The 72,089-nt window shown below is 36.8% G+C and overlaps 7 protein-coding genes and 1 long non-coding RNA gene across 9 annotated transcripts; 5 read left to right on the top strand and 3 right to left on the bottom strand.

Annotated features, from left to right (window-relative positions):
• The first annotated feature begins 30,386 nt into the window (after nt 1-30,386).
• Nucleotides 30,387-31,656, top strand: LOC141646874 (putative F-box protein At1g32420). The gene has a single exon (XM_074454895.1). The coding sequence runs from the start codon at nt 30,425-30,427 to the stop codon at nt 31,571-31,573; it is 1,149 nt and encodes a 382-aa protein (XP_074310996.1). The 5' UTR covers nt 30,387-30,424; the 3' UTR covers nt 31,574-31,656.
• An 846-nt stretch (nt 31,657-32,502) lies between these two features.
• Nucleotides 32,503-37,218, bottom strand: LOC141646794 (uncharacterized). 2 transcript variants are annotated; one of them, XR_012545636.1, is made up of 6 exons: nt 37,119-37,218; nt 36,327-36,532; nt 36,113-36,218; nt 35,862-35,934; nt 35,402-35,623; nt 32,503-32,801 (listed from the first exon to the last, which is right to left on the bottom strand). It is a non-coding gene; the product is annotated as an uncharacterized LOC141646794 (long non-coding RNA). The 2 variants fall into 2 exon arrangements; XR_012545641.1 differs by having other exon boundaries at nt 32,508-32,801; nt 35,402-35,467.
• A 3,408-nt stretch (nt 37,219-40,626) lies between these two features.
• On the top strand, nt 40,627-41,757 carry LOC141629130 (F-box/kelch-repeat protein At3g23880-like). The gene has a single exon (XM_074442195.1). It carries the CDS (start codon nt 40,627-40,629, stop codon nt 41,755-41,757), a length of 1,131 nt encoding a protein of 376 aa, XP_074298296.1.
• Nucleotides 41,758-42,258: 501 nt separating this feature from the next.
• LOC141629067 (putative F-box protein At3g16210) lies at nt 42,259-42,849 on the top strand. Its single transcript, XM_074442151.1, has one exon. The coding sequence runs from the start codon at nt 42,259-42,261 to the stop codon at nt 42,847-42,849; it is 591 nt and encodes a 196-aa protein (XP_074298252.1).
• Nucleotides 42,850-44,269: 1,420 nt separating this feature from the next.
• On the top strand, nt 44,270-45,388 carry LOC141629006 (F-box/kelch-repeat protein At3g23880-like). Its single transcript, XM_074442103.1, has one exon. The coding sequence runs from the start codon at nt 44,270-44,272 to the stop codon at nt 45,386-45,388; it is 1,119 nt and encodes a 372-aa protein (XP_074298204.1).
• A 1,109-nt stretch (nt 45,389-46,497) lies between these two features.
• LOC141628948 (F-box/kelch-repeat protein At3g23880-like) lies at nt 46,498-47,664 on the bottom strand. The gene has a single exon (XM_074442044.1). It carries the CDS (start codon nt 47,662-47,664, stop codon nt 46,498-46,500), a length of 1,167 nt encoding a protein of 388 aa, XP_074298145.1.
• A 1,368-nt stretch (nt 47,665-49,032) lies between these two features.
• On the bottom strand, nt 49,033-50,196 carry LOC141628880 (F-box protein CPR1-like). The gene has a single exon (XM_074441986.1). The coding sequence runs from the start codon at nt 50,194-50,196 to the stop codon at nt 49,033-49,035; it is 1,164 nt and encodes a 387-aa protein (XP_074298087.1).
• A 14,985-nt stretch (nt 50,197-65,181) lies between these two features.
• LOC141594878 (protein CHLORORESPIRATORY REDUCTION 6, chloroplastic-like) lies at nt 65,182-69,067 on the top strand. Its single transcript, XM_074414866.1, has 4 exons — nt 65,182-65,482; nt 67,151-67,279; nt 67,360-67,568; nt 68,587-69,067. The coding sequence occupies exons 1-4, from the start codon at nt 65,260-65,262 to the stop codon at nt 68,779-68,781; spliced, it is 756 nt and encodes a 251-aa protein (XP_074270967.1). The 5' UTR covers nt 65,182-65,259; the 3' UTR covers nt 68,782-69,067.
• Nucleotides 69,068-72,089: the final 3,022 nt, after the last annotated feature.

The following is a 72,089-nucleotide window of genomic DNA, read 5'->3' as shown; positions in this document are numbered from 1 at the left end:
AATAGTCACAAAAATTTTGCACATGCAAATTGGGATCCTCCAAAGGACTTCCTCCAAATTGCTTTCTCTCCACAAGGCTAATGAAAGCCGGCTTGATCTCGAATTCCGGCGCGGTGATTTGAGTGGTTGTGATTCCGGCCGGAAGCATGGCCGCGGTGGGCTTTGAATGATCGGAAAGTTTCACCATCTTTTTGGTAGTAGATGGTGATGGTGGTGGATTTGATGAACAAGAAACCTTCTCCTCTTCAAGAACCTCTAGATCGTCCAAGTAAGACTTTCTAGCACTTTCAACTTGGACGGGTGAAGTGGCTTCTTTAATTTCCTTCCAAAAACGTCGTCTTCTCCTAAAGGTTTTCTCGGGCTCGGAATCCGGTGAAAGCAATTCTCCACTACGAGAGGACCTGGGCATAAGACAACAATTTCTAGGGAAATGATAAGTAACGGTCTCAAGGAACAAGTGTTCCCCAAGACAAAAGAAAACAAGATAAAAATCGACAATTCACAATGCAATAAAACCGTTTCCCCGGCAACGGCGCCAAAATTTGATAGGCTTATCGCGTACCTATGCAAAGATAAATTCCCTAGACAACAAGTTAATGTAGCAATAGGGGTCGAACACAAGGAAACGGGAATTACTTCGTGAATTGCTATGGGTAGATTTTTATCAAGGTCGATTACGATTTGGTTTGGTTTGGTTGTTTGATGATTAATAAGAATTATGATGTAAATTATATAATAAAAGGGAGTCTAAGGGGTTCGGGTCACACATGCAAAAGTAAACATATGAACATGATAAACTCGGTACTAATAACATTGTCAATTGCTTAGGCTTCAAGATACCCATCTTCCGATATTAGCATCAACCATAGACCGGGTCCTAGAGAAACTCTCGTCCATGACTAGGTCGTCCTACTATACATGCTTAGTCTAATTCAATTCCGTGCCTCTCGACTTATAGAACGAATAAACAAACTTAATCAATTGAATAGGGCCCTAAACAAAGATTAAACATTGTGGCACAAGCATGTGATAGAAGCAATATGAACAATATTATTATTAATCTATTTAATCATGTTATATACTTGATTTATGCATGGCTCCCCTAGCCCTTAGACTAGGAAAATTTAGCTACTCATACTAAAATGTAAATTGCAAACTATATTGTAAGAAATGCTAAACATGGTTGTATGATTTATATAAACTAATTGATTTAACATGTGGAGGAAATTATGATAATGAAATGAGATTAATAATAAACTAAATAACAATGTAAAATGCAAAATAGAAGTAGAAATACCTTAATAGAAATAACTTGTATGGAAGAAACAAAGTAGAACCAAATGCTTGAAATGTAATAATAACCAAATGTTTTAGAACTACAAGATTAACTAATTTGTAAACTAATATGAAAACTATTGAGAGATTATATTGCTTAAGGCTATGAAGAACTAAAATGAGACGTGAAGAAGGGATGCCCAAAGCCTCGGAATACCTCTCCTATTTATAGGAGAGGAGAGAATAACGTAAAACATCAAGAGGACTGTGGCCCCGATCGGGGTTGCATGGCCCCGATCGGGGTCGTGTGTTTTCCGGGTTTTTCACTTAATTCCTCTATTAATTGCGTGAGGAATCCAAAGTTTCTACTTCAATGCTCCTTAATCACCCGGGTAAATGCCTCATCTATGATCTTTAGAGCTCCCAAAAAGCATCCTAAGCATGTTGGAATCTTATGCTTTCCACCTTGACTTGGATTTGTTCATTGGGCCTTGACTTTGTTTGTTGGCAACATTTGCATTACTCATACTAATCCATCAATTTCTTCATGCAAAACCCAATCCAATGCTCCATGCTTAGTCCAACACTTGGTCTTGTTTAGCTTAGTGAACTTAGTGTATAAAATGATAGGAAAAAGCCTCTAAATGCTTAGATTCCTACAAAACATGTTAAGACAAGCAAATACACTAGAACAACAAATATTAGCTTATGACACTATGATAAGTGCTAAATAACAAATAAAATGAAGCTAATATAGGGGATGAAAGTATATAAAATATGCACTTATCATAAATATAGTTAGCTTTTTCCTCAAGTATATAATCTTTGTAACCTAGCTAACACCTCCCTATAAATACTTGTATTCCTTTCACAGTTAATATAACATTCATTCAACCTTGTATCTCATATCTTATATGGTATCTTCGAGCTCAAATCGATCCGTCAAAAATCTTCTCAAAACCCGCAGCCGCCCCACCTTTAAACGACAAACACCACTCCTCTTCCAACCCTCATCCTCGACCATGACAAACACTCACCAAGACACCATCGTCCGCAACCCTCACGATGCCAACGAGCCTCTCGTCTCGCCCAACCTCACTCATTGCGTCAAACTGACACCCACAAACTACACCACATGGTTCTTCCAACTCACCAATATTTTCTTTGGTTTCAGTTTGCTCGGGTTTCTAGATGGAACCAACCTCGCTCCATCACCAACCATAGTCGGTGATGACAAAACCGAGAAAACCAACCCCACCTATCTTTCATGGCTTAAACAAGATGGGTTGATTCTAGGGGCTCTTATGGGTACCCTATCATCAACCGTCCAAGCCCTCATAATTCGTGCTAAAACCTCTAAAGAAGCATGGGATATTTTAGCGCAAACCTACGCAAACCCTTCGCGTGCGCATATTATGCAATTAAAAGACCGCTTAGACTCGATTGTCAAAACCTCTAACCAATCCATAACCGAATACATGAACACCATGAAATCATGTATTGACCAACTCGCATTGATGGGTAAAATAATTGACCCCGAAGACATTATTTCCAAAGTCCTTAAAGGCTTAGACTATAAAACCTTTAAACCCGTCATCGACACCGTTAGAGCACGTGACAACCCGATTTCATTTGAAGCACTCCATGAAAAATTGCTCCAACATGAACTTTTAATCAAACAACAACAACCCGACACCGATATTTTTAATCCCACGGCCAATGCCGCATATCGTCCCAACCACTACAACAATCAACGACAAAACAACTACAACAACAACCGTTATCAACCCAACACCAACGCCAACGCCAACTTCACCCGCCAACCCGCTGCCCCGTACACCTCTAACCCGAACCCGCGTCCCTTCAAGGGCCGTTGTCAATGGTGCCGTCAAGTAGGCCATGTCATCGCTGATTGCCCTCTCTTTCGCAAGCTCTTCCCCACCATCACCTTTCCAGAACCTCCAACCCGCCAACACCAACAACCACAAGCCCATTCTGCCACCACTGCCGCTGCTGCACCGCCACCCAACAACCAGTACCTTCTTGACAGTGGAGCCTCCAACCATGTCACCAACGACCTCGACACATTGGCCTTCCACTCTCCCTATTTCGGCAATGATGACCTTATTATTGGTGATGGTACGGGTCTCGACATCGCTAATATAGGTAAGTTTCAATTATCAACCCTTCAATTCAACAATGTTTTACATGTTCCAAAGATTTCTAGAAAAATTATCTCAATATCCCAATTGTGTAAAGACAATAATGTTAATGTTGTTTTCTCATCTAATTTTTTTGTTGTTAAGGACAAATTGACGGGATCGACGATACTCCAGGGCCAAGCTAGAGATGGAATCTACGAGTTGAGCCCATCGTCCCCAACCGCGAATTTAATTAAGAAAGGCTCATCTCCTATTTCATGGCATCATAAATTAGGCCATCCTACTTTTGATGTAATGAAAACTATCAATAAAAGTTTACCATTTAGTTTATCAAATTTTTCTTCCTGTGATGCGTGCAATATTAGCAAGAGTACCAAATTACCATTTGCGACGAATTCATTCAAAACAACCGCTCCACTCGAACTCATTTACTCGGACCTTTGGACTAGTCCCGTCCTTTCATATGACCATTACAAATATTATGTGATATTCGTCGTCCACTATAGCAAATATACTTGGCTTTTTCCGTTAAAACGAAAATCCGACACAACCAAAGTATTCCTTCAATTTAAGGCACTTGTTGAGAAATACTTTCAAAAACCAATTATTCAATTCTTTTCCGACAATGGAGGCGAATTCAAAAAACTTACCCATGATTTACTCAATAATGGAATTAGTCATTTTACTTCTCCTCCGCATACACCCGAACATAATGGTTATGCTGAACGGAGACACCGTCACATTGTAGAAACGGGCTTAGCCCTACTCGCTCACGCCAAAATGTCGACCACCCTATGGCCATTTGCTTTCAACACCGCTACCTATCTTATTAATCGCCTTCCAACCCGAACATTACAAGGTCAAACTCCATACTTCAAGCTACATAATAAACCTCCCAATTATACAAAACTGCATAATTTTGGATGCCTATGCTATCCCTGGCTTCGACCATATACACGACACAAACTTGAATATCGGTCGACTCCTTGTATTTTTGTAGGCTATTCCTCTACTCAAAGCGCGTTCCATTGTTTTGAACCAAAAACCAATCGTATCTATACATCGAGACATGTCAAATTTATTGAAGATAATTTCTCTTACACTCAGTTAATTACTTCTGACTCACCCAATAATACCAACACCGATCCAAACGATTGGTGCCCGCTCATCATACTCATTATCCCTACTCACTCTCCACCCGCGTCAAACCCCACCCCTCCACCTGACCCTCGGCCACGCCCTCCCATAACCCACGTCTATCATCGTCGACCTCCTTCCGTCCAGCCCAACTCTCCTGCCATTACCTCACTCCCTGCACCCGAACCCGTCACACCCTCCCCTGCCACCCCACAAACCCCTGCCTCTACCTCACAACCCGTCACACCCTCTCCTGCCACCCCGCACACTCCTGCCTCTACCACACCGCCCCCTCCTCCACCACCACCACCACCTCCTCCAAAACGAACTGTTGTCACTCGACTCGACAACAACATTAGAAAACCCAATCCCAAGTACATACAGACCAACTCCAAATATGCCAACCTCGCTCACACATCCGCATCACCCAATGCTCTTCCCAAAACCGTCAAACAAGCTCTTATAGTACCTCCATGGAGAACCGCAATGCAAGAAGAATTTAATGCCCTCGAGAAAAATCAAACGTGGACTTTAGTCCCGCGTCACCCATCCCAAAATGTCATAGGTTGCAAATGGGTCTATCGAATTAAATATAATCCCGATGGCTCTCTAAAACAACACAAAGCTCGCTTGGTCGCAAAAGGATTTCATCAACGCCCGACATTGACTACACAGAAACTTTCAGTCCTGTAGTCAAACCCACCACCGTTCGTCTTATTTTATCTCTTGCTGTTAGCAGTTCTTGGACTTTACGACAACTCGATGTCAATAATGCATTTCTCCAAGGGACTTTAAATGATAATGTTTTTATGAGTCAACCACAAGGATTTATTGACACCTCTAAACCGGATTTTGTGTGTAAACTAAACAAAGCCATTTACGGTCTAAAACAAGCTCCTCGAGCCTGGTACACGGAGCTCAAAACCTTTCTCGTTACTTATGGATTTAAACAATCAATTTCCGATTCATCATTATTCATTTATACAACAAATACAACTCGCATATTTATGCTAGTCTATGTCGATGATATTATTATTACTGGTTGTGGACAGCGGGCCGCCCACGGGGGCGCTTGGTGAGGAGCGAAAAACAAGCGTTTGCATTTTGTAAGGAGTCGCCACCAATTTTTATGGGAAATTGGAACCGTTCGAATACCTCGTGTCATGTCAAGACACAAAGTAGTGACTTGAACACTAAGCAATCGTTACCCTTAGCATTCTATGTCTAGAATGACTCTCGTGGATGCCAATGAACACGGGTGCTCACGGAGATCTGGAGTAAGGGGTGAGGGTACGTATTAGGAAGCTCTTTTGATCGAACACCTAATCCCGCCCGCCTCGATAGCGGCCTCTACTAATAATTAGGGAGTTTATTCGTACTTGATATATCGTCGGCTATATGCATGCAATGCAACATCCATAGATTAATCCTAGCATGTGAGAATTTAACTAAGTCGGTGAGACAATTAGTTTAGCATACAATTAATGTCGAAGTTGGATTTAATATTGATTTACATGTGAAGAACATACAAATGATAAAAGAAATACAATAACTATAAATTACAATAATGAAAATTACATTAATTACATTGGAATAGGCGATTTATGTCGAAAATACCTTTAAAACGGATAATTTGAGAAAAGAAATAAAAGAATAAAAGAATAAAATTAATGAAGTAAACGAACAGAAGTTAGTGATATTACGGATATTAGTTAGTTAATACGTAAACTAAACAAACTAGGTCAAGGCAGAAACGGAGTTCAGGGACAGAAATCATCCTGGAACAGGCGCAGCTCTGAGCTGCGCCCTCTGGAAGAGGCGCAGCAATTGCTGCGTCTGTTCCAAGGGTGAGTTCTGGCTGTGAAGCCGGAACTGCAAATTGTTAATGTTAATTGTTAATTTTATGGATCGATTAAACTATGTACTCGGATGAAAGTGATTTTATGTATTACTTACATATGAAGGGTGGTCGTAAAAACAGTAAAACATGAATGAGACGGAATTAAACGGATTAATTACATGAAATAAGGATTAATTAGTGAATTAAACAAACTAACTAAACAAATTAATTAGGTTGAACATGATGAGTTAACGACGAATATGTGAATAAACAGATGGAAATTATATCAAAGGTGAATTCCAGAAACCCAATATGAACAAATTGAATCTCTACAACCCGGAATTGAATTTATGACGAAAACCCGCAAATATTGGATTACTTGGGATCTAAGTCGGATTTATGACGATTAAAACATATGAATGATGAATTTATATACATGTGAATTATATGCGAAGGAATTAAAGACAAACGTATGAAAACAAATAAGGAAGACGGAATTTACAGAGGACGAAGAAGAAGAAAAGAAGCAGGAACTGCGGCAGCCTCACGAAGAGGCGCAGCAGAACTCGCGCTCCTTCAAGAGCGCAGCAGCGATTCTTTGCGTCTTTTCTCGACGTCTGTCTACTGGAAATCCGCGAAAACAGGCTTTAACAAAGGGTTTTAGAAATCGATTTTAACGGTGTTTTCGACGTAAACCTTACAATGGTGATACGATAAAGTAAAATACAATAAATAAATAAGGATTATACACCCTCAGACTTACATGTTGACGGAACGAGACGAACTAAGATATCGACTAGTGATGCTCGACGCGAATGCAAAGAGAGTGCCCTCGTAAGAGGAAAACGATTGAGTTGATTGATTAATTAGATTGATTATTGTGTAGTTGGTCAAATTGGTCGGTCATGCAACGGAGAGGCTGGTACCCGGAAGGATCCAAGCTTACGTGGTCGGAAGTCCAAGCACGTAGGCGCCAATTAGTAAGAACAAAGTCTAGAATGCAAAGGGAGAAGAGAAGGGCGGACACTCGCGTGAGAAATATGAGGAGCGAAAGCTCCTATTTATACTAATCACGTGAAGGAATAGGGTTTCGGAGACTCTTTGGAAGTGAATCTCGGAAAGATATGAAAAAGATACGTAAATCATGCAAAGAAGGGCCTGGGAAGAGGCGCAGCAGTCACTGCGTCTCTTGGAAGAGGCGCGGCACTTTCGTTGCGTCTATTCCCGGGAGGTTTCCTCTGTTTCAAGAAAGATTTCCGCGTTTGAGTTATTGTAGGACGGAAATAATTCGATTATCTTATGAATATTACGGGATATTATTTGCCAAAAGATAAAATTTATAAAATATGGAATAGAAATATCCAGAACATTCCAGAACATTCCGACTCGGGATTTAACAGTTATCAGAAAATGGAGACGGTTTTTGACCCGGACTCCGAATGTACTCTAATTACTGCCAAAACGACCGTATCAGGACGTAGATGACAACTAAGAGGTTGACATTAATATTTGAGCAAACACTTGACGATAATCTTACGAACTGTCACAAATCGTTCCGCGAATCAAACATGCGGCCCAATCATCACCGGGTGGTTTGCGGGAGGTGCAGAAATGAGGTATCTACACTGGTCCTAACCAAGCTCATTTACAAAACCTTATTGACAACCTATCCAAACGATTCTCCCTAAAAGATCTTGGACCACTTTCTTACTTCCTTGGTATTGAAGTCACACCCAATCCTAATGGTCTTCATTTAAATCAATCCAAATACGTACATGATCTATTAACAAAATATAACATGGATAATGCAAAACCAATTACTATACCTATGTCGCCCGACACACACTTTACTCGAGAGGATATTAAACCAATTCACAATCACTCCGACTACCGCGCCATAGTTGGAAGTTTACAATATCTATCTCTTACCAGACCTGACGTTGCCTTTACTGTCAATCGGTTAGCTCAATTCCTCCATCATCCCACCGATACTCACTGGTCTGCTCTCAAACGTCTACTTCGTTATCTTCAAGGGACTCAACACCATGGCATACAACTATACTCAAAAAAACCCTCTCTATCTCCATGCCTTCTGCGATGCTGACTTTGCCGGAGACAAAGACAATTACATTTCAACCACTGGATATATTCTCTATCTTGGACGCAATCCTATAACATGGTCCTCCAAAAAGCAACGTGGTCTATCCCTATCCACTACTGAGGCCGAATTTCGCGCAGTCGCTTCCGTCACAACTGAGTTAATCTGGCTTCGAAATCTACTCGCTGAGCTTAACTTCCATGTCACGATCAAAACCGCCAGCTATTTACTGCGACAACTTGTCAGCTACAATGTACGCGAAGAATCCAGTTTTTCACTCCCGGATGAAGCACATGGCCTTATCGTTTCACTTTGTTCGCGAGCAGCTTCATCAAGGCTCTATTCGAATTCAGCACATTGCAAGTACCGATCAACTAGCTGACGCTCTCACTAAACCCCTGCACAAGCAACGATTCCTTATTCTACGAGACAAGATTGGTCTACTATCTCCGTCGTCCATCTTGCGGGGGCGTATTAACAATAATATTTAGACTTAGTCAATATATTAGATATTATTCTTATATGTAAATATAGTTAACTTTTTCCTCAAGTATATAATCTTTGTAACCTAGCTAACACCTCCCTATAAATACTTGTATTCCTTTCACAGTTAATATAACATTCATTCAACCTTGTATCTCATATCTTATAGTTGGAGGGTTGATGACGGAGAAAGGCATGTGTTTATATACAGCCTGAAGACTGATTTATGGAGCTCTCCTACCCCTCTTACTCTCGTTTCAACCGAGAGACGATGTTTGACAATAATCAAAAGGCCAGCAATATTAGTAAACGATATGCTACACTATCTTGTTTCCTTTGTGACACAAGGCCCCATCAATGAATATAAAATTGCTCGGTTTGATGTTGTTACTGAGAAATGGAGAGACGATCTAAGGTTACCGGTTAAAGTGAATGGTCATGTACGAGTTGGAGAGTTGGATGGACGGTTATACTTACATGTTGGTGAATATGGTATTGAATCAAGTGAGATTTGGATGATGGAAGAGTATGGTTCATGGAAGAAGATGTTTCATCTTCCTAAAGAAGTATACAAAATATTGCCAATTGCTCTTTCAAAAGACGGATCCCATCGTTTATTTATTCGCGACTATTACAATTACAGTCCTCGACTCTTTTGGTATGATCAACGAGATAACACTAGGACATCATCATTCACACTAAATACATTATTGCCGGGGAATGGAGGATCATTCAAGCTTTGTATTGCAAGCCTCGTTGCCATTCCTGGGTGCTCCTTAACTAAATTGCAACAACTTGAGGATGGTGCTTAATGTTGTCTTTACCTTTCATAGATTTTTTTAATAATGTGATCATGCTATTAAATTTTATTTTGTCTGTTCATTTCTAAATCAACCATAACAGACGGCTATTTGTTGTTTTTGCTATATTTGCGGCTAATTTCGACTCAATTTTATCATAATGATTGATTTGTTCACCTTATAGTAATATTGCAGCATTTGGACATGTTTCTGAAAGCTACTTGTTTGTTTTGCTGTCTGAACTTAGTTGTTTCGTGATAGATTAACCATATCAACCAAAACGTTAAATGATGGTTGAGGCCCAACTATTATATTTATTCTTAATACGCCCCTTACTCGAGTGCCCATTGGGCTCGAAGAGTGGTTAGTGTTGGAAAATTTATGATTTAAGAATTATATTTGATTGTGAGTTTTAATATTTGACCAAGTAATTTAAGATTAGTTATTATGTCATTTACTCAATATTTCTATAATGAGTTATGAATAAATATTTAAGTTTGGTCAAAGATTTATGTCTAACTAGTTTTGTGACCCGTGAAATTCACGGGTTCGATTTAAGGATCGTTCATGCATTTTCCCTTTAGTTTTTTGATGATTTTTCCATTTCTCATTCGTGGTCAATCTCTATAATTATTTTAGCCGTTCATATTTTAGGTATGTTTTACTGAGCTAAAAAATGAGTCGTTTCTATGAATCGATAACAAAAATAAAGTTGACACATGAGACCATTCACGATATTTCATACTAATATACTCATATTTTATAAAAGTAATAGGTTGGGCTTTAAAGAGGGTGATGAATTTGAATTTATGGCAAATTAATGAAAGAATTAAAAGTTAGAAAAGATGGAAAGACACACAAAGCATTTGTGTAGGGTTCTAACTATTGCAATATTATGATAGGGAAATTGAAAGGATGTGGTGTGGTTTATTCAATAGGAGATAACCTATTGTGAAAGTGTAAGAGTTAAGCTCTAACTTTTCATTAATTTATTGGCGTAAATTTTTTTTACTACTTTTTGTAGTAGCTTGATATTCAGTTATTTACGATTTTACGTCATTCTTTAGTATTGGTTTTTTTTTTTTTATTGTAACCTATTATTTTGTTATTCTCATTCTTATTACTTTTGTAACCAAATGATATCATTTTTGTTCAACGTCAAATTTGATATTTTTGTTAGTCAACTTTATTAAAATGATGATACTCTGTATTAATTAAAAAAATAATAAGTAGTATTAAGCATAGTTTATATACCTCTTTTTTTTAGTTTGGAAATAATGATGATATTTAAGACTTCAAATATTCTTCAATCAGTTTCTCTTAACTATTGTAACGTTCAATCAAATAAAAATAATTTAAATAAGGTGGGTAAATAGATAAAACATCTATTCTCACATTGAAAATTAAAAGTAAAAAAGATATTCTACTCATTAGTATTATGTTGTTTTGGGATAAAATGTAATTAGTTATACTAAGATAATTAATAGGGTTAATTGACAAGAATAATCCAAACTATCACTCGTCTACTTAAAATAATCCCAACTATTTATTATTCTAGAATAATCTGGTTTATCCCATTATTTAACTCTTAATGCTTTCTTGCTCTTAGTGACTTGTGATAACCGGTAACTTAAACCTTTTCTAAGTAACCTTTCTCTTCCCTGTGTAGTGTGTAATCATCTTCTTCTTCCTTTGTTTTACTTTTCTTCATTTTCATTTATCAATGACACCATGATTCTCCAAATTTCTACCTCCATTTCACTTCCCTTAAATTTGAAAAGGTAAACTTTCTTCATTTCTACCAATAACTTCCCAACCCGACCAACAACCATAAATTCATGTTCCTCTTCAATTGGGCAGCCACCATGTCCTTAACCTACTCAGATTACTAAAAAATCGGCATATCAGATAATCTCAAATCCAAATCAGAGTTACAATGTTTCAACACATATGAACACTCCGAAACAAAACAAAATAAAACGATGCATGTACGTCTAGAAAAAAAAGAGTTGTTAGCAATGAGCTAGTGAGTATGTCGTTGGGGCACCTACAAATCAACAAAGCATTTCATAAAGAAGGTGAATTGACAAAGCATTTCCATCAACAAAGCAAACATCTGGGTTTTGATTAATTTTTTTTTTTCAAATTTGGGAAATAATTGAATGAAAAGATTCGAACTTTGAGAAAAATGGGTTGAAAAATCTGTGATGAAGTAGGTTGGTTAATCAGCAAACTAGACGAGAGGAAAAGTGGAATTTTCGCGAGAAATGGCGAGAAAATGTGATACGGAGTAGATGATTTGAGAATTTAGGGTTAATAATTTGGGGAAAAATTATCATTCTGGAAAATTTGGGTCATTGGATGTGTTGAATACTGATTAGGAAGAAGGTTTTGGTCAATGAAGGATTAAAATGACTTTTAAGTATAAGAGGTAACCTGGTCAATAGGTTGCCCTTCCGCCAATGCAATTATAGATAAATGATAAAATAAATTAGATTATTCTGAGATAATGAATAGTTGAGATTATTTTGAGCAGGTCAGTAATAGTTTGGATTATTTTTATCAAATAACCCTAATTAATATAGGTTATCGCAAATCGATATATACAATGTACTTTTGCCATCTTATCATCAAAGCAACAATAATACAACAAAATCAAATGTATCATATCTCATCTCATTAGTATTCAAATCATAAGAAAAATATAGATTTACCCATCTAACCAACTTAATTAAATATTTACACCAACTTGCTCTAGTCATATTTGTAATTTGTTGTTAATATTAATCTTAGTAAATTTATTACACATAAACAATGATGAATATATTAAAAACGTCCGCAAAACAATCTATCACTATTGAAAAGAGATTAAAAAAAACTAAAGTTACAATTTAGTCAAGTTATAATACTACGAGAACGCGAGTTACTGACGGGCAAAATCCGTCAGTAACAGCCAATCGTCGACGATCTCAAGTGTCTTTATATACATTCGGCAATGCCTAAAACAAAGTATATAATACAAATACTTGTCGAATTCTCCAGTTTTCTTCTACTTTTCTCTTATCTCTCCATTTCTTGTCCATTTGATTCCTACACACCATAAAGTAAAGATATGAGAATTGTTGAAAAATAAATCAAATAAAATTATTAGGTGAAAATAAACAAACTTTTTCATTAATTTGTTTTTGCTAAGAATGTGCTAGAATTTTTATCAATTTATTTTCTTTTATAGGTGAAATATTTTCATAACGGTAGAATATAAAAAGATTAGCACTAAATTATGATTATTAAGTGGAATAATGCATGATAAATGAATGTGTTTAAATAAGATGAGTAATTAGTCTATTGATTACTACTTTGCCTTTTAATTTTCTATTTTTACTTTTTTTTTTAAATAAAAAATAAAAAATTGATCAAACATGTAAATGTAGCTTGTCACGTGTTATTCTAGTAACTACTCAATCTATGCTTTTTATGTTACTTTTCATTAATTTTCATTAATTTGTTTTTGCTAGGAATATGTTAGAATATTATCAATTTATTTTCTTTTATAGGTGAAATTTTTCCATAACGGTAGAATATATAAAGATTAGCACTAAATAATATTTATTAAGTGGAATAATGCATGGTAAATGAAAGTGTTTAAATAAGATGAATAATTAGTCTATTGATTACTACTTTGCCTTTTCATTTTCTATTTTTACTTTTTTTTTTAAATAAAAAATAAAAAATTGTCTAATATTTAAATGTTCCGCGCCACGTGTCATTCTACTAACTACTAAATCTAGGCTTTTTATGTTATTATATAGATATCTTGAAATTATTAACTTATAGTTAATGCGTATTTTTTTATTGTAGTTTTTTTTTTGAGTTAATTAAGTTTAAAGCTAATGGAATATGGATGGATTTTCAAAGGAAATAAGTGAATTAAATTAATGCTATATAATAATAAATTGATAATCCATGTCATATCCATTTGCCAAGTCACATTGTTATTGTGTACGTGGCATTTGTTCATCCCATGTGGCATTGTCTACGTGGCATTTTTAGGCTAGCCTTTTAATAATATTTTATAGATATGACTATCATACGTTCTATAACGTTCGGCTTTTAATGTCATTGTGAATGCCTCATTATTGCTGCCGTTAAGCTTGTGGACTAATGATACATTAAGAATTTTGATCATTCTTGAGAGTGTGTTTTATAAGAGGCTTTGTTTTGGTGCTAGTACTATAAAAAATGGAAAAAAAGTGAAGAAAAGTTTGACTGGGTTTTTACTTTGAGATCTTAATCATATTACGTAAAAAACAAATGTTTCACATACAATGATAATATTATATTTTTTACTATAAATTACTCGTATATTTTACAATTATTATTGAGCATTGGGCGATCATCGGTTCGGGGGCTCCTCTTGCTACTACCGAAGGAGTCTAACGGGTTGTCGTATCTTGGGAGAGGAACGCACTATTTGGTAACCAGTGCAGTGGAGGTGTTATCTCTCTTAGGAAAGCGCCTAGCGCGATTCGACCCAAGCTACATCTTTTCTCTCTACTCCTTTTATGTTATTGTTACTTTACTTTATTTATGTCTTTTTATTATTGTCATTTTTGTTATAATATTATTTACGATAATATATCGCTTCACTTTTTCTAACAATCTAAGAGAGATAAAGCATTACCGTAAATAATATTATAATTTTATGTAGAGATCAAGATAATACGTAAGTAGTGTTAAATACATAAATGACGTAACTAGTATTTCAAATTGTTGACAGAGAGTCAAATTACACGTACATGTCATTGCTTGAAGTTTGTCAAATTGTCAGACTATTATTTTTTGTTTGAACTTTGATGTAACTCTTTGTTTGAGTTTCTTAATTATTTTGTGTTCTTGGTTTGTATGTGAAATTTGATATTCCGTATATAATATGCTACGAAATATGATTTACTCTGTAGTAAAAAGCCGCGTTAAAAAATACTCCATAGTACTTTGCTAATTGTCTCACATGTATCTCACCCAATATTTATAGCTCATCCTCTTTGTGGTTTTGTTTTCCCGCTCAAAATTTAGTCTTGTCCTTAAAGTGAATAAAATTGATTAGTTGTTAAAGTTTGTTTTGTGAAAATCATGGAGTTTGTCGTGTTCTTGCGTTTTTGATAATATTAGTTCATATTTCAATGTGCTTAAAAAAAATATTTAATTAGTGTGTTTTTGCATCTGATCCATCCATAGTAAGGGTTATGTTATGGCATGAGTTTTATTCTTATTTATAATGGTACAATTGTATTGTGGTGGAATATTTTATTATTTTTATGGACTTGGTAAATGTGGGGGTTATTTTCGACCTACAAGTTTTTATAATCTTTAGTTTTAGTAGTTAGCGGATCAATTTGGTCGCAAATATTCATGTTTGTGGAAAAAATATATAATTTTTTTTTTTGGGTGATGAGAATTATGTTATGAGTTATTTACGTTTTCTCACATGAAGATTTACTTTATGTATGCGTCTCTATGATATTATATTGACAATATTTTGATTTAAGAATTTGTTTATGAGTGTTAGTATTTAACAAATTATTCAATATGGTTTAATGGGCCTCTTATCCAACTTTAATTTAGGAGTTATGAGAAAAATTATGGTATTGATCAACATTACTCCATATTGACTTTTATGATTTAACTGACTTTATGGCTATATTGTTAAATGTTAACGGCTCTTTGGTTTTGTGGTTTTTACCACTTGTGAATTGTCATTATGTTTGACATTTATATTGTTTCTTATCTTGTATTTTTGATAGAAATGATAATTATATGATTATTGTGAATTGTGAAATAAAATTGGTGGAAATTATTATGATAGTGTTTATGATTTGACCAAGTATTTTAAATATTTGTTAGACGAGTTATTTACTCATTTTTATTTTTGAGATTATGAGAAATTTTTAAACTTGGTCAATGTTATCTAGTAGGTGATTAAATTTTTAAATGTGGTGAAAGTATAGAATTTGGAACATATATTATTTATTGGAAGTTTATTATATATCTCACTAATTATATTTTTCCTTCTTTATTTGAAGGGTATATTGAAGCGAGTTGGACGTTAAATTTGATGAGTCCAAATGCCACAATGACTATTTATTTTTATATGGCGGAGGTTTATTATGGCTATTTATTTTTATTTGACGGAGGTTCGATGTCATGGCTATTTTTATTTCTTGGAGGAGCGATATTATGAAGATCTCCGAAGCCAACAATTATTATTATTATTATTATATTATTGGACACCACGAGCATGGAAGCGAAATGATCGAAGAGTTATCGAGATATATTCTATATACTTATATTATTCGAGCCGCCTATCCTTCCTGTTCTATTATTATGTGGTGGAAGATTTTTAGCTAAAAGCTAAAATCGCAAAGTTTGATTAGAAAATGAGATATTTGAGATGTAAGTGGTCTTTGAGACACGTGTTTTTCCATCATGATGGTGGTCTTATTTGAATATTCATAAAGTGATATCACGGATCCATTTATAAAAAAAGCTGGCCAGCAAGTACGTACTTGAATTATGAAAATTGAATCGTCGAGGGGAATGAGACTTATTGCCCATGTGGTAGCCATCGCAGTGGAAACCCGTCTTCAAAGATTGGAGATCCCATGAAAGAAGTTCAACGGGTAATAACGAAGCTGTGGGTGGGCTAATTAAGGAGAGCACCATTTATTTGGCGGATATTTTATTTTGGTCCGCGTCTCATTCCTATGGCGAACTGTGATATTGTGTTTTATGAGGTGCTCTCAATGATTTTGGTTGTGACGGTTTGAGGTTGAGCATTGACTCTTAATGAATCCGAAGGCATAATTTTTTGCGGGGTGGATGTCACACCTACCCTTGGAGGATTCACCTAGTGAGTGTTCGTAGTGTGGTCGCTACTATGGGACGTGGGCAACTCCCTAGAGGCATTCATGATACAAGATACCTGCGCATGACCATTAACGCGCACCACCGATAGAACCGATCGATTGCCCGTCTTTGTGTGTGTGGTGAGTCCAAGCTTGATCTAAGGGACCTAGTTCAAAGTATTTATACTACTATGGTTCTTTCGAGTGCAAGCTCACTTACACTAAGTGTTGGTTCAAACCCGAAAGGTACCTACACCTATTACGCGGTATCGTATGCTCACTATTATTATTTTTATAAAATGATATTTCTTTTCTTTTGGATTTTTAATTCTTATTTATTTATTATTTTAAAATGTTTTAAAATTCTTAAATCATGTGGGGATTGCTGGAAAATTTATGATTTAAGAATTATATTTAATTGTGAGTTTTAATATTTGACCAAGTAATTTAAGATTGGTTATTATGTCATTTACTCAATATTTCTATAATGAGTTATGAATAAATATTTAAGTTTGGTCAAAGATTTATGTCTAATATGACTATCATACGTTCTATAACGTTCGGCTTTTAATGTCATTGTGAATGCCTCATTATTGCTGCCGTTAAGCTTGTGGACTAATGATACATTAAGAATTTTGATCATTCTTGAGAGTGTGTTTTATAAGAGGCTTTGTTTTGGTGCTAGTACTATAAAAAATGGAAAAAAAGTGAAGAAAAGTTTGACTGGGTTTTTACTTTGAGATCTTAATCATATTACGTAAAAAACAAATGTTTCACATACAATGATAATATTATATTTTTTACTATAAATTACTCGTATATTTTACAATTATTATTGAGCTTGAGCATTGGGTGATCATCGGTTCGGGGGCTCCTCTTGCTACTACCGAAGGAGTCTAACGGGTTGTCGTATCTTGGGAGAGGAACGCACTATTTGGTAACCAGTGCAGTGGAGGTGTTATCTCTCTTAGGAAAGCGCCTAGCGCGATTCGACCCAGGCTACATCTTTTCTCTCTACTCCTTTTATGTTATTGTTACTTTACTTTATTTATGTCTTTTTATTATTGTCATTTTTGTTATAATATTATTTACGATAATATATCGCTTCACTTTTTCTAACAGTTAGTGCGCAGACCCCTCATGCCATGTGCTTAATTTTCATTTTGTGAGTTATTATAGGCTGCCAGGATTTGAAGACCACTTGGTCACACTGGCTCTGATACTATGATAGATGAACCATATTAACCAAAACCTTAAGGCGATGATTTAGGCCCAACTATTATATTTAATCTTAATATTTCGCTATAAATGTGGCCATTATAATAAACTCATACTGCAGGGCACTAAACTAAAAAAAAATCATGATAACTAGGTCGAAACCAATGGCAATGATTAACCCAATATATCATCTTTACACTAATGATTGTGTTTTATTCATGCATTTAGAATGTTTAGACGGCTACAATGACTGAATCCGATAAAGTACCATCTCGTCAATATACTACTCCCTCCGTCTCGGTCAATTGTTGTCCTTTCGTTTTGGCACAAAGACCAAAGAATGAGGAAAAGACCAATAATTAAATGACAAGTGGAACAAATTGAATGAGAATGATCAAATTACTCATCAAGTTCATTCTTAAAATAAAAAGGACAACAAATGACTGAGACACCCCAAAATGGAAAAAGACAACAAATGACCGGGACAGAGGGAGTATTTCATTTTAAGCAAAAGGGTCGGGTCATTTAATTTCAAGTCAATCCGCTTGCTCCCAAGTTGAAACTGACTCTTCTAAACCAAGTATATAAATTTAAGGGTTATTTCATGAGAATAATCTAAATTATGTCTCCTATTCTCATATTAATCCATGCTCTAGTTCATTTTAAGCAAAAGGGTGCTCCTTAACAAAATTGCAACAAGTTGAGGATGGTGCTTAATGTTGTCTTAACCTTTCTTAGATTTTTTTAAGAGTATACTATTTCATTTTACGCAAAAGGGTCGTGTCATTTTATTTCAATAAGTCAATTCGCTTGCTCCCAAGTCGCTACTGAGAAATTTCATCAATATATTATTTGCATTCAATATAACTATAAGTACAACTCTACACGTGTTAGAAATTTGTGCCTTGAATTTGTGTCGAAGACGGATTAAACTAAAGGCGAGACGAAAAAGGCATGTCCATAACTTCGGTGAGTCTCGTGTTTAGCTGACTTCAAACTTTGGTTTGATATTCTTCGGCTAAGTTTCTACATGCTGAGACTTTGGTTTTGGAATTTAAGTGGGCCTTCCCACTTTCCAAGTTTGGAAGAGTTTTTTTTTTTTTTCGACAAAAGTAAACCATTATATTAAAGGAAATGAAACAGAAAACAGAAGGAGAGTCTGAAACCAATGCCACTACAACTAGAAACTAACCAGTAGCTAAACTAACCGACCAGTTACGTTGGGAACGAAGAAAAGTGCGAATTCCAGACAGGGAATGACGCACATCGATTGGAACTGGCATTTGAGATGCCAGAACTGAAGATAATTTTGGCGATGAAACGATAAAAGCAATGTCAGTAGACGAAACATCCTGAGTCTTCATGACCTGGTGCAATACATGAGAATGCGCCGCGAAAAGAGAGGAAGCACGCAAGTAGAAGATCGTGGAAGAGTTTATAGGGTATTTGGTTTGTTACGTAAGTTTGGACGTGATATTTCGGTGACTTAAGGAAATTATTTACTTAATTTCTTATTAGTCTATATTTCTTTATTAGCTTCTGAAGAAGAAAACTCAGTTTGTTCCGGGCTTTATTATTGGTGTTCGTCTATCTTTGAAGATCGGAGGAGTTTGTTCGGATCTTGGTAGACCTCAAGATTATTTGTCCTTCGTCTTATTGGGGTAGTCTCTTGAGCGCGTGTGTACCGGTCTACTGTTGTACTATTTTCTCCACATAGTGAAATTTGATCTCCTGGCAGGGTGGACGTACCCAGTTATTTTACTGGTGAACCACGTAAATCTTTTGTGTCAACATTTTACATTCGTTATTTATTGTTCTTATCGCCTTATCAATTAACTATTTGGGTAACGGGACGCTTCAGTTACAACAACACGTGTAATATAATTCGGCTTCAAATTTTTTGGGTCAATCATTAAAAAGTGACTCTTCTAAACCGAGTATATAAATTTAATTCTAGTCAATTTTGTATGCGTACACTCTCTCTCCTTATCGCAATCTAAAAGCCGGTACTAACTGGATGCTTTATGTTCTGTTGAATTTTTGCATCCCTGTCTACAATTTCTAGATACGCCACTGCTTGCTTTTTTATTTTATTTTTGTGCGAGTGAGGGGCAAAACCCGATAGTTATTAGTTAGCTATTACACAGGGGATAGCTACCCCAAAAATATCTTCCCGAAGGATAGATCGCAAAGCATTAAACGCATCCCCGTCTACAATTTCTAGATACGCCACTGCTTGCTTATGGATTTATGGAAAGACAATAAACTTTTGTTAACCTCTCGTCTACCATAAATATATTTAGAATCCTAACATCAATCAATATCACCTTCCTAAACTCAATAAAATTTCTGGTGCTACAGCTTGTCTTTAAGAATCTCCAAATTTAATAACCCTGTAAAGTTGTAATGGCAGCCGGTCGAATACCATTATTAGACCTGATCTTCGAGATACTTGTCTGGTTACCGACTCTATCCATCCTACGTTTCAAGTGCGTATGCAAAGAGTGGTACAATCTTATCAACGGTCGCACCTTCATTAAACTCCATCTTAACAAGTCCCTCAAACCCAACTCGCAACACGATTGTATGCTTCTCTGGATTACTAGTAGTAATACCCTTTGTGGCGTTGATGATCTTTATATTTTGTAGGCTCTAGCGATAAAATTGAATTGGCCTAAGGATACCGTAAGCGATGGTGATTCTGTATATTTTGTAGGCTCTTGCAATGGCTTGGTTTGCTTCAAAATTAGGAAGAGTCGTGAATACCCGGATTACGGGATTAGGAGATTCCTTATATGCAACCCTACAACTCGTACGTTCAAATCAATCCTTCCTTCGATGGAGAAGAAATGGACGCACAATATCATATCATCTGGTTTTGGTTACGATAGTGTACACGACGATTATAAGATCGTAGTTACTAGTTGTTGTTTGGGTGTGACTAACAAATATGTGTGTACATACAGCTTAAACACTGTGTTGAGCTTATTGTGTTGATGATGACAAACCAAATGTTACTAATGTTTTTTCTTAAGTTTACTTAATAGGAATTGTCGATTTGTTGATTCAAGACGATTGAAGCGTTGGATGAAGACCGCCTTGTATTTAATTTGGGTCATTAGAATTGAGATAAAAAATATTGAGTTTGCTATGTCAAGGCAACAGTGTCGCCCACTGTTGCTGTTCTAGACGGATAAACCATGCTTTTCAAAGATGTCTTTTAAATTATTGAACAAGTTTGTGAGGAATCCTAACCAACTATTCTGAGTAATTGGTTTAGTTGGTAACTTGTAAACTTTGCCCAAATTGGTTAAATGTTTTAGGATTGTTTTTTTGAAAGCACTTTCAAAGCCTTCCTTTCTTGTGCAAGTCACATGTGTGACTCTTGACAAGGAAAGGAAATTTTTCTTTTCAAAAGCTTATTTTTCAGATTAATCACTTTAGTGCAAGTAAGAAAAACTGAAATCTTTTGTCACATATTACTTGTCTTTGGATTGACTTTCAAACTTGATTTTTTATATTAAAAGACTCCTCCCTTTTCTCTATAAAAGGAGTGCTTCACTCCTTGAGAAAGACACACCACACATTGCTAAAATCTGAGAAAGAGATAGAAAACATTTGCAAAAGCTCTTAATATTTTCAAGTGTCTAAAATCTTTTGGTTGCAAATTTTTCTTATTTCTTACAAGTCTCAAAATGGTTTATTCATCTAGTATGACATAGCTCAATATCTTCTTTCTCTTAGTTAGATCGACATTGAGTCTCTCCCGTTCTTAAGTGAACAAATTAGAGACATTTGATCTTGTAACTACTTGAGAATTAGATGAGCTTTAGAAACGGAGTAGTTTCTTGAATAGCACAATCGGAGTAGATTGTGGGGATCTCGTTGTAATAGAATAATTGTAGTTAGAGTTAATTACATTATCAAATTATTAATGAGAAGTAGATTGGACGTAGGCCTATAGAGTGTAGGCCGAACCAATTCAAAACCGATTGTGTTGAACTTATTTTGTTTATTCATTTCCGCTGCAATTCTTAGTTTGTCGTTTTTATTATCTTCAGCAACAGTCTACTATACTGTCACGTTGGTCTGTTGTTTACAGTTTATACAAAGACAACAAGTTACAGTCCGTTACACTGTTGCCTTCATCATAACCAACGACACTTCTTTTAATCTCCATTTAAAAGAGGTTGTGTTAGGTATTTGAGATATCATTTCAATTAACTAACTTAAATCAATTAAGTTAAGTTAAAATTTTTAAAAGGTACCTAATTCACCCCCTCCCCCTCTTAGGTACTTCGGGATCCTAAACTCTTCACACTGATTTATGGATCGGTTCCTCCACCCCTACCCGCGTTCCAACCGGAAGAAATTGGACAATCAATAGCGGAGCAATATACGGAAACAATAATATGCTAAATTATCTTGTTCTTTCTTCTGATATAGGAGACCTCACTACTGATTATCGAATTGCTCGTTATGATGTCGTTTCTGAGAAATGGAGAGATGACCTAAGTATACCGGTTCAAGTTTCAGAGTTTCGTCATTTTGTACGACTTGAGAAGTTGGATGGATTGTTATACCTACATGTTGGTGATCTTCGTGATAGATCAACTGAGTTTTGGATGATGGAGGAACATGATGATGGTTCATGGAAGAAGATGTTTGATATTTCTGGAGACTTATACATGCATCATCTAATTGCTCGTTCTAAGGATGGACACCGTCTTCTACTTATTCAATATTTTTACAGTGAAATAACTGAACTGTTTTGGTATGATCAACGAGATAACACAAGGACACCATTTAAACTATCAGAGACAATGCCGAGGCACAGAGAATCATACGAGCTTTGTATTGCAAGCCTTGTTGCGATTCCAGGAGGTTCCTTAACTAAATTGCAACAACTTGAGGATGGAGCTTAGTGTTGTCTTTAGCTATTCTGTTTCGTTGATTTATCAATGTTGTGTCTTTCTTTTCCTTCTAGTCATTTATTTAATAATAGCTTGCGTAAGATTGTGTACCTCCGACCTCTATTTAAGCCTAAGATGATGAAACTACTGCTTATATATTTTTGAAGGCTTATAAAATATTCCAATTTTAAAAATCCAACGATTGTTAGAGATTACTAGCACACTTCCTTGTTGATGATGTCGATAATATAAGATATGAGATTGAGGAATTGCGAATTTAATTAAGAAAGGCTCATCTCCTATTTCATGGCATCATAAATTAGGCCATCCTACTTTTGATGTAATGAAAACTATCAATAAAAGTTTACCATTTAGTTTATCGAATTTTTCTTCATGTGATGCGTGCAATATTAGCAAGAGTACCAAATTACCATTCGCAACGAATTCTTTCACAACAACCGCTCCACTCGAGCTCATTTACTCGGACCTTTGGACTAGTCCCGTTCTTTCTTATGACCATTACAAATATTATGTGATATTCGTTGACCACTTTAGCAAATATACTTGGCTTTTTCCGTTAAAACGTAAATCCGACACAACCAAAGTATTCCTTCAATTCAAGGCACTTGTTGAGAAATACTTTCAAAAACCAATTATTCAATTCTTTTCCGACAATGGAGGCGAATTCAAAAAACTTACCCATGATTTACTCAATAATGGAATTAGTCATTTTACTTCTCCTCCGCATACACCCGAACATAATGGTTATGCTGAACGGAGACACCGTCACATTGTAGAAACGGGCTTAGCCCTACTCGCTCACGCCAAAATGCCGACCACCCTATGGCCGTTTGCTTTCAACACCGCTACCTATCTTATTAATCGTCTTCCAACCCGAACATTACAAGGTCAAACTCCATACTTCAAGCTACATAATAAACCTCCTAATTATACAAAACTACATAATTTTGGATGCCTATGCTATCCCTGGCTTCGACCATATACACGACACAAACTTGAATACAGGTCGACTCCTTGTATTTTCGTAGGCTATTCCTCTACTCAAAGTGCGTTCCACTGTTTTGATCCGAAAACCAATCGTATCTATACATCGAGACATGTCAAGTTTGTTGAAGATACTTTCTCTTACACTCAGTTACTTACTACTGACTCACCCAATAATACCAACACCGATCCAAACGATTGGTGCCCGCTCATCATACCCATTATACCACCTCACCCACCACCCGTGTCAACCTCCACCTCTCCACCTGACACTCGACCACGCCCTCCCATAACCCAGGTCTATCATCGTCGACCTCCTCCTGCCCAACCCGTCTCCTCTGCCAGTCCCACACAACCTCAACCCGAACCCGTCTCACCCTCTCCTGCCACTCCACAAACCCCTGCCTCTACCTCTCAACCCGTCACACCCTCTCCTGCCACCCCTCACACCCCTACTTCTACCACGCCAACCCCTCCTCCACCTCCACCCCCACCTCCTCCAAAACGAACTGTTGTCACTCGCCTAGACAACAACATTAGGAAACCCAATCCCAAGTACATAAAAACCCCCTCCAAGTATGCCCAGCTCGCTCATACCTCCGCATCACCCAACGCTCTTCCCAAAACCGTCAAGCAAGCTCTGATACCATATAAGATATGAGATTGAGGGTTTGAATGAATGTATTATTTACTGTGAAAGGAATACAAGTATTTATAGGGAGGTGTTAGCTAGGTTACAAAGATTATATTCTTGGGGAATAAGCTAACTATATTTACATATATAATATATTGACTAAGTCTAATTATTATTGTTAATAGATAACTCCATCTTTGGTGCTTTCTTTCGATACAATCTGATAGAATATTAGCAAATATATGTTGGCTCCGTAATCTCTTGGTCGAGCTCCATGTTCCGATGAACAAAGCTACTCTCGTTTATTGTGACAACGTGAGTGCTATATATCTCTCCGGAAATCCGGTTCAACACCAACGCACAAAACACATTGAGATGGACATTCATTTTGTGCGCGAAAAGGTTGAAAAAGGAGAAGTCCGTGTGCATCATACTTCATCTCGATATCAGATTGCCGATATCTTTACCAAGGGTCTTCCATTGGTGCTTTTTGATGATTTTCGAGACAGTCTAAATGTTCGTTCTCCTCCCGTTTCGACTGCGGGGGTGTGATAGAATATTAGTAAATATATGTAAATTATTTGCTAATATTAGTTTTGATTTACTAGCCTATATTGTAATTATCTTATTGCCTATTTGTAGCTAGTAGTTATTTAGTTCCTAAATTGTAGGATACTAACTTTGTATTTATACGTTGTTTGATCAATGAATAAACTCATCCATTATCTTCCTTTACAATCTGAAAACTTCCAAGGTTGTTTTATCCGAGCACATGCCATTGGTCTGACGCCTATGATCAATGCCATTGTTTTCTCAGTTGTTTCGCTATTCGCAGACATTGTTGAATCATTATGTATGTATGTATGCATGTGTCTTGTACTCTTTCCGACTCAATTATTGTCAACTCATTTCCTATTAGTCTTTCTGAGTCATTATTTTTTTTGGTTACATCTGAGTCATTATGTATGCGGCTTCATTTCAACCGATATTTAAAACCTTGTGTATGTCATGGAACTCCGAACTTTTGCTACTGTTAGCGTGTCTGACGCTGAGATTTGTATGTACTAAATATGATTATAAAATTAGTGGAAGAATAATGTGTAATATATACTTCCTTTGTCTCGTTATCTGTTTACCTTTGATTAAATTAATTTGTAAATATACATATTCTTCACTGCTTATGGGACGACTGTCCTATATATATCTAACGCCTCGCTCCACCGGTGCTTTAGTTAAAAATCACGATTTCACAAAATAAAACACCAAAATTTAAAGGGTAGAAGACGATGAGAGCGGATTCCCTGTTCCATTTTCTATTCCATCTCGTGTCCCACTATACTCTTCTTGTGACACATTATTAACTTAAGAGAAATTGCTATTAATTTTTATTATTTGAATGATGATGTGTTGCAAGATAAAAGCAATGGGACATGAGATGGGAAACAAAAGCGCGACAGGTGATCTCAACTCGAAGACGATAACCATGAGCTAAAATTAGTACCTGATTAGGAATACCAACCAAAATAGGAATACCAACTAAAATTGGGTAATCTGGGTGTTATTTGGAAACTCAATTCCAATTAGAATCCTAAAATCAGTCACTTCCCTAAACCCAAAATACTTCCTGCTGTATATATACGGAGTACTTGACGTTGAGATTCAGTAGAGGGTGTGTAAAGGCGATGTCGAAAAGTACTCATGGAATTGTTGCACATCGAATACCATTAGATTTGGTCGTTGATATACCAACTAAAATTGGGTAATCTGGGTGTTATATGCTTTGAGATTTAGGTTGTCATTAAGAATTAGTATAAACATAATTTCCTTACTATTGGTTCGGAATGGTAGACCGTCGAGTACCATTAGATCGATTCTAGAGATCCGAGTTTGTTACCGGCTAAATCGTGTTACGTTTCAAATGTGTATGCAAAGAGTGGTACAATCTTATCCCCTCTTCACTCACCTCCATCTTAATAAATCCCTCGAACCCGACTCACGACACAATCGTATCCTTATCTCTGATGATACACTTGGTATAATTAGTATTGTTGATGATCTTTATGATCCCTTGAAATGGATCAAATTGAATTGGCCTAAGGATACCACAAGACACGGCGATACCATACGTGTCATAGGCTCTTGCAATGGCTTGGTTTGTTACAACGTTCGTTGGTGGAATGATGTTTAGGGGTGTAAACGAGCCGATCTGAGCTCGAGCTCGGGTGGGCTCGGGCTCGGCTCGAATTTTTTAGCTCGAGCTCGGGCTCGGCTCGAAGCTCGTCGAGCTTAAAAAATTGAAGCTCGAGCTCGGCTCAGAAAAAGCTCGAGATCGGCTCGAGTTCGAATCGAGCTCGTTTTGTCTTTATATTATTTTCACTTTCTAACTTTTTTTAATCTAACTAAATATAAATATTTTTAAATAATAAATAAGATTATAAAATTCTAAAAATTATTATAATATAATATAATTGTTAGAACACTTTTGTTGATGATGACATGCCTATGTTTAACCATGTTTTAAGATGTTCCATTTCAGGATTTAGTCCTCTTCCCCAATCAAGAATTAATCAATGTTCAAGGTCAAGAAGTGTTGATGAAGCTATCCAAGAATTGTGTTGTAATTAAGAGTCACTTATGTAAGGGTAAGAGAGTATAGTACTAAGGCAACAAGAAGCAAGTTGTTGTTGAACAATGACATGCTTACTAAGGCAACAAATCAACAAGACCGTTGCTTCAACTCGTGTCACTTGGAAGAAGTCTTCATTTTCAAAATATTCATATTTCGAAAATACTAACTTCTATTTTGAAATACAAATTTCTGATATTTGAATCTTGTAAAAGGTTATTGTTTAAGAAAATGATATTCTATTGGCATCTTTCAAAAGGTCTTAACTCAAAGTGGCAATATTTTTTATCATGGCTTTTAGAAAGAAGAACTTGTTTCTTTCCAAATTTGTTCCTCTAAAATGTCCTCACTTGATTGTCCATCTTACCTTGACTGATTTTCAAAGGCCCTTTCAAGATAGTAACAAAGCTCCTTTTCTTCTTTAACCTTTGGAAGAATGTTCCATTTTGTGCAAACTTGGGCAAGTCAAAATTATTTGTTTTCTACCTCATGTCTTGACCTCTAAACCCTAGTTTGCTTCCCTATAAAAGGAGTACTCTTCTCCTTCATTTTTCTTAAGACTTTCCAGATAATTTTCAAAGTGTTTTGCAAACTTGTTTTTAAGAACTCAAAGCTTTTTACTTCATTTGCAAAATATTTCTAAGTCTTCCAGTGGCAACAGTCTTCACTACCGTTGCCTTAAGTATTACATTCTCTTGCCTAGAATCGATTGATCTATAAGTTGTCCTTATCAATTCTTTCATAGAATCAGTTTGAGGAAACTTGATCTTTGTAATAATTCTGTAAGAGTCTTAAGTTTCTAGACGGAGTAGTCTTGAGACTTGTGTCGCAACCGGAGTAGGTTGTTGGTCCTTTTATTTGTAAGTGTCTAAGTAGTCGGAGTAGATCACTTAAACTTATTAATAAAAGAAGATTGGACGTAGGCCTTTAGGAGTTGGCCGAACCAATTCAAAAGCATCGTGTTAATCTTTGTTATTTTATTTCCGCTGCATTTTTACTACTCGATTGTTAATCCACGTTTTATTTAACAACAGTCGCTGATACTGTTGCTTTTGGTCAGTAGCCTTCTCTTATGAGCTAAGACATACAAGCAACAGTCAGATCAACCATTGCCTTACTGCAATCTTCTTAAACATCGTGATACACTCTTAATGATTCAATATTACTTGATGTATCCATTTGTTCTTCACATTATCAATCAACTTGCTTTAATTCAATAAAGACTAAGTTGAAATTTTTAAAATAGTACCTAATTCACCCCCTCCCCCTCTTAGGTACTTGAATCCTAAACTCTTCAATAATTATACATGACTAAATAACATATAATTTATAATAAAATTAATATTAAAAATATAAATATTGTACAAAAAAACTATAAACGGGCCTAAACGAGCTTCCGAGCCGAGCCTGGCTGAGCTCGGGCTCGGCTCGTATTTAACCAAGCTCGGCTCGAGTTCGAGCTCGAGCTCGTTTTGACCGAGCTCGAGCCGATTCCGAGGGCTTGTCGAGCCGATTCCGAGGTGCTTCCTTGTATGCAACCCTACAACGCGCAATTTCAAATCAATACTTGGTTGCTCAGAGACGAAATGGATGGATGCTTACTTATCATATGGCTTTGGTTACGATATTGAACACGATGACTATAAGATCGTAGCAACTAGTGATATTTGGACGGAGAATGACAGTAGACATGTGTGTGTATACAACTTGAAGACTGGTTTATGGAGCTGGTCCTACCCTCCTAATAGCGGTTTAATCGGGAAATATGATGAAATCATAAGTGAACCGGTATTTAGTAACAATATTCTATACTACCTTGTTTCACATGACACACAAGGCTTAATAGTAAATCAAATTGCTCGTTTTGATATCGTTTCTGAGAAATGGAGAGACGACCTAAGTTTACCGGTTCAAGTGAATAATCTCGTACAACTTGGAAAGTTAGATGGATGATCTTGGTATTGATTCAAGTGACATTTGGATGATGGAAGAAGATGGTTCATGGATGAAGATGTTTCAACTTCCTAAAGATTTTCACTTGCATCATCTAATTGCTTGCTCCAAGGACGGATGACAACGTTTATTGCTTCAAGATTATAATGGTCATGGGGATAGTGTTCTCAAATGGTATGATAAAAAAAGTAACAAATGGATACCCTTAGCTTAAAACTAAAGCCACGGCCTAATTCCGATTCCAGGATGCTCCTTAACAAAGTTGCAGGAAATGAACAAGTAAGGAGTTCATCGGTGTTGTCGTTTACTCGTTTACTTTGTACTCTTATGGCCTCTGTTATTTTTTTACCTCGTAGATCCTAGGCCCCCTTTTCAATTGCTAAAAAAATAAAATCAAATGCTAAAACCTCGTAGATCCTAGGCCCACTCAGTCCTTGATGGTGTCGATAACTCCATCTGCATTGGGCGAGTGGGGATCCTTTGTCCCATTTGGTGTCCCAATGTGTGTACCACTCCAATTACCTTCTAACATATCAACAAATTAATATAATTATTGCAATATTTTATTTTGTAATAAGTGATGTGTCAAAAGGTGAGTGGAGTGACACATACAATGGTACACAAAAGTGGGACAGATGATCCTTACTGGCATTGGGCATGGGCCATCTTTCAGTCCGATCCAAATGTTTTCGAGGTGTATCATAACGATAAGGGAATCCTTCACTCTGTGATCGCCTTAGGGAGAACTTTAACTTAGAACGGCAAATCTGACCTGACCCTATTTGACCTATAAGAATTTTGCAACCTGAAACCGATCCGACCAAACCCGATGACGACTCGATAATCAATGAACTGAACCCGACCTAGACCCGACCCGATATTTACCTCATTAATTAAATTGATGACTCGACAATTATTAAACTTAATATTTATCAAAATAATAGTGATTTATACGTTTGACTTAATAATGAAGTTACTAAACCAAATAATGGTTAAAAACTAAATTTAATGGTCAAAAAGTGACGTAAGAACCGGGCTCGATAATGACCCGATCCAAACCCGATACATCACTTGACCAGAAATAACCTGACCCGATAACGGCCCGAACCCGACCCAGCTAATCCGATTGCCACCTCGGCCTAACTCATCGTACACTAGATTACAGGGTTTTTACAGCATTATATTTGGAAAGTGTTATATAAATATCACATTAGATTAATAGCATGATATTTGGAAACGCAATCGAAATTAGAATCCTAGCAACAATCACCTTCCTAAACTCAATATACCATACTTTCTGTGGTATACTTATATGCTTTGAGATTAAGGGTGTCATTAAGAATTAGTATAAACATAATTTCCTTAGTATTGGTTCGGAATGGTAGACCTTCGAGTACCATTAGATCTGATCATAGAGATACTGGTTTGGTTACCGGCTAAATCCGCCCTACGGTTCAAGTGCGTATGCAAAGAGTGGTACAATCTTATTAACACCTCCTTCTTCGCTAAACTTCAACTTAACAAATCTCTCAAACCCGACTCACGACACAATCGTATCCTTATATCTTATGATACACTTGGTATAATTAGTATTGTTGAAGATCTTTATGATCCCTTGAAATGGATCAAATTGAATTGGCCTAAGGATACCACAAGACACGGCGATACCATACGTGTCGTAGGCTCTTGCAATGGCTTGGTTTGTTTCAACGTTCGTTGTCGGAATAATGCTACCCCTAGGTCTTTTACAGTTAGGTGCTTCCTTATATGCAACCCTACAACGCGCAATTTCAAATCAATCCTTCCATGCTCAGAGACGAAATGGATGGATGCTTACTTATCATATGGGTTTGGTTACGATATTGAACACGATGACTATAAGATCGTAGCAACTAGTGATGTTTGGATGGAGAATGATAGTAGACATGTGTGTGTATACAGCTTGAAAACTGGTTTATGGTGCTGGACCGACCTTCCTACCAGCGTTTCAACCGGAAGATGTATTTGGATAATCAAAAGCGAAGCAATATATGTAAACAATATGCTATACTATCCTGTTTGCCTTGTGACAGAAGGCCGCATCAATGAATATAAAATTGCTCGCTTTGATATCGTTTCTGAGAAATGGAGAGACGATCTAAGTTTACCGGAAGTGAATGGTTATGTACAACTTGGAAAGTTGGATGGATGGTTATACATACATGTTGATAATCTTGGTATTGAGTCAAGTGAGATTTGGAAGATGGAAGAAGATGGTTCATGGAAGAAGATGTTTCGTCTTCCTAAAGATTTATGCGGGCGATGTCCAATTGCTCATTCCGGGTGTCATAGTTTACTGCTTCATCAAGATTATCGCTTTGAGAGAACTGAACTGTTTTGGTATGATCAACGAGATAAGAAAAGGATACCATTCAAACCAGAGCCATCGCAGAGGTATTTCCGATCAGTCATTCTTGTTATTGCAAGTCTCGTTACGATTCCAGGGTCCCCCTTAACAAAATTACAGCAAGTCGACGATGGAGTTTAATGTTGTCTTTACCTTTGCATAGGTTTTTTTATCGTTGAATAGATGTTATGTTTTCTCGCTAAACTCATGATCTTTCTATACTGTTTCGAGGTAGCTTGATAAGTACGATAACTATTTGCTTATTGTCCAAAAACAAATTCATATCTTCAGTTTCGCAGTAAATTATTACTCGATTATTCTCTATAATAACCAATTTGTTAGATAAGAAAAATGAGAACAGAGAAGTCGTTGTGGATGAATTTCCGTCTGCAAAGACTGTTCAATGTAAGCTTATAGCGAAAGTAGTGCTGCTATTACTATCGCCAATTATTTTTCGCGAAAGAGGCGATTAGCCCCCATAACTTCGAGCAATTGTGAGATTAATCCTCATAAGTTACAAATATAGCAATTAGGCCCCGTAACTTTGACAAAATGTGAAATCTAACCTTGTTCTTAATTTTAACATTAAATATACTTCGTATTTCTTTCATAAGATTAGATGAGATGTGATGGTTCCATTTATAATAGAGCAACAACATCTTATTATCTTGCAAATCAATACTATTTTCTGTAAATATCGCAATATCTTCAGGTATCTATAATTGTATACTTTGTACAATTAGCAACAATTAAATTGAACGGAAAAATACATCACAATATTCTCACAATTTACCCTGCTTCACGTTTTTCTCATACTAGTTGTTGCTCCGCGCCCTACCGGGCGCGGTGCCCCAATTTGGTAAATCGTGTATAAAACCTTATATGATACCATTTCTGAAATAAACGAAAAGCACCATACTATGTTGAGTACGCCATGGATACTCTGAAAGCATTGGAAAAAGTGCACGATACAACGCAAAGAAGTAAAACACGTCACGAGCATTGTAGGTTTAAATAGGCGCGGCTTTTAATACTGTTACTGTCGGTAGTAATTGACACATCAGCTAACCTGTCGCCCAAGGAGAAACAAGGAGCTACAAGACAATGAAAAGTTGCTAGAAAAGAAAAAAATACAATAGTGCTAATGTGTGCATGGGGAAACCACTGACTTTAAAAACTATGAACCTCTCTTCCTAGAACATTCCAGCAAATGGATAGAAATTTGCACTCCACAGTCCACGTGCAACTTGCTCGACCCATAAACCCTATTAACGGTCTTGAGAGTCATAATAAATATGAGAATTTGGTTAAAATCCAAAGCATCCAATAAGTCATTAAACTTCGATTCTGCTCGAACTCGGATGTAATGCTGCAAACCAACAATTACATATGAGACGATCAACAAAATAAATGTTTTTTTAAAAAACACAATAGCATGTTTATTGTTATTTATACTTGTACAAGACCAAGAACTCAAGAAGTGGTCAACTTTGCTAATTGTTGATAACACAACTAAAAATTTAGCTCCATTACGCTGAGACACAAATGAAACTATAATAATAAGTTATAACATAATAGCAGTCCACAAAAACAACAATCGGCTTAGACGGATATTTGTGCAAATACCACTGAAACACCAGCTCTTTCTTTTAGTCAATATTTATAGTTCATACAAGCACAATGCTAAGTAGAATTCAAAGTGTTAGTTAAGTGTCATTGGTAATTTGGTTGAAACAGATGAACTTCCTGCCATAAAGCATTGTTTAGTGTCTGATACTCATTATCAAACAATCGAATTTAACACATTTATAATGCGGACAGAGAAGGTGTTCAAGATTAATAGGACTTAAAATCTAACACATCATCTACCATGTATCAGTGTGACACGATCGATAAAAGATACAGACTTGGCGTCAATTGAATATTCCTGCACCTCATCATTCCACTCTGAACGAAACCAAAACAAATCACAATCAATGTTTATCAGCCATAACAATGGTGAATACCCTTACAAATGGTGAATGGCCTAAACAATACCTGGTGCATGCAAGTTCATGGGACAACTTCATCTCCCCTCCTTTAACTTATTAATAAGCATCATCATTAAGCCAAACCTCTATGGTGCATTCCTTTCCACAATCCAAACCTATGACGGCTAACCATCAGCCTACTCTAAGTCCGCAAAACCTCCAAGGACTTCTGTGTTATACTCCTTTTAAATTAAAAAACTCTTCTTTCTTTCTCATAAAAAAACACCGCTCCAACTATTTTATCATCCGTTACTCTCATCGTTCTCCACCACTGAACCACTATGGTCCTCAGCTACCCAAGCACGATACACCCCAAAAACAAACCACTGAAGTCAGAAATAACATTTACTTAATATAAACTCCGCAACCATCACCTTAAAGCAACCACCCACAAACCATCACTGAACATTAAACATCACTACTCGCCATAATACGCCATCATAAACTGTCAAGAACAACCCTTAACCACCTTAATGAACCACAGTTTCCCCTCATTCACCATGGCTATCTAGGTCCAAGCGAAGACCTCGAAACAAACTAAAACCTAAAAGACACGACATCCATAATCAAATTCCTTACATCTTCATAAACCCCCAACGTCGCCACACTCATGTTCAAAGGCATTATCTCTTTTATCATAGTCAGTGTAATCTTTTAATATTGTAGATATTCTTCTATGGAATTTTATGGCTTAAAATCATGCTTGTAACACGGCTAACTTCTAGTTGCATTAGGTTAGATTAGTTCTTGTAATATTTGTAGAACTTGTTTTCTAGTTATTAATGAAAAGCCTGCATTTCATTAACCCAAACCCTATACTTTGTCGCCTACTTCTATTCATCAGTAGTCGTTCCTCAATCTTCCAATTTTGCATTTTTGCAGTAGAGTATAAGGTACAAGTTGGCAAACACTAAAAAGAATGAAGTAAAGGTTATATCTATTAAGGTCATATCCCATGTAGATTATAAACCCCTCATTGGCAATAGTAATAATCCTTTAGTTGAGAAGTCTTCTATTGCATTATATGTTACTGTCCTACAACAATCAATTACAGGTTCATTCAAAATGACACAACTTCTTCAATCGATAGTCTAAATAGGGGGGAGGTGTTACCTTAAAAGAACGGCTTTGTAGAAATCTAGATATACTAACCTAGATACATATATTATGTTAAAATAAATGGAATAAGCTACGTCAGACAAACCAAAAGGGCAAGTAACCCTATACCGCAGAAAAATATGCAATTAGAAACACAACATCAATCTATGGTCAACCAAGCAGGATTGGGCAGCTAGATGACTTCATGTCCCGATACCAGACATACGACAAACAAACGGAAGAATGAATTACGCTTAATAGCCTGGAAATTAACGCTGAAATTGCATCGCTCGTTCACCGAACTACAAAATAATATTGAGTTGTTCACTAAATAATAATCAGTACTCCTATTATCTCTACGAATGAAAGTAGGGAACAAGAATGGAATCCCAAATTAGGTGAAACTACAAGTAAATAGAAGGAAGAGAGTCAGAGAAAGCAGAGTAACCAGATGGGTAAAGAGCCAACAGGGTAGAGATGGTCGGGACTCGAAAACTTATAAAACCGTGGTGCTACTAAATACGAAAAATCAAAGCAAATTTCCCCTCCCAGCTCTTTTCTAAGAACCCGCAAAATCACAGTCCTCAAAATGCAGAAATTAAACAAAAAAAAGAAGCACAGTCAACAAAGTTAAACTCATTTAAAAGACCAATCTAAATCCTACAAGTATGTCAAAACCAATACAAGAACTAAAAAAACTGAAACTGCATGCAGCACGACATAATGCGTCTGAAACAATTAGAAAGAGTGGCTATTGCAAATGACATAATTCAGGCGACCATGCTTCACCTAGACATTGAGTTAAAACAAGCTGTAAATAATAAAAACTCAAGTGCAATACCTGAAAAATTGGTTTTCATTGCTCCGGATAGTGTGCCTCATCACACCTTTCCAAGCCTCGGCCCGCCTACACAATGCAATCTTTTCAAACTCAGTCCTTAAATACCTACCGAACAATATACAATGACAAACATAGTCATCAGCACCGGGTTGATCATCTTCGTCAGGTGTTCTGAAGTCATATAATTGGCACTTACGAAGCTATTGGCAGCTTGCACAAGACCTCAACCAAAATATAGAGTATAATTAACAATTGACCGCAGTGCAGCTTATTATCCGTATCAAAACTAAAATAAAAAAAAAAGTTTGCTCTTTGTTATGAGTCATCTTACTGATGCTAATTGTAAGTGCCAACATTAGCTTATTGATCCTAACTACTTACTTTTAACTCATCATACTAAAGCTGAATTTTGCTGCATACAAGGAGATGGTAGACAAAGCCAAGAATTGAAGATCCTAACCTGAAAAATCCAATCGACGGAAACCGATCATGATTGAGGAAAAACAGGTCAAGATACGGAACAACCATATTTTCTGTAAAAGAGGAATTAAATTCAGCAACCAATTTGCCTAATTAAACGAGCATAACTAACAACAAAATACTAAACCAAAACCTTTTCATTAAAAAATGCATCAATTATTATGTGTAGCACGACTCATACGTGTTGTGTCAAGTCATTGAACTAAAGTAGGTGGTAAAGAAGTTCAACACCTGCTTGAGGAAACCAGCACCAAAAGCTCGAGTGACCTTCAACAAGCCTTTGATACAAAAAAGCAAAGCAATCACCAGGATGTCCATCTCTAATTATTTGCACTTCCTGAAAAGTGTAACAAACGAACTTACAGAAACAAATTCAATTGTCATTATAAGTCATCAAACAACTAAACCAAGTAAACAAAATTTCGCCTATAGTCTCGGTCGTTACCTCTTCAGCAGAAGTACTATGATCAAGTAAGCTGCAAAGCTGCTAATTACATCTAACCTCATCCAAAACCTCAAACTCATACAATGATTCCTCATTAATCCTTTCCAAATCTCGATCAACCCTACCAAGTTTAAGATCAGACTCCTTATTTCTCCTTTTCAACCGTGTTTGTTGGTGCTGTGAGAAGGATGTCATGCCCCCGGGTGCTGAGAAACAACAAGGAAGCTCTATTAATTGACGAAGAAACAGGGAAGAATGAATCTAACCCACTAACTCATTTCAACAAATAAGAAATGGGCTCATAAAACAAGAACCAATATCATAAAACAGACATAACAACGGTACTATTAATGAGCCAATAGTTGATATTTTAATTCGACACGGCAAGCAACCGAAACTAAAGATAATCAGTGCAGAAAAGCCCCTCAAACAGCAATTTAGATGCCTAGTGAACCCCCAAAAAGGAAACCATATTCATGTTCCATGTAACTCATCCCATGGTGTAGTGATATAGTGGTAGGACATATTCCAAAGTCCGAAGAAAAATAAAAGCAGAAGAGCCCACCCAGCATAGAACAAGCCAATCATAAACAAGTAGTGTGTGTGTGTGTGGGTGTGTGTGGGTGTGTGGGTGTGGGTGTGTGTGTGTGTGTGTGTGAGTGAGAGAGAGAGAGAGAGAGAGAGAGAGAGAGAGAGAGAAAGAGAGAGAGAGCCATGAGGTATTCTTTATCTTACAATATCAAGCTTAAGCTCTTGGCCTATTGCACAACGAATAAAAAATTGAAAACGTACGGGACAAGAAGAATCTGTCCATTTTGAGATACAGGAGCAGTGGAAAAAAATGATTGCAGATGGTTGTGAGGATTCCTCCTGCCTCTTGATCGAACCTCTCTGCAAAAGAGGTAGTATGACCATAAATTACAGTAGTTTCATACCAAAACAAAAACACAATAGAGCACCCAAAAATATGACAACAGAGAAAAAATATTTTGAGAAGCATACCCACGCAAACTGGACATGTTGGCTGCTCACTTGAGTTCAGAAGAGAAGGTTTTGCATGTTCGATTGAGCCAGTGTATTGGACATCGATTATGAAAAGCACGTCACGCGAGGCTGACTACATAAAAATCCAGTTAGGTTTCTAATAACCAATGAAATTATCATTATATACGTGATTCGTGATAGAAACAGTCATAGTAATATAATACCATAATTGGAGAAAACAACCTCAAGAGAGGAAAAGCAGTGCCTATTGAAATGCTTGTGGAATCCATCTATAGAGTACTGGCTGTCAAACCTGAGGGGAAGAATTAAGGGCAACAAATTTCAAAAGGAGATAAGAAGAAAAAGGAAATAAATAACATGACAAAGCTAACACGTTTGGTAATCATCTTGGAGATTTGCAAAGAAGCTAAAAACGACACTTATAACCACTTACAGACAAAGGCAATTTCTTAGAAGGCGAAGGAAGCAAGAACGGTGAATGTAAATTGTAACGTAGGCGAGCTACTTGAGGGAAATTCACATCATAAAGTTGTACACAATACATGGTTCGAGACAGACATCAAAGTAAAAAGATAATCTTCCTTTAAAGACTCCTAAGCCCCTTTGAAGGAAATGGGGCGGAGAAACACCATTTCTCGTGACTGGTTAGCAGATAGCTTAAAGAGGAAAATTAAGGGAATTATTTTTCCTCCTCCAAGCCAAATCGAAACCCTTCCACCATAGAGAGGATCTGGAGGAAAAAGTAGTTAAAAAAACTCCCTTGTGACAACGCCCTTACCCTCCCTTCCTTTCCTTCCATCCACCTCCCATCTTCGAACTCGTTCAAGGAGACAAGCTGGGTTTTTTAATTGTATAATCGCCCACCTCTTAGGAGCTTAGGAGATTAAGAGCATCACTCACTAATTAAATGAGAGCCAAAACCTGTAGATATTTATACACAAAGACGACAACACTAATCAAAAGACCAGTAGAACAAACTTGATGATTCTGCAATAGAATTAACTGTAAACGTACACTGAGGAAGTTTAGACAAAGGCAAGGGAAGGCAAACTAAAGGATCGCATACATTACCAACCCAGCACAGACAGTCACACGGTTGAATACACCACAGGTCAGTAGGCGCCTAGAGCCTACACCAACAGCTGTAAACGTATTCTGAGGACGCTAAGTCAAAAGTAATAGGAAAGCAAACTAAAAGACCGCATACATCAACGCACTAACACAGGCAGCCAGGGAGATGAATATACCAGAGGTCAATAGGCGCCAAAAGCGACACCGCGAGTACGTGAATGTGCAATAAGAGATTAGGATGACCAGTCAGCTCCAATTTACACCAGCACCCTAGTACAGACAGCATATCGGTCAGATGTCCCACATATCAATAGGCGGCAAGAATCTGGACACCATGAGCACCTGAGCACACGAGAACAGCTGTAATTTTATTTTCCGAGGAAAAAATTTCAAAAGTAATAAGAAAGCAGGTTAAAAGATCGCATACATAAATGGTGGTTTCAATGAATGTTGAGGTAGCATTGTCAACAAGAAGTTCAGGTCCTCTTAAATGATTAAGTGTCCGCGACAATATTACTTCCTCCAAAGAACTCTAGATCTCTGCAAAGTAACCAAATCAGTTGTACAAGTGCCACACATAGTAGTCATGCAGGGTTCAAATGAGAATTGAACTGAATAACTTTCCCAAGGGCCAAGGGACAACTACCAATGACTCAATGAGTACACAACAATGGAAAACATCTGCTCCAAGATGCAATCTACATGACCATGTCAGGCAGAACCAAGGCCAAAGCTCCAAACCAGCCAAGGACAATAAAAAAGCTACGGTTATGAACTCATTAAAAACTCATTCGGTCCGATGACCCAGTCAAATTATAGGCCGGCCGAATCACCACCTCCAAAAGCACCAACACAAAAAGTATCAATCACACACACCAACACTACTACGAAAGAAAATGCGGTAAAATACAAAACGGGAGCACCACAGACCCCAGAACCGATAGTTTTGCTTCCGACAACAATAAGAACAACTAAAGTAATACCAACAAACATTTCCGTTAACAATGACAATAATAACAACACTAAAAATAATAACCATAAAAATAATAATCATAGTAACAACAATAATAACAGCCATAATAATAATCCTTTAATAACAGAAACAAAAACAGCAATAGCAGTACCAGCCCTCCCACCAATGATAATAATGACAATAGCAACAACAGGACGCTACCGGCGTCGATCACAGTACAACAACCCAACTCCATTCCAAGATCGTGACTAACAGATCAAATACATGACTTACATCACACTATCAACAACATGTTTACCACTTAACAATAAGTTAAAACGAGAAAGGAACCAGATTAGTTTCAAAAAATCAACAAATAATAGGATTTAAGATTAGAATTAAATACCTAGGTGTCGATTAGAAAAATGGATCGCGGCTGAGAAGCAAGAGACGGATGAAGATGGGGAGAATGGAACAAAAGAAAACAGAGGTAAGCTGTTGAAACAGGGTCGAGGATCGAAAAATATGAAGCTTCGATTGACGCTAGACGGATTGAGATCGAGAAGAGGGTTGTTGATGGTGGTGAAGTATGTTGAGAGTGAGCAGCAAGATGAAAAGGCTGAATGAAAAACAACAATGAATGAAAGATAATAGGTTAAGTTAGAAGGGAGGGATGGGATTGAAAGTGAGAGATCGACGGTTGAGAATGGGCAAGCACTATTCATTGCTACAGTACTGGAAGTTGTCTCTTTTTAAAGAGTAGGGATTAATTGACGTTGTTCAGTAGCGACTTGCGATGCTGCTTTTACGAAATTATATCCAGGAAAGTGAAAGTAATAAGACTTATGGAAAGACAAGAACCACTTGCCTAAGGCAAACGCTAAGTAATCGTACACGGGTCAATGAGTCTCATCTGTGCGACTGCGCATCATACGACGTAGTTCACTGAATTCAGTCATTAATGCATGAAGATCCTTTGTCAATTAAATGTGGTAATGTATTGATGTGTCAAAATGTTTATGGGGTGGGACACAGGATGGAACACAAAAGTGGGACAGAGGATATTAATAAGTTAATTAGAAAAACCCTTTTACGAAATACACATTAGATTAGATTAGAGCATAATATTTGGAAACCTAATCGAAATTAGAATCCTAGCAACAATCACTTTCCTAAATTCAAGATACTTCTTGTTTATTGTTTATATATATACTTTGAGATTTAGGATGTAATTAAGAATCATAAACATAATTTCCTTACTATTGAATAGCAATGTTAGACCGTCGAGTACCATTAGATCTGATTCTAGAGATACTGAGTTTGTTACCGGCTAAATCCGTCTTACGTTTCAAATGTATATGCAAAGAGTGGTACAATCTTATCGACAGTCCCCTCTTCACTAACCTCCATCTTAATAAATCCCTCGAACCCAACTCACGACACAATCGTGCCCTTTTCTGTACTAGTTCCCTTCGTATTGTTTACGACATTAATCACCCCCTTGAGTCTACCAAATTGTATTGGCCGAGTGATATGCTACTATATTACCGCAATACGGATGTTGTAGGTTCTTGCAATGGCTTAGTTTGCTTCAAAGTTTGTTTGCATGGCGGTAAGGCCAGGCGTGACCATAACCAACCGGTTTTCTGCTTTCTTATTTGCAACCTTACAACGCGTACTTTCAAATCAATCCTTCTCCCCTCGGAGAAGACGTGGATGAATCATAGCTTATCATATGGTTTTGGTTATGATAATGAACAAGACGACTACAAGATCGTAGTGACTAGTAGTGTTTGGATGAAGATTGACAGAGATGTGCGTATATTCAGCTTGAAGGCTGATTTATGGAGCTATCCTACTCCTACTCCTACGAGAATTTCATCCGGGAGAGTATGGAAAAACCGAAACAATATAATATTCAGTAACAAGATGTTACATTATCTTGTTTCAACAAATGATGGAAGGTTTGGAGTCTCGAAAGATTACAAAATTGCTCGTTTTGATGTTGTTTTAGAGAAATGGGCAGACGATCTTAGTTTACCGAGTCAACTAATAGAGAATTTGGTAGAATTGGGAGAATTGGATGGACAGCTATACCTACGTATTGGTTCTTTCTCGACTAACGACATTTGGATGCTGGAAGAAGACGGTTCATGGAAGAAGATGTTTCAGCTTCCTAGAGATCTTTTAAGGCATCGCCTTATTGGTCGTTCAAAGGACGGGCATAATCGTTTACTGCTTGAAGATTATAATGATCACGGGGAACTGAAATGGTATGATGAACGAGATAACAGAAGGATACCCTTCAAGGAAAAGCAATTGCCAATATATGAATCAGTCATGATTTATATTCCAAGCCTCGTTAACATTCCCGGGTGCTCCTTAACTAAATTGTTAGGGTAACCAGTTTAATGTTTTTCATTTAGTCCTACTCTAGTATTGGTTTTATATCTGAACTCGAAACGGCCTTCGCTGTTTGAACTAACTTTCAGGATTTCGAGACTTGAGTTTCCTATGCCAAGTTTATGTTTGATTTTATAAAGCATCGTTCAGTTCCTCTTTTTAAGTCTGGAATTCCGAATTGAGTCACCTCTATGAACCATTCGACCTAGTTCAATCGTTGATTTAATTCCGAATTGAATTCCTCTAATTAAGTTTACGGTCTGTATGACTGTATGGACGGACTATCATGTTGCTGAAACTTGTTATTTTAAAATATTTCCAATTTTGAAAATTGTACAAATCTTCAAATCTCGAATCTTCGACGCAATTAGAATCCTTACCGGAATCACCTTTCCTAATCTCAGTATAGCTCCTGCTTTGTAAATATAATTATAACTGTCACAATCGTAAATTTTTTTCCTTTGTGAGAGTCCGAGAGGTAATTTAATCAAAAGCGCAAAGATGATTGGGAATTCTCGACTCTTTGAAGAAGGAATAGTAACCCATCGAATACCCTTAGATCTGATCCTCGAAATACTGACCAGGCTACCAGCTAAATCGGTCCTAAGCTTCAAGTGCGTTTGCAAAGAGTGGTACAATCTTATCAATAGTCCCCTTTTCCCTGAACTCCATCTTAACAAATCCCTCGAACTCAACTCGCAACACAATTGTATCCTTTACTGGACTAATACTACCCTTTATATCATTGATGATCTTTATCATCATCCTGTTAAAGTCACAAAATTGTATTGGCCTAAGGATACTATAAGAGACCGCGACTGTAAATATCATGTAGGCTCTTGCAATGGCTTGGTTTGCTTTAAAGTTATTGGGAAGATTGATACGTGTTTCCTTATATGCAACCCTTTAACGCGTACTTTCAAATCAATCCTTCTTCCCTTGGAGACGATATGGAAAGACCAAAAATTATCATATGGTTTTGGTTACGATAGTGAACACAATGACTACAAGATTGTAGGGACTAGAACTGATTGGCGGGATGATGACGGAGACAGGCACGTGTTTATATACAGCCTGAAGAATGATTTATAGAGCTCTCCTACGCCCCTTACTCGCGTTTCAACCGGGATATGTTTGACAACCATACGCGGTGTAATATTCGAAAACAATATGCTACACTATCTTCTTTCACCTGTGATCGAAGGCCCCATCAATGATTATAAAATTGCTCGTTTTGATGTCGTTTCAGAGAAATGGAGAGACGACCTAAGTTTACCCGAGAAAGTGAAGAATTTTTTAGGAATTGGAAAGTTGGATGGACGGTTATACCTACATGCTCTTAGTATTGATCTTAGTTCAAGAGACGTATGGATGATCGAAGAAGATGGTTCATGGAAGAAGATGTTTTATCTTCCCCGAGATCTAATATGGCATCATCTTATTGCAAGTTCATGCCATCGTTTATTGCTTCGTAATAGGAATGTTCTCAAATGGTATGATCAACGAGATAACACAAGGATACCCTTGAAACTCGAGCCATTTCCTAAAGATAGATCTGAAATCATACATTGTGTGTCAAGCCTAATTAGGATTCCGGGATGCTCCTTAACAGAGTTGCAGGGGAAGAAAGAGCAAGGAGCTTACTCCCGTCCTTTACTCGTTTATTTACCTTGTACTCTTACCGTCTCACTTATTTGTTACCTTTTATATTCATTAAAGAAATAATTTTAGTCAAAGTTTAACAATATATTGAGACAAAACGAGGAAAATATTTTTATCTACGAATACATGTTTTCTTTTCTTCAAAAGTAATTTGTGGTTATAAAATTAGATATTGTTTTTGGACCTAATGATCTCGGAATTGGCTCTCAATTGCTTTGTTATTGTAGCCAATGTCGACTCATTATGTATGCGAATTCATTTCAACCGATATTCAAAACTATGTGTATTAGGATGGCAATGGATCGGGTTGGATCAGATTTTGCAAGATAGTGGATCACCGATTCATATCCAAAATTTTAAAAAGCATACCCAACCCATTATACTTTTCCGAATCCATACCCGCTCCAAATCCATACCCGATCCACCATATAATCTAAAACCCGATCCAAAACTTGATTTGAGTACATAAAAAATTCATTTTATAAGACAAAATTGAAATTTCAAGTACAATAAAGCCTAAATTTCCAAAAATATTTGATTGGATCGGGTTCGGGTACGAATGGATCGGGTTTGGATTTGGTTCGGGTTTTTCAATTGTGGATTTGGATATGGATTTTTAAATATTCTTCGTCTTTCTTTAAGAGTTGGGTTTGGATAGGATGTTTTCCTTTGGATCGGTTCGGTTTAGGCCATAATTGTCATCCTTATGTGTATGTGGTGCACTTTTGGAAACATAATCGGCAATTAAAATTATATAAAATTAGAATCACTTTCCTAATCTCAACATAATTCCAGCTATATATATAATCTTTCAGATCCATGGTTGTTTTCTGTCACAAGATTTTGAGATATGGCGCGTCTAAAGACGACCCACGGAATGCCATTAGACGTGATCCTTGATATACTAGTTTGGTTACCGGCTAAATCGGCCCTACGCTTCAAATCCGTATGCAGAGAATGGTGTAATCTTATCGACAGCCCTTATTTCGCTAAGCTGCATCTTAACAAATCCCACCAACCCGACTCAGGACACAATCAGGCCCTTATCGGTACTCTTCTCTCTATTCCTACTCTTCGTATCGTTGATGATCTTTATCGCCCCTCTAAATGGACCAAATTGAGTTGGCCTAATAATATCGATAAAGCCTATATCCAAGTTGTAGGCTCCTGTAATGGCTTGGTTTGCTTCAGATTTACCGATATTTATGGGTTTGGGATTAGGTGCTTCCTTATATGCAACCCTACAACACGTACTTTCAAATCAATCCTTCCTTCCTCGGACAAGAAATGGATGGAGCGAAGCTTATCATGTGGTTTTGGTTACGATAGTGAACATGATGATTATAAGATTGTAGTGACTAGTAACGTTTGGACGGAGTATGATGACAGAGATGTGCGCATATACCGTGTCAAGGCTGATTTATGGAGCTATCCTATTCCTCTTACTCGAGTTTCATCCGGGAAAATTTGGGAAAACCGAGATCTAGTGATATTCAACGACAAGATGCTATACTATCTTGTTTCATCTGGGCGGGATTATAAAATTGCTCGTTTTGATGTCGTCTCAGAGAAATGGAGAGACGAATTATGTATTCCGATTCAATTGAAGAAGTATTCTCCAAAATTAGGAGCGTTTGATGGATGTTTATATTTACGCACTGGTGATTGTAAAACTGAAATTTGGATTTTGGAAGAAGATGATGGTTCATGGAAGAAACTGTTTCGTCTTCCTATAAGTTTTAACTGGAAGCATTTTATTACTCGTTCCAAGGACAGGCGCAATCGTTTACTGTTTCAATATTATTTTTGTGAAAATGATCTTCTCGAATGGTGTGATCAACGAGTAAACGGACCGATACCATTAGACGTAGGGCCGTTGCCAAGGCATACATCAATCACGCCTTATACTGCAAGCCTCGTAAAGATTCCTGGTTGTTCCTTAACAAAGGTGCAAGAAATTAAAGAGTAGGTTTACATCAAGCTGGTGCCATTAGTTATGCTGCTATTTTTATCATCAATTTAATTTGTTTTTCATACGATTAGACGTGACGTGCTGGTTCTATTTATATCGGAATTAAAAATAGTCTCTTGGAGTAAGGTTGTATACATCCGACCTTAATGACTTGATCGCATATAGCAAGATTAGTCTTTTTCCATTTTAATTTCCACTAATTAAATTTACTCTGTTCGACTCAATGATAGATGAACCTATTATAATTATTCCTATTAATTAGTTATGGTAACATTACAAGTTACAACTTTTGTATGCTATAACATTCGTAGCACCTGAATGATCATAGGCATCGGAGTGATAGCCCGAAACAACCTCGGATTACTGGAGTATATTATCAATAGTTCCCATCGGAGAAGCATCAATGGCTGAACTACGTCGAATGGTTCAGAGAGGTGACTCAATTCGGAATTGCAGACTTAAAAAGAGGAACTGAACGATGCTTTATAAAATCAAACAAAAAACTTGGCATAGGAAACTCAAGTCCCGAAATCCTGAAAGTTAGTTCAAACAGCGAAGGCCGTTTCTAGGATTTTCTAATTTCGATTACACTACTAGTCACTACGATCTTTAAGCGCGATTGTTGCTAGGATTCTAATTTCGATTGAATTTAGGAAAGTAATTTCGATTTCCTTTGAGCATATAGTTTTATTTTAGATGAGAAGCATCAATGACTGAATTCAGTGAACTACGTCGAATGATGCGGAGATGAGACTCAGTTACTCGTGTACGATTACTTAGCGTTCTCACGGCGTCAGCTTACATTAATGATAGTAATAGCAGCACAACTCACGGCGTCAGCTTACATTGAACAGTCTTTGCAGCCGTAAATTCATCCACACAGACTTCTCTGTTCTCATTTTTCTTATCTAACAAATTGGTTATTATAGAGAATAATCGAGTAATAATTTACTGCGAAACTTAAGATATGAATTTGTTTTTGGACAATAAGCGAATAGTTATCGTACTTATCAAGCTACCACGAAACAATATAGAAAGATCATGAGTTTAGCGAGAAAACATAACATCTATTCAACGATAAAAACCTATGCAAGCTAAAGACAACATTAAACTCCATCGTCGACTTGTTGTAATTTTGTTAAGGGGGACCCTGGAATCGTAACGAGACTTGCAATACAAAGAATGATTGATCGGGAATACCTCTGCAATGGCTCTGGTTTGAATGGTATCTTTTTCTTATCTCGTTGATCATACCAAAACAGTTCAGTTCTGTCAAAGCGACAATCTTGAAGCAGTAAACTATGACACCCGGAATGAGCAATTGGACATCGCCCGCCTAAATTTTTAGGAAGACGAAACATCTTGTTCCATGAACCATCTTCTTCCATCTTCCAAATCTCACTTGAATCAATACCAAAATTATCAACATGTATGTATAACCATCCATCCAACTTTCCAAGTTGTACGTCCTTATTAACTTGAACCGGTAAACTTAGGTCGTCTCTCCATTTCTCAGAAACAACATCAAAGCGAGCAATTTTATATTCATTGATGGAGCCTTCTATCATAAGGTAAACAAGATAGTGTAGCATATCGTTTACTAATAATGCTACGCTTTCGATTTTTGTCCAACATCGTCTCTCAGTTGAAACACGAGTAAGGGGGGTAAGAGAGCTCCATAAATCAGTCTTCAGGCTGTATATAAACACATGCCTGTCTCTGTCATCAACCCTCCAACAATTTCTAGTCCATACAATCTTGTAGTCGTCGTGTTCGCTATCGTAACCAAAACCATATGATGATAAATAAGCAATCGCCCATTTCATCTCCGAGCAAGGAAGGATTGATTTGAAAGTACGCGTTGTAGGGTTGCATATAATGAAGCACCTAAATTTATAATAAGACCTAGTGGTATCGTTAGGCCAATTCTGTCTTATTGAAACTTTGAAGCAAACCAAGCCATTGCAAGAGCCTACAATACTTACGATGTCCTCGTCTGTTACGGTATCCTTAGGCCAATTCAATTTGATCCATTTCAAGGGATCATAAAGATCAACAATACTAATTATACCAAGTGCATCATCACATATAAGGATACGATTGTGTCGTGAATCGGGTTTGAGGGATTTGTTAAGTTGAAGTTTAGCGAAGAAGGAGGTGGTTATAAGATCGTACCACTCTTTGCATACGCACTTGAACCGTAAGGCGGATTTAGCCGGTAACCAAACCAGTATCTCTAGGATCACATCTAATGGTACTCGACGGTCTACCATTCTGAACCAATAGTAAGGAAATTATGTTTTTACCATTCTTAATTAATGACACCCTAAATCTCAAACCATATAATATATGTATATGTATATATAAGAAAGTATAGTATATTGAGTTTAGGAAGGTGATTGTTGCTAGGATTCTAATTTCTATTGCGTTTCCAAATATCTTGATATTTATATAACACTTTCCAAATAATGCTGTAAAAACCTGTAATCCAGTGTACGATGAGTTAGGCCGAGGTGGCAATCGGATCAGCTGGGTCGAGTTCGGGTCGGGTTCGGGCCATTATCGGGTCATGTTATTTCGGGTCAAGCGATGTATCAGGTTTGGATCGGGTCATTATCGAGCCCGGTTACTTCATCGTATTATGTCACTTTTTGACAATTAAATTTAGTTTTTAACCATTATTTGGTTTAGTAACTTCATTATTCATTATTAAGTCAAACTATAAATCACTATTATTTTGATCAATATTAAGCTTAATAATTGTCGAGTCATCAATTTAATGTGGTCAATATCAGGTCGAGTCTGGGTCGGGTTCGATTCATTGATTATCGGGTTGTCATCGGGTTTGGTCGGATCGATTTCAGGTTGCAAAACTCTTATAGGTTAAATCGGATCGAGTCGGACTTGCGGTTCTAAGTTAGGGTTCTCTAAACACGATCACGAGTGAAGGATTCCCTTATTGTTATGATACGCCTCGGACACATTTGGATCGGACTGAAAGATGGCCCAACCCAGATGGAGTTATCGACATCATCAACGACCGAGTGGGCCTAGGATCGTACGAGAATTTAGCATTTGATTTTATTTTTTTAGAAATTGAAAAGGTTGGAAGTCCAACAGCTCTCAAAACCTTGGAATTTTTGAAGCAAACAGTTTTATTATAGTATTATCAGGTAATTGAACGAGATTTCTAATACAGTCAAGTAGTCTTTTGATATCCTGTGCGACATCAAAATCCGCCGACTGCTCGGGTCATTATTTTATTGATCGAAGCCTAATACTGAGTCGAAATTTGTCGCATTTATAGCTAAAAATACTCCCTTTGTCCCGGTCATTTGTTGTCCTTTTCCTTTTTTGGGTGTCTCGGTTAATTGTTGTTCTTTCTATTTTAAGAATGAACTTGATGAACAATTTGATTATTCTCAATCAATTTGTTCCACTTGTCTTTTAATCATTGGCCCCTCCCTCCTTCCTTGGTCTTTGTGTCAAAACCAAAGGACAACAATTAACCAGGACTCCTTGCGTCTCAATCACTTGCTTGTTCACGTTTTACTAAAATGCCTCTCACAATGAATATAAAAGGTAAAAAAAATAACTGAGACAGAAAGAGTACAAAGTAAACGAAAACACTGATGAACTCCTTACTTGTTCATTTCCTGCAACTTTGTTAAGGAGCATCTTGGAATCCGAATTAGGCTTGCAATACAGAGCATAACTGCATATCTATCTTTAGGCGGTGGCTTTAGGTTTAAGGGTATCCTTTTGTTATTTTGTTGATCATACCATTTGAGAACATCCCCAGGACCATCATAATCTTGAAGCAATAAATGTTGTCGTCGTCCGTCCTTGGAACAAGCAATTAGATGCTGCGAGTGTAATTCTTTAGGAAGTTGAAACATCTTCTTCCATGAACCATCTTCTTCCATCATCCAAATAATTGTTGACGAGTAATAATTGTTAAGAGCATGTACGTATAAACGTCCATCTAAGTTTCCAAGCCGTACAATACTCTTCACTTGATTTGGTAAACTTAGATCGTCTGTCCATTTCTCATCAGCGACATCAAAACGAGCAATTCTATAGTCTTCGATGAAGCCTTTTATCGTTTCAACAAGATAGTGTAGCATATTGTGTCCGAATATTGCTTGGCATATGTTTGACAAACGTCCCTCGGTTGAAATTCGAGTAAGGGGGGAATAAGAAGAGGTCCATAAGTTAGTCTTCAAGCTGTATATAAATATACGGCTGTCTCGGTTATCTTCCGTCCACAAAGATCTAGTCACTACGATCTTATAGTCGTCGTGTTCACTATCATAACCAAAACTATATAATACACTATCGGCCCCCCGTTGGCTCCATATTTTCTCCGAGGGAGGAAAGATTGATTTGAAAGTACGCGTTGTAAGGTTGCATAAAAGGAAACTCCTAATCTTATAATAGGGCAGGGTGGAAACATCAAAGCAAATCAAGCCATTGCAAGAATCTACTTGACGAATACAGTCGTCGTCTTCAATGGTAATAGGCCAATTCAATTCGGTCACTTTGATAGGATGATCATAAAGATTATCGACGACACAAAGGATACTTGTAGTCCAGTATAGGATACAGTTGTTGTGTTGCGAGTTGGGTTCGAGGGATTTGTTAAGATGGAGGTTAAGGAAAAGGGGACTGTTGATAAGATTGTACCACTCTTTGCATACGCACTTGAACCGTAAGACGGATTTAGCCGGTAAGCAAACCAGTATATCAACCACCAAATCTAATGGTATTCGATGTGCTACAATTCCACGAGTACGTTTCGACATCGTCTTTAGACACTCCCTGAATCTCAATCGCAATCTCAATCTCAATCTCAATCTCAATCTCAAGTATATATACAGCAGGAAGTATTTTGGGTTTAGGAAAGTCACTGATTTTAGGATTCCTATTTCAGTTGGTATTCCTAATCAGCTACGGAGTACTAATTTTAGCTCATGGTTATCGTTGTCTACCCTTTAAATTTTGGTGTTTTATTTTGTGAAATCGTGATTTTTTACTTAAGCACCGGCGTGAGCGAGGCATTTGGTAATATATAGGACAGTCGTCCCATAAGCAATGAAAAATATGTATTAATCCCTTTAAAGGCATATAGCTAGATAAGGTAACAAGTAAAATTTTCTTTCATTACATTAATATTTTTACAATAAATATATTCTTATAATTAAACTTTAATCTTTTAATTAAATTCATAACTATAATTTTAATTCATAATTATAATTTTTCGGGTGATTTCCTTGCATAATGCTATGAGACAAATTAATTCTCATCATATGGCTACTTGAAACATAATTCCCACCATATAGTTGAGGTAGGATTGGATAATTCAAAGCAAAGGAATGGAAAGAACAATAAAATTGAAATTTCCTTAAGTATTGTCTTATAAACAAAATTATTCCCTACATATTGCTACTATAATAATATAATTTCTAATTACATTTATGATAAAAAAAAATTTAAAATGTATTTTTTTATGTGTATTAATATTACTTAAAAATATACTCGCACTTTTTTCTTAGCTTTATTTATATGTATGTTCGTAATGGTCGGATTAAAATTTAATATCGAAGCTAGTACAAGTCTGAGTTATGATTCATCTTTTTTTTTTTTGCAATAAGTCATACATCAAGTGTTAAGTGTAAAAAATAAAAAAAAATTGCCTTGTTGTATTAAAAAAAAGCTAACTATTGCAAAAAGAAAATGATGAAAAGATACATTCCGAGCACACAAAATAAGTCTATGAAAAAGTTTTTTATAAACTAATATTAATATACTCAAATAAAAAATAAAATATTTTATATTCTTTTATCATAATTCTTATTTAAATTTTATTACTATATAATATTATATGTCAAATAATTATAATATATACCTAAATATGTCTTCTTAAAATTAAAAAATAAATAAAAATAAAAGTAGCAATATGTAGGGAATAATTTTCTTACAAGACAATACCTCTAGAAAATCCAAGTATAATGTTCTTTCCAATCCTTTTACATCGGGTTATCCAAACCTAGCTTAATTATATGGTGGGAATTATTTTTCAAGTAACCATATAGTGAGAATTATTTTATCTCACAACATTATGTACGAAAATCACTCTAATTTTTCATTAAAATAAAATAAAATTGATATTAAACTTATAGATTATAAGTTGCTAAACTTTTCAGTAATGCAATAATTATTACGGTAGAAAATAATTTGACACTGTTGGGTTCCTTATGTTGATGATAACATGCCCATTTGATTTGTATTATCTTAGTTTACCTTTTCAGGATTAATGATGCAATCAAGCTTGGATTAAGAAGTGTTGAAGTTGTTATTAATCCCATTGTAATTAGTCGTGTGTCATCTAATGTACAAGTGAGAAAGTTAAGTATAGCAGAGTAATAGAAAAAAGTCCAGGATATGATCGTTGCTTTAACAAGTAAATTTGAGTGGATGAGCCACAACTCGTAAAAACTTGAAGCTTCTTTTCTCTTTCAAATGCTTTCACGTGACTTATTTTTTTTCAAAGAGAAATTCAGATTTTTATTTAAGGAGGTAGTATCCAATAAAGAATGGTTTGAATTATTCAAAATATTTCCTCTTTGTGCAAATTCTATCCCTTGGTTTTCAAGAAAACAAAAGTTCCTTTTTGCCATTTTTGTGATTACTTGTCACCTTGTGACTTGTCTCACATCCTTTGTTTTCTGATTTTGCATGAACATTTAAGGTTATCTTTCAATCCTTCTTTCTCTATTCTCACCTATGCAAAAGACTCCCTTTTGGTGCAAGCTTTTGAATGGTTACTATTGCTCCTCACATGCAAAACCTTTGACCCTTCAAAACCCTAGCAACCCCCTTCACTACCTCCTCTATAAATACCGTGTCCTATCTTCATAAATCCCCAAGACTTCTCTGATTTAATTCTTTCATGTTTTGCAAAGTGTTTTCAAAAGCTTAAAGTCGTGTCTTTTGCAAAATCCATTTAAAAGTCTTCAAGTGTCTTTCGGTTTTCTGATCGTGGCCCTTTGTTGCTTTTATATACTAAACTCTCTTGCTTAAAAGTGTTGATCTTGTAAAAGTTGTCCACCTCTATTCTTTGTTAAGAATGTGTTAGTGGAAACTTGATCCTTTACATTTTAAGTGTGTTAGAAGAGTTTAGGACGGAGTAGTCCTTATCTCTTGACAACCGGAGTAGGTTGTGAGTTGGCAATCGGAGTAGATTGCGAGTTAGCTTGTCATAGAACGGAGTAGTTCTTGTACTAGCTTTGCAACCGGAGTAGGTTGGCGTCTTTTATTACAAGGGTCTTTTAGTTGTCGGAGTAGATCACTAAAGGAAAGTAATAAAAAGGTAGATTGGACGTAGGCACTTTAGTATTTGCCGAACCAATTCAAAAACTCGTGTTCATTGTTTATCTCTTTAATTCATTTGCTTTCTTACTTTGTTTGTTTGTTTTGTTTTGCTTAAACTTAGAAGCAACAGATTCATTATACTTTGTCGTATTTTCTGCAGTAATACTCCACAAATCGAGACAAATAGATACGAATAACGATTGTTGCTTTCATACTTCAAACAAACATTCATTGTAACTTTGTTTGTTTTGTTTCGCTTAAACTTAGAAGTAATGAGTTCATTATCTTTGTCGTATTTGGTCTGCAGTAATACTCCACAAACCGAGACAAATAGATACAAATCGAACGATTGTTGCTTTCATACTTCAGCAAACATTCATTGTGATACTTGTTCAATCTTTCAATATTATTCAAAGTATCTTCTAATCTCTTTTGTTCACTTAACTTACCTTAATCCAATAAAGTTGAAGTTAAATTTTTAAAAAGGGTACCTAATTCACCCCCTCCCCCTCTTAGGTACTTGAATCCATAAACTCAACAATTGGTATCAGAGCCTCGTGCTCTTGATCGAGGCTAACCGCCTTAGAGTTTGATTCGTGGGTAATGGATTCCGAGAAACACTCCAAGATCCCGGTCTTTACCGGTTCAATTTTGGTTGGTGGAAACTCAAGATGGAACATTACATCAAAAGTATCGATTATCAATGTTGGAACATCATCCAAAATGGACCTCTTGCCATTGAGGAAACCGATATTCTTAACGGTTTCACCAAGACAAAAGAGGAAAGAAATTACAATGAGAACGACTTCAAGCTTGCCGAAAAGAATTCCAAAGCAATGTCGATTCTTCAACGTTGTGTTGGTGAGGGGGAAGTTAGTCGAATCTCCGGGTGTCCTACGGCAAAATCTATTCGGGATTCCCTTGTACTTGCATATGAAGGGACGTCCCAAGTAAGAAAACACCGTATTGACCTTCTCATGCAACAATATGAAATGTTTAGAATGTCAAAGGACGAGTCTTTAAATAGTTTCTCTTCTCGTTTTTCTTGTATTATTAATGAGCTTCAAAGTCTAGGAAGGAATTTCGAGTCCGAGGACATCATTCGAAAAATCCTTCGTAGTCTAACTCCTAAATGGCAACCTAAAGTCACCGCCATAGAGGAAGCCAAAGACTTGTCAACCCTATCTCTTCATGAACTAATGGGATCACTAATGGCTCACGAGTTTAATCTCGATAAGCATTCTAGTGAGTCATCAAAGGGAAAGAGTCTCGCCCTCACATCTTCTCCAAGTGATGAAGAAGATGAGGAGGAAGACGAGTTTGCTATGTTCACAAGGAACTTAGCCGGGTTGGTCAATGGACAAGGTAACAAAAGGTTCACTAATAATTACTCGAAAAAACGCTTTCCTAAGAAACGACCTACCTCCACCGTGGGATGCTTTAAATGTGGTGATAAAACTCATCAAATTAAAGAATGTCCCAAGTGGGAAGAAATCAAATCTAAGGAAAGAAGAGAAAAGGTTAAAAAGGACTATAAACATAGAGTCATGAGTGCTATATGGGGAATGTCCGACTCCGAGGAAGATGAGGAACTCATCGAGGAGGAACTTGAGGCTAAAATGTGTCTTGCAAATCATGATAAAGAAAAAGTCTCAAAAACCTCAAAAATTGAACACTTAAGATGCCTCATGGCTAACCCCGACGATTCCGACTCCGATTCCGACAATGAGGTAAATCATCTAAAGGCCAAGGCTAGAACTTACTCCAAAGAAAAAGTATGTAAGCTTCTTGATCAACTTTTTGATAAGTGTCGGTCTCAAACTAACAAGCTTGATATAATGCAAAATGAGATTGAGGAAATTGCTCAAGAGAACTTTAATCTGAAAAATGAGCTAAAAGCAACAGACTGCGTCACTGTCACATCTGAAGCATATAATGAAGTTAAAAGAGTCAACAAGCTAAACAAACATTTGACTAAAGAACTAGAGCGTCTTAGGTCGACACCCACGGACGTCTCTGACCTTGAAAATGTCAACACTACCTTGGTGATGCAAGTTTCCTCACTAACCAAGGAACGTGATGATCTTTTGAAGGTCAAAGACGATCTTGAAAATGAGATCTATGACCTTGTAGTTGAAGTTGTAGACTTAAGAGAAACAGTCTCTAAGATCGTTGCTTTCCGACCACGACTTAGACAAGTTTAAAAGAAAAGGTGAATGGTTGGAAAATGAAAATGAGTGTCTCAAAAGTGAGGTTGTTTGTCTCAAGAATGAAATAGAAGATCTCCATGATAGGCTTACTTTCTTTCAAAAAGGTATGCCCGAATGTAGCACTTCTAGGTCTTCTCCTCACCATAGATCCGATGAAGTCGTTGATCTAAACAAGAGACTTGACGAGATGACATCTAAATATGAGGACTCCAAAGAAAGAATCATTTATCTCGTGTCTAAACTCAACAATCACACCCATGACTTCATTGTTGAGAAAAGATTTTCCATAGAAAGTAACAACGATGATGAACTTAAAAGAGAAAAGGAAAAGAATTTGCATCTTCTTTCACGTGTCCATGACTTGACCAATGAACTTGTTAATGCTAAGAACATCACTGAAAAATGGGAAGGAAGTCAAACCGTGCTAAACTTCCTCACGAATCAAACCGAGAAATGCGATAAAACTGCTGGTTTGGGGTTCAAATGGAACAGTCGGGATCGTTGTTGCATCCGAAGCCTAAAAACGATTTTAGAGGAAGGAAGTATGTAGGTCTTCCCGAATACATCATTTGCAATTATTGTGGTGACAATGGTCATGTTTTTAATGGATGTACAAAACGTTTTGATGACATTGACAAGAACACCAAAGCATTAAATGAAATGAACATTAAAAAGGACACCACAAGTTATGTTGATCACAAAAAGGGACCCAAATTCATTTGGGTTCCTAAACTCAAAAACTAATCTTGTGTAGGGCTTGGTGAGAGGCGGCCGCAATTGGTACTTGGATAGTGGATGCTCTCGTCACATGACGGGTGATAGAAGCCAATTCCTCTCACTTAAAGCGTATGATGGTGGCACGGTAAGGTTTGGTGACAACAAGAAAGGTGAAGTAATTGGTATTGGAAAAGTTGGTAAGTCATCCTTACTTTGTGTCGACAATGTGCGGCTTGTCAAAGGTTTGAAACATAATCTCCTTAGTATATCTCAACTTTGTGATAAGGGTAATGTTGTTGAATTTCATGCTAATATGTGTCGAATTTTTGATGCCACTACTAATGAACTAATACTCGAAGGAAGACGTGTCAAAGATGTTTACTTAACTAATTTGAACTCTCTATCCGGTCACACCATGTCTTGCATGAGTGTAATGAACAATGATCCTTGGTTATGGCATAAAAGGTTTGGTCATGTTAGTACAAAAACTCTTAATACCCTTAAAAGACTTGATTTGGTTGAAGGCATTCCTAATATAAAATTTGAAATTGATAAAGTATGTGATGAATGTGCTAGAGGTAAACATGTTAAAAGTTCCTTCAAATCCAAAAGAATTATGAGTACATCTCAACCTTTGCAACTTTTACATATCGACTTGTGTGGACCAATGAGAACTAGAAGTAGAGGTGGTAGTCGTTATGTGTGTGTCATTGTTGATGATTACTCTAGGTTTGTTTGGGCACTCTTCCTAAGCTCTAAGGATGAGACATTTGATGAGTTTCTAATTTGGTTAAAGAAGATTCAAAATAAACTTGGTTTAAAACTTGTTTCAATGAGAACCGATCATGGAACCGAATTCGAAAACTCATCATTTGGTGCTTATTGTGATGACAATGGTGTAGACCATAACTTCTCGGCTCCTAGAACCCCACAACAAAATGGTGTGGTTGAAAGGATGAATAGAACCCTTGAAGGAATGGCTAGAACAATGTTATTAACTAGTAAGTTGCCTAAGAACTTTTAAAAGCGGTAAATACCGCTTGCTACATTTATAATCGTGTCATGATAAGAAGTACTTTAAATAAAACCCCTTATGAATCATTGCGTGGAAGAAAACCCAACATTTCATATTTTAGATGTTTTGGAAGCAAATGTTTTGTTCACAACAATGGTAAAAACAATTTGGGTAAGTTCGATCCACGTAGTGATGAAGGAGTATTTATTGGGTACTCCGATCATAGCAAGGCCTATAAAGTTTACAATAAACGAACCTTGTTAATTGAAGAAAGCATCCATGTCATTTTTGATGAATCTAGTGTGCTTGGACAGGTACAAAACATGGATAATGATGATGAGGACGATGACGATGAGTTTGAGATTGGTCTTGTTCGAAAAGACTTCGTGTTCACGGATGAAGAAGCTCCCCAAAGATCGAATTGCAACAGATACGTAGACTGTCACCTTCAAAGGAGAGCGCAACTCGGGGAACACGGAATACTTCGATTCCTCTCTGGAAGCAACAGACCAACGATCGTTGCTTCTACCTCGTAATCAAGAAAACCAAAACAGTGAGGATGAAGAACCTTCCAGGCCAATAGCAATGATCCTTGTGATCGATGATGTTGAGGGGGAACAAGAAACTATTGTTCCAAAGAAGTGGAAACATCAAAGCTCTCATCCACTCACTAATCTCACAAGTGATCTCAACTCGGGAATTCGAACAAGATCATCCGTCAACCATCTCGCTCACCTCAATGAGTATTGTGCCCACAATGCGTTCCTTTCTCAAATTGAACCTTCAAATGTAACAAACGCCTTGATGGATGCGGATTGGGTGCTTGCCATGCAAGATGAGCTCAATCAATTCAAAAGAAATGAGGTATGGCACTTAGTCCCTAGACCGCCTAATCGTACCGTCATTGGTACTAGGTGGGTCTTTCGCAACAAGCTTGATGACTCGGGTGAAATCGTAAGGAACAAGGCTAGACTAGTGGTGCAAGGTTATAACCAACAAGAGGGTATTGATTACGATGAAACCTATGCACCGGTAGCTAGACTTGAGGCAATACGATTGCTTATAGCTTTTGCGGCTCACAAAGGCATTAAACTCTTCCAAATGGATGTCAAAACCGCTTTCTTAAATGGATATTTGGAAGAAGATGTCTTTGTAGAGCAACCACCGGGTTTTGAGAACAATGATTTGCCTAACCATGTTTTCAAATTAGACAAAGCTCTTTATGGTTTAAAACAAGCACCAAGATGTTGGTATGATAGATTGTCTAAATTCCTTATTGAAAATGGTTTTAAAAGAGGCTCCGTTGACAAAACATTGTTCTTGAAGCAACAATCAGAATTTAACTGTTGGTTGTGCAAGTATATGTTGATGACATTATATTTGGTGCAACAAATGAACTCCTTTACTTATATTTTTCGGAACTAATGAAATCGGAGTTTGAAATGAGCATGATGGGTGAGCTAGGATTCTTCCTTGGGCTCCAAATTAAGCAATCAAAGGATGGAATCATGATCCATCAACAAAAGTACATCAAAGAAATGCTTAAGAAATTTGGGATGACTAATGGTAAGCCTCATGATACACCTATGGTAGCCGGGTCCAAATTGGACAAGGATGAACTCGGTAAGAATGTTAGTGATAAGGTGTATAGAGGTATGATAGGCTCACTTCTCTACTTAACCGCAAGTCGTCCCGACATTCTCTTTAGTGTATGCTTATGTGCTAGATTCCAAGCAAATCCGAAAGAATCACATTTCAAAGCCGTTAAACGAATTCTTCGGTATTTGATTGGAACCCAAAATCTTTACCTATGGTACCCCTTATATTGTCCTTTTGATCTTATAGGCTTTTCGGATGCGGACTATGCGGGGTGCACGGTGGATAGAAAGAGTACCTCCGGAATTGCAACGTTCTTGGGTCCTTGCTTGACCTCTTGGGCCTCAAAGAAACAAAACACGGTAGCTCTTTCTACGGCCGAAAGTGAGTACGTTAGCGCGGCACATTGTTGTTCTCAACTCCTTTGGGTAAAACAACAACTCTTGGATTTTGGTATTATTTTTGACTCCATTCCTTTAATGTGTGATAATACGAGTGCAATAAATATTTCCAAAAATCCTATTCAACACTCTAAAACCAAGCATATTGATATTCGTCACCATTTTATTCGTGATCATGTGGAAAAAGGACATATTAAACTTATCTTTTGCAAGACCGAAAATCAAATTGCCGATATTTTTACTAAACCACTTGCAAGAGAACATTTTGAGAAATTTAGACTAGAAATTGGGTTAATTAATAGCTTGTGATTTTTAGTATGAGTTTTACACAATTTCCTAATTGATTAAGTTAAATTTGGATATATGCTATTAAGTGTTCTAAGTGCATTGACATCATGTTTGGACCAAAAATTGACACCGTATTTGTGAGTCGGTAATCACTCAACCTCATATCTAAATTTACGTTTATTATATGCTACCTTGCGTTTTTATTTCGAGTAATTGAATTTGTTTAAGTCGGGCCAACCACCTCTCCTACATCATTTAATGGGCCATTAAACATCATTTAACAACCCATCACCTACAACTACCCGTCCAAACTACCTAAACCCACTAACCCTCCATCTCCCAAATCCAACTCCCTCATATCTCACCTATCCTAACCCACCATGGTAAAAACATCATTTAACACTCCTATCAAACCCACAAAAATTACCTCCCCTGTCACATCCAACCCACCGACATCACCAACTCCAACCATGCCTCCTGCCAAAACTTCTTACGCCTTTCCTCCACAAACCTCAAACCCGACTTCAACAAACCCAGATCCACCTAGCCCTCAACCATCACCAAAACCCACTGATCCACCATCATCCGACAACACTCCCATCGCCTCAATGGTAGGAAGACGCACTCGTGGTGGTCGGAAGAAAAGCTCCACTACTCCGAGCTCCTCCTCGAACCGGTTCTTGTTATGGTTGAAGATGTTGAAGATGAAACCGAATTTGACTTGAATGATAATCCATCGAAATCCGGCGAGCCCGATTCGACTCGTGAAAAAGAACAACAAGAGAAAAGAAAAAGCCTCCTCCTCTCAATTACCCCCAATCTCCGAAAATGTTGAACAAAGTAACATTGACAATCCCATTGATGATATCCCAATTGAAAATCCGAATGAACCTACCCAAAAAAAATCGAAACCTTCAAAGAAAAAGCTTGTTTACCTTGCTCCTTCGGATCCGGTCTCCCTAACCTCGAAGTGGGATCTAGCCATGGTTTGGGCTCACCTTGAGAGTCTCGACCTCCCTACTTCCATTTACAAAAATTGTGAAAGGTTGATGAATATTAAAGCAATTCACTCTCCTCGGGTGTATAATCAAAATCGGTTCGAGCCACCGGCTTTCCACTCTGTCCGTGACATGGTTTTAGCTCAAGGTTGGGAGAAGTTGTTGGAAATGCGTGAGCCGGTATTTGTGAGCGAAGTGATTCAATTCTTTGCAACGTGCACGGGTCGATAAGTCCGGTGAATTTGTTGACTAAGGTGAACGGTAAGCCTCTAAGACTCGACTCAATCTGATTTTGCCAATGCTCTTAATATTCCGTCGGAGGTTATGACCAACTCCCTCTCGAAACTTGGGTAGCCTTACCATATGCCTCCCCTCTTAGCATTGCTCAAACCGTTTGTCCCAAAATTGTCTCCCCCGGACCCGTGAGCAACACCCAAATCCCACCTCCTCTTCGAATTATCTTCAATATGCTTTGTAGGTCAATTTACCCGTCGGGTGATAGAGGAAAACTAACCATTGCTTTACAATATTTAATCTATCACATTGCTACTCATAAGAAGGTGAACCTAGTCGGGTTAATGTTCAAGCGTTTTCATCTTATTTCGACCAAGCTTCGTCGACCTTCTACTCATGTGATTTACCTACCCTATAGCATGTGGTTGTCGGTTGTGCTCAAAGCACAAGGGGTGTTGGTAAACACTAGCTTGGGTTCGTTGGATATGTGTGATACTATGAGTGATGGGCAAATGGGGAAGATGTTGATCAAAATTGAGAATGATGAGTTAATTTCTGTGAAAATTAAGAAGGACCCGGAAGTTGGGTCATCTAGTCAAGGGAATACGGGTAATATGCGGGATGTACTCAATGCCGTGGCTGAGTTGGGTGCGTGGATTAGGGAGGATGCTCGTCAAAAGGACTTAGCAATCTCGGCCCTTGCTTCTTCTTTGGACCTCATCCGTGGTGAGGTGGATATTATTTCCACCCTTGTGTCAACTAAAGAGGTTGGTGAAGATGCTATTGTGGATGATGATCCGTTGGGTAGTGGCTCGGATGGGGAACAAGCCTCCTCTCCTTAGCCTTTCCATATCCTCTCGGCCTATTTATCCTTACCCGTACCCCCTCATTTTGTTCCACCCTTGGTTGTGCCTTTCTAAGACTATGTTTTATTGCTTGTTATTTTGAACAATTGGTGGTGTACTTTAAACTCTATTTAGCCTTGTTGAACCTTGATTAGCCTATGCTTAATCTTTGTTTATGTTGACCTTGTTACCTTGTCACATCTACATGTGTCTTTTTGTTTTCTTATGAAAAATCTGCACTCTAATGCTTGTGACATCCCTATCCTTTTGATGATGTCAAGAGGGGGAAAAGGTAAACTCATGCTTTGAATCTCTTTGCTCATTGATTAAACTAATGGCTTGTCTAACCTTCTTAGCTTGATTCTTGTTTGAGGCAATGTAAAATTGTCTTGATAGTTTGATTCTAGTTTTTGCCCTTGGTAAGGTAATATTGTCCCTTCTCTATCATTTGATCTTACTTGTTAAAAATCTTGAATCAAGGTGTTTACATTGCTTATACATTCGTTTGGGGCTTGTCATCATCAAAGGGGGAATTTGTTGGGTTCCTTATGTTGATGATAACATGCCCATTTGATTTGTATTATCTTAGTTTACCTTTTCAGGATTAATGATGCAATCAAGCTTGGATTAAGAAGTGTTGAAGTTGTTATTAATCCCATTGTAATTAGTCGTGTGTCATCTAATGTACAAGTGAGAAAGTTAAGTATAGCAGAGTAATAGAAACAGTCCAGATGACTGTTGCTTTAACAAGTAAACAAAATTGAGTGGGTGAGCCACAACTCGTAAAAACTTGAAGCTTCTTTTCTCTTTCAAATGCTTTCACGTGACTTATTTTTTTTCAAAGAGAAATTCAGATTTTTATTTAAGGAGGTAGTATCCAATAAAGAATGGTTTGAATTATTCAAAATATTTCCTCTTTGTGCAAATTCTATCCCTTGGTTTTCAAGAAAACAAAAGTTCCTTTTTGCCATTTTTGTGATTACTTGTCACCTTGTGACTTGTCTCACATCCTTTGTTTTCTGATTTTGCATGAACATTTAAGGTTATCTTTCAATCCTTCTTTCTCTATTCTCACCTATGCAAAAGACTCCCTTTTGGTGCAAGCTTTTGAATGGTTACTATTGCTCCTCACATGCAAAACCTTTGACCCTTCAAAACCCTAGCAACCCCCTTCACTACCTCCTCTATAAATACCGTGTCCTATCTTCATAAATCCCCAAGACTTCTCTGATTTAATTCTTTCATGTTTTGCAAAGTGTTTTCAAAAGCTTAAAGTCGTGTCTTTTGCAAAATCCATTTAAAAGTCTTCAAGTGTCTTTCAGTTTCTACAGTCGTGGCCACTGTTGCTTTTATATACTAAACTCTCTTGCTTAAAAGTGTTGATCTTGTAAAAGTTGTCCACCTCTATTCTTTGTTAAGAATGTGTTAGTGGAAACTTGATCCTTTACATTTTAAGTGTGTTAGAAGAGTTTAGGACGGAGTAGTCCTTATCTCTTGACAACCGGAGTAGGTTGTGAGTTGGCAATCGGAGTAGATTGCGAGTTAGCTTGTCATAGAACGGAGTAGTTCTTGTACTAGCTTTGCAACCGGAGTAGGTTGGCGTCTTTTATTACAAGGGTCTTTTAGTTGTCGGAGTAGATCACTAAAGGAAAGTAATAAAAAGGTAGATTGGACGTAGGCACTTTAGTATTTGCCGAACCAATTCAAAAACTCGTGTTCATTGTTTATCTCTTTAATTCCGCTGCTTTCTTACTTTGTTTGTTTGTTTTGTTTTGCTTAAACTTAGAAGCAACAGTTCATTATATCGTATTTGGTCATGCATAATACTCCACAAAACCGAGACAAATAGATACGATCGTAACGATTGTTGCTTTCATACTTCAAACAAACATTCATTGTAACTTTGTTTGTTTTGTTTCGCTTAAACTTAGAAAATGTGATTCATTATACATGTCGTATTTGGTCTGCTGCATTAATACTCCACAAACTGAGACAAATAGATACAGTCAGAACGATTGTTGCTTTCATACTTCAGCAAACATTCATTGTGATACTTGTTCAATCTTTCAATATTATTCAAAGTATCTTCTAATCTCTTTTGTTCACTTAACTTACCTTAATCCAATAAAGTTGAAGTTAAATTTTTAAAAAGGGTACCTAATTCACCCCCTCCCCCTCTTAGGTACTTGAATCCATAAACTCAACAGACACATACTTAGACTCTCTTTGGTAAAACTAACTGAAAAGATAGTTGAAACCTGAAAAGCTAACTGAAACCTTAAAAGATAACTTTCTTGAACCTTGATCACGTGATAATGCTTTCTCGGGTGACATACTACCCTTTGGGAATTTACCAGTAAACCCCTCGTCACCATCCTTTATTCGGGAACAACAAGCGAAAAAAAAGACAAAAATGCCACAACTCCATAATCCGTTTTCAAAATGGGTGATTTTCACGAATTATTTAATGAAATAGGTCGAGTCTCAAATTAATTGTCAAAAATGGGTCCACGTAGGCTTGGTATTGATGAAGCTATTGTGAAGGGTCAAGTCGCCAGGGCGGTTGGCGACTAAGGTCGAAGTCATATTTTGCGGATCCCCTCCCCTTCCCAGTATCATTTATTCCCAAATCAGAAAAAATAAAAAAATTTCGCAAAACCCTAACAATAGAAACCCGATTTTTCCTCCAAAAACTACCCTAAATCTTTCAATTGAAACGATTAATTGTCAATTTATTAGTCTCTAGGTAATATCAAACAATCATTTGGATATTTCTTGGCCAATTTCCATACATATTGAAGGTATTAGCTATTACTTACTTTTTTAATTAGCAATTGATTTAAGTAGCTAGTTAGTTTAGTTTATGATTATTATTCCATCTATTTGATAGTTTAGTTGAATTTTGGTGGTTGTTAGTGTTTTAGATTAATTTGTTTGGTTATAATTATGGAGAGAAGTTATTTTCCCTTATTGTGTTATTGGAATGGTGAAGTAGTTGAAGGAGATGGGTGTGTAAGCTATGTTGGTGGAAATGAGTCTTTTATTTTTGTTAGTAGTAACACGAGCTACAATAATCTTGTTAAGGAGGTATACACAACCATTGGTGTTGATAGTAGTAAGTATCAATTAGTGTTGAAGATGAAGTTTGCTAGTCTTGGATGTTTTAAGGTTGTTAGTCTTAATAATGATCGTTCTTTATAGGCGATGTGGGCTAGTATACGTCATTCAAAGGCGGGTTCTATGGATATTTTTGCTTGTTGAGTTAATTCCATCTCAACAACCTCAAGTGAGTAATGTAAGTGTCGTACCAAATGTGTCATTTACTAGGATGTTAAACATAATGTCGGAGAATGATGATCAGTATGTGTCATTGTTGAGAAATAATATCGGAGTAGAGGTAGGTGACAGTAATATTAAAGGAGATGAAGTTGAGGATGATCTTGATTTAAGATTAGAGAATTCTAGTGATGCCGATGATGATGAGGACGTTATTGATCTTGTGTCTCCTAGCGCCCTAAATCCGGAATTCACTAGTATTCCTAAATTTGATGCATTACATGGGAATAATTGAGGATGATCTTATGAAGTTAAGGCGTTGAGAATGGACTTAAGTCGGGCAAGGCTAGTGTACCTTTGTACACAGCCCATCAAATTGTATCATATCATGCGTGCCTTGCTTTTTTTTTTTTTCCTATTTTGTGTATGGAATGGGATATAGAATGAGACAAAGAATTCCACTAGACCGAGAAGTACTTAGTATTTATCAAACTTGATACAGGTATATTATTAGAATAATAGTTCGTCTCATTGAAGACGGCCACTATTCGTCACAAAATGAAGACGGATAGTGGCCCTGTCACAAAATGCAGGTGGGTGGCAAAAGTGGGGGTATCCGTCACAAACTTGCACTATCTATTTGCATTTTGTGAGAGTGACACTATCTGTCTTCAGTTTATGACGAATAATGTCCGTCTTTAATAAAGTTTGTGTTAAAACAAATCCTACAAATCAAATAATACTCGACGGTGTGTGACGGATTTTAATATTATACAATAAATTTGTACTTTTGTGAACTTTTCCATATATTTAGGGGGACCAGCCCTTGTGCACCTAAACTGAAATCAGCCACTGATTCATAAAACGAAGGATAACAGGAAAAGAAATAACCAAACAGTTATAGAAAAACAGAGATGGCGGGGGAAATTAAATGCATAACCCCGCTCATTCATCCATCCTATCGTAAACCGATTCCGCCAATTAGTATCGGATGGTCCAACCCAAACTTACAACATATCCTTACGAATATCGAAGCGAGGCCGCAACGACAACGCCTTGTTCCGACTTCAGTGTCATTCAATCCACAAGGCAGCTATGACTTCTCTCTCTTAGATGATGATAATTTTGATGACCAAGGTTAGTACTTATGTCACTTTATATTACTCATTCCATTCAAATTGTTATTTCATTAACTCGACAGCCAAGTTATTTGTAACTTGGTTACTTGACTCACTCGGTCCCATCTTAATCATGAATTTACTCGTAAGTCGTCAGCTATGTTGCTCCGGTTCTTCTAATTTCCTGGACACTCAGACAAGAGTATGATACTTCAACACCTCATTTTAACCCAAAATATGCATTTTTCTTTTTTCATGAAAATGACAGCATCCAACTAATTAAATAATTAATTAATTAAACCAATACAAAAAACAGAGTGGAGAAGTTTTATATTATACTCCCTCCGTACCAGACCAAAGTTTTATATATAATTGGGTAATGATTTTTGTGAGAATAATTTTTTTTTTTTTTTTGAGCTAAGTTTTACATTATATTTGGGTAATGATTTTGGTGAGAAAATCGTGTGAGAATGACCAATTTTAGTACATCCGTCCTAAGGGAGGCTAACTAACGAAGTAATGATTAAAATGAAAAACATAAATCATAAAGAAAAGACAACAGAAAAGATGAATAATTCAAAAAAAATAAATCACCGTAAAAAAAACCCAGATTATATTAATGATTTAATTCAATAACTGAAAACATCATAATATTATTGCAATTAAAGAGGGAGAAAAACAAAAATGTACGACCCTCAAAGCTTCAAGGATCCATTGGCGGCGGTTGACGGTTGAAACGGCGACGGTGATAATGAGGGTGTGGTGAAAGGGTTTGAGAATTGAGAGGATAAGAAAAGAGATTGAGAGATAAGGCGAGGACAAAATGAGAGATTGAGAAATAGATAAGGTGAGGGTTGTAAATTACGAGAATAATTACCTTTTATTGAGTCCGATTCTCATTTTCATATCCCATCTTGTGTCATATTACCTCTTCATTCGACACGTGAGTAATAGAGTATTGACCATTGTCAGTAGATAAAAGATGGATAGTGATAGGGCGCCACCGGGTGACGCCCAAATTGGGTGCCACCCTCTCACAACCCTTTTTAATTGAAGGGGTCCCCACTCATCCCATGTGAGAGGGTGGCGCCCAAATTGGGTGTCACCGGGTGGCGCCCTTTCATTTTCCTTATAGGCCATAGGATGGACACGAAAATAGGACAGTATATCCGCTCCCGTTTTTATTTGTTTTATAATTTAGGCAGTTTTCTAAAGAGTTCCACCTAGGTTGCTCGGACACGGACACGCCCAGGACACGGCGCAAAACGTGTCGGACACCCCAAAAACCGTGTCGTTGGTTTTATTTTAATTGACGGCGTGTCGGACACGGTCCAATACAAGCGGACACGGCCCGTATTTGGACACGGCACTTATACCTTTTCAAAACAACAAAACCCAATTCGGTGAACCGCGGTTCTAAAAAGGTGAATCGGTACCGAACCGGTTCTTGGGTAATTGAACCTGTTCATTTCAATGTACCAACAAATTATTTCGGTTTTACTGGTTTGGTTAACCATAAGGCATAAACACTACCCCTTTCTGAACGAGTATAAGCAACATAGCTTATTTGTAAGTATTCTGTCATGGACCCCCTAGCGACTTTCTAATCTCATGTTTCCTATTTATATCGAATTTTTACATTCAATCTGAATTATTTATGGCTGGCTGATTAGTTTTGAACTTGAAGCAAACGAGACGCGAGCGCCATTACCCCTGAAAGAAGGAAGATTTGAAGTTGTCATCGACACTAATACCATTCGCCGTCTTGACCTGTATCCCTTTCAATCTGTCACATCCATTTCTTCTCCTTCCGCGGGTAAATTACTAATTACTCTTATTAACCAAAGGCTACTCGTAAATAAAGCGTTATTCTGATTTGAGTTAATGTTTGTACAGCTGAACCAAAGGCGTTCCTAGAGCGCACAATTGGGTTTACAATAAACTACAAAAGAGACGATCCTTACAATAACCGAGAATTGTCAGAATACCCAGATGTAAGACTTTGGTTTGTAAGGCTTGATGCCACTTATCCCTGGCTCCCGGTTTTGTTAGATTGGCGTGCTGGCGAACTTGCTCGTTATGCGGCCATGCTAGTTCCTCACCAGGTACTTTTACCTTGGCTGGCCCTAATTGCATTGTTGTACTCTTAAATAGAAACGGATATTCTCTGGTATGCCCCTGAATATTTTCGTTTTCTAAGGTGTACCCCTCGTTTTTCACAAAAAACTTTGACCGACAATAATTCTATGTTACGAGTTCAGAAAACGGTAATTTTTTTTTCAAACCAATTATCTCGTCAAGTCCTTGAATTTAAAAAAAAAATCACCGCTTTTTGAACTCGCAGCCTGTAGATATGGTTGGTCAAAGTTTTTTTAACGAATAAACTTTGACCGACCATAATTCCCGACTACGAGTTGAGACGTCGGTGAATTCTTTTTCAAACTGAATACCTCTTAAAGACGGTCAATTTGAAAAAAAAAAAATTTATTATATTCTGAATTTGTAGCTAAGAGTTATTGACGGTCTTGGGGTGTTTGGTAAACAATAGATTGATGAAATTTCAGCATATTGAAAGCTTTTCGCATGTTTGACTTAACAATCTACTAAATTGTGTGTTTGGTAAATGGCATATTCTAGTAGATTGAGCTTCAATCTACTGTTTTCTAATATGCTGCTCCCACCAGCATATTCACTTTAGTAGATTGTAAGTGTTTGGTAATTAGCGTGTTTAGGTTAATAGATTGTTGTATGCATGTGTAAATTATAGACAGATTCATTTTTTTTTTAGCACCAAAAAAATAAAAAAAATAAAATGAATCTATCTATAATTTACACATGTATACAACAATCTATTAACCTAAACACGCTAATTACCAAACACTTACACTAAATCTGCTAATCGTAATATACTAGTCAAACATGCCAATCAAATCTGTCATTTATAATCTGCTTGACCAATCTATTTCTGCTAATTATAATCAACTGAGTACCAAATAGGGCCAAAGTTTTTTTACAAAAAAAGAGAGGTATATCTTAGAAAATGAAAAGGTTGAGGGGTACACGAGAGAATATCCCTAATAGAAAAATGTCGAGTCTATTTTAATCCGTCAATATATTTGACAGATGAGTATGAGAATGGGAGTGGTATTCAACCCGGAGGCACTGGAATTGTTCATAATGAACAAAGTATTTATCGTATATTCTTGGTTGTTGCAACATGGAGTACCCCAACCGAAGGCTAGATCAAAGACGAGTGACATGGCTCGGATGCTTGGATTCGGAATTGGGGATGATTTATTCAACTTGATTGATAAATGATAATCAACCAGCTAATAATGCAACTGAGGTGCCCAAATCGACTGTTCTTTGAAATGGCGCACGCATGCATGTGTGATGTTTGTAATCTAAAATTAATTGTCTAGATTTATAGGAAAATCTTGAGTATACGTGCTTAAATATTTTGCAATCATACTGGTACTTTAACTCGAACGGCCTGAGCTGTCCGGAGAGAGGGAGTATAATATAATGGAATGGGCATATTTTATGGAAACCCTTTAATCAATTGATTGAGACGGAGATAGTTTTCATTCCGTTATTTGGTCGTAATGTTATATTGCCATATTGGCAATTGTGTTGCCTATGTAGTTCCTAGAGTTCTTGGTAGGACGGTTTGGACGAATTGCTTGCCTTCAGTCATGTCAAACGGGTCGGGTCATACGAGTCTAGAAATAATTTCGAACGACTTTTTTTATTGATTTTTTTAATCAAAAAAATATTTTTTAAAATTGCAAAATATATTTAAAATTAATGTTTTAATCATATTCAAGATTTACATTAACAATATTAATATAATTATTAAAATAAATTTTTTTTAATAATTATTTTATTATTAAATATTTTAAAGTTATATAAAATTGACTTTTTAATTGTGCTTATAATTTTAAATAATAAAAATAATAATTTTTTAACTAAATTTTCAAATATAAAATATTAATATTAAATATTTTAATAAATTCTTAATTTATCTTTGACGTAACGGGTCGACCCGTACAGGTTGGGTCTCGAATAACGGGTCGCTTCGGGTTCGGATCAAACGGGTCATCGAGTCGAAATTTTCGGGTTTTGACCCTCAAAAACTGGTCAAGTTGGGTTTTCGGGTCGGGTCAGAATTTGAGAGGTCTATTTGCCTCCGTCGCTGAACAGTGCTTCACTTTTTGACTTATCGTGCTTTTTGATTTATCGTTACTGAAGTAATGCCTTCGTGCTTTCTTTTCAAAAAAAAAAAAAAAAAAAAAAAGGATTGAGACGGAGGTAGGTCTTATCTAAGACGTATTACATTCAGATTACAACGGGATATTTTTTGTTAACATATACTGTATAATCGCAAATAGAATCCTAACAACAATAATCAACTTCCTAATCTTAATAAAATTCCTGCTTTAAAATCTGAGATCCAGAGAGTTGTTCACTTGTTCTCTGTCACAAGATTTTCAGATATGGGATGTTTAAACACGACCCATCAAATGATTTTAGATATGATCCTTGAAATACTAATTTTGTTACCGGCTAAATCCGCCCTACGTTTCAGGTGCGTATGCAAAGAGTGGTACAATCTTATAAACACCCCTCTCTTCGCTATACTGCATGTTAACAAATCCCTCCAATCCAACTCAAGACACAATCATGCCCTTTTATGTGAAATTACCCTTCGTGTCGTCGATGATCTGTATCGCCCCTCGAGATGGACCAAATTGAATTGGCCTAAGCAAATCAAAAGAATTATTGATAAAGCCTATACCGATGTTGTAGGCTCGTGTAATGGCTTGGTTTGCTTCAAAATTTATGTATTGAATGATGGTACTGCAACTCTTTCGTGCTTCTTTATATGTAACCCTACAACATGTACTTTCAAATTAATCCTTCCTTCTTCGGACAAGATATGGTCGAACCATGACTTATCATATGGTTTTGGTTACGATAGTGAACACGATGACTACAAGATTGTAGCGACTAGTAGGGTTTGGATGGAAAGTGACCGAGATGTGCGTATATTCAGCTTGAAGGCCGATTTATGGAGCTATCCTACTACTCCTACTCGAGTTTTTTCTTCCGGAAGACAATGGGAAACCCATCAAAAGGCGATATACAGAAATAACATGCTACACTATCTTGTTTCTGCTAGGATAGTAGGTCGCGATGGACGTTATGGAGTCTATAAAGAATATAAAATTGCTCGATTTGATGTTGTTACGGAGAAATGGAGAGACGATCTTAGTATACCACAAATAAAGGATGTACTTGTAATATACTTGAGAGAATTGGATGGACGGTTATACCTACGTGTTGGTCATTTTTCGAGTGACATTTGGATAATGGAAGAAGATGGTTCATGGAAGAAAATGTTTCATATTCCAACAGCATTCGACGACCATCGTCTTATTGCGTTTTCAGAGGACGGAAGCCGTCGTTTACTGTTTCAAAATCAACAATATAATAATTGTAAAGTCAAATGGTATGATCACCAAGATGGCACAATTTTACCCTTCACTCTAAAGCTGCCATCATCAAGTTATAGCTTACTCATGCTTTATATTGCAAGTCTCGTTACGATTCCAGGGTGCTCCGTTCAAAAGTGGCCTGAAATCAAGGAAATAGGACCGATGCGACGTCTTTTCCATTGTATAGGCTTATCTTAGAATATCGGCCACAAATTGGTGAGAAATTGAAAATTTCGGTGAGATTTTGACCGGAAAAATAGAAAGGCTTGATTTTATTTTATAGCAAAGTTAAGGGGCTTGTTTACTCCAATGCGAAGTTAAGGGGGTTAATGACACATCATAGCAAACTTAAGGGGGTCGTTTACCACTTCCCCGATTTTATTTTAAAGTAAATTAAAAATAAATTCCTTTTAAAATAAATTGCTCCCTTATATAATTATTTGCTAAAATTACTACCTTAAAATGCACTTTTATCAAAAATTGCTTCAGAACTCCAACTTAGAATCTTATTATGTGTGTTTATGAACTGAAAGGTATAACAATGGAGAATAAGATTAAAAACATACGGAATAAGTCACTTAAATTGGACTTTTGAGTTTTGAAGCAATTTTTGATAAAAGTCCATCGTAAAAGAGTAATTTTAGGAAAAAATGATATAAGGGATTAATATTAAAAAGTTGGATTTTAAAAGGGAGTTATTTCTAATTTACTCTTTTTTTTATTATTTCTAAAATGCCTCGATCAATTCCTCTTATTATGTATGCAACTTTGTATCTCATACTTTCAGCATCTTATTTAATTATAATGAAATGGGCACATTTTATGAAAACCCTTTAATCAAACGATTGAGACGGAGGGAGTGCTTATCTAAGATGTACTCCGTATTAGATATTTTGTTAACACAATCTCGATTAGAATCCTAATGACAATCAAATTCCTAGTCTCATTATAATTTCTGCTTTAAAATCTGAGATCATCCAGGTTGTTGTTCTCTGTCACAAGATTTCCAGAAATGGGATGTCTCACTACAAGAAACAAGTGCAATCTAAAGACGACCCGTCGATTGCTTTTAGATATGATCCTTGAAATACTTATTTTGTTACCGGCTAAATCGGTCCTACGCTTCAA

Source organism: Silene latifolia, chromosome 1, assembly GCF_048544455.1.
Source record: "Silene latifolia isolate original U9 population chromosome 1, ASM4854445v1, whole genome shotgun sequence".
In the NCBI taxonomy this organism is placed as follows: domain Eukaryota; kingdom Viridiplantae; phylum Streptophyta; class Magnoliopsida; order Caryophyllales; family Caryophyllaceae; genus Silene; species Silene latifolia.
Note: the sequence above shows the minus strand (reverse complement) of the source record. Positions and strands in the feature narration are given on the sequence as shown.

Excerpts from the sequence above, each read along its gene's own strand:
- LOC141646874 (XM_074454895.1), top strand. The coding sequence starts at position 30,425 with ATGGTAGACCTTCGAGTACCATTAGATCTGATCATAGAGATACTGGTT.
- LOC141629130 (XM_074442195.1), top strand. The coding sequence starts at position 40,627 with ATGTTAGACCGTCGAGTACCATTAGATCTGATTCTAGAGATACTGAGT.
- LOC141629067 (XM_074442151.1), top strand. The coding sequence starts at position 42,259 with ATGATTGGGAATTCTCGACTCTTTGAAGAAGGAATAGTAACCCATCGA.
- LOC141629006 (XM_074442103.1), top strand. The coding sequence starts at position 44,270 with ATGGCGCGTCTAAAGACGACCCACGGAATGCCATTAGACGTGATCCTT.
- LOC141628948 (XM_074442044.1), bottom strand. The coding sequence starts at position 47,664 with ATGGTAGACCGTCGAGTACCATTAGATGTGATCCTAGAGATACTGGTT.
- LOC141628880 (XM_074441986.1), bottom strand. The coding sequence starts at position 50,196 with ATGTCGAAACGTACTCGTGGAATTGTAGCACATCGAATACCATTAGAT.
- LOC141594878 (XM_074414866.1), top strand. The coding sequence starts at position 65,260 with ATGGCGGGGGAAATTAAATGCATAACCCCGCTCATTCATCCATCCTAT. Across the intron at positions 65,483-67,150 it reads TGATAATTTTGATGACCAAG|CAAACGAGACGCGAGCGCCA; the intron begins GTTAGTACTTAT and ends TTGAACTTGAAG. Across the intron at positions 67,280-67,359 it reads CATTTCTTCTCCTTCCGCGG|CTGAACCAAAGGCGTTCCTA; the intron begins GTAAATTACTAA and ends ATGTTTGTACAG.